This window comes from Cricetulus griseus (assembly GCF_003668045.3).
Source record: "Cricetulus griseus strain 17A/GY chromosome 1 unlocalized genomic scaffold, alternate assembly CriGri-PICRH-1.0 chr1_1, whole genome shotgun sequence".
Taxonomy (NCBI): domain Eukaryota; kingdom Metazoa; phylum Chordata; class Mammalia; order Rodentia; family Cricetidae; genus Cricetulus; species Cricetulus griseus.
Genome location: NW_023276807.1, coordinates 147,098,284 through 147,159,231, shown reverse-complemented (window position 1 = coordinate 147,159,231; position 60,948 = coordinate 147,098,284). Strand labels below are relative to the sequence as shown.

Below are 60,948 nucleotides of genomic sequence, written 5' to 3'. Positions count from 1 at the left end.
TAAATCCCTTTCTTTTCTGCAAAGATGGAAATGGCATCACACAAACTAAAGAGAAGGCTTTTTAAGGGTGGTGGGAAATGCACTCATATTTTCCATGGTTTTAAAACATGAAAAGTAGGAAACAAAGTTTATCCTTAGAAAACCTCAATATTATTTGGGTTTCTAAGGATAACATTAAGGTATCCAGGTAGTCTAGCTAAAAAAAATGAGATAATTTCGGCTATAAGTGTATATATACACGTAAGTACACAAGCATCATTTTAAAGGTATGTACTGCTCAGATTTTTGGGTATTTCTTCTCTTTTTCTCAGGCTCTGCCATTTATTCTCTCTCTCTCTCTCTCTCTCTCTCTCTCTCTCTCTCTCTCTCTCTCTCTCTGTGTGTGTGTGTGTGTGTGTGTGTGTGTTTGTGTACCTGGATATTCAGTCTTGTTATAGTTTCCCTCAGAAGACCCATGACGCATGGCTTGTCTATGTTTAGGGTTAACTGGTACATAGGCAGTATATGCCTTAGAAATTCTGAGGTATGAGTTATAAAGTGATGACATTCCCTACATCACTGTTTCATCATTTTAAACAACCTTCCTGTAGCAAAATAATATTAGAGTGACTTTCTGAACATGAATTTGTGTATATTTAGTATATATACAATTATATTTTTTTCTGACTATCCACATTAAATGAAGCACTTCTCATGGTCAGCTAATTCTGCATTGATATAATTACTAAAACAAAACTAAATTGTGGGACAGACATGATGAAAAGGGAATTAATGTTTGAAGACTTACTCAACAGAAGTTGGATTCTTTATAAATGTTACTTATTTAATCATCAAAACAAGCTAATAAATGATTTTTTGTTTTGATTTTTAGATAAAATATAATTTAAATGACTTTAGATGTATGGATAATTAGAAAAATAAAGTGTTTTAAAATGACCACCTTTTTTTTTCTTATTGTGTATCACAAAACACTAAGACTGTATAAGAGCTAGGTCAAGATCAAGAAAGCATTACTAAGTTATTGATAAGCCTCTGTATTTAAAACAAGGTGTTTGTCTGAAGATTTGATTTTCAAGTTAAAAAGTAGCTCTGCCTTTTAGAGATTTTTTTTAGAACTGAATATACTAAATGTGATAACTTTAGAGGAATCCTTCAGAAAATCATAAAAGTTATATATCCTGTGTTCACGCTAACAATAGAATGAACTTCATGCTGCAGTTTAGGCACACTGGCTAGATTCAGAGACTTGTCTCAGTTACACTGGGTTTCAATTGGTCAGTCAGAAACCCCAAAGAGCTAATGAAACTAAATCCATTCCAGGGTCACCCTACACTAGAATTCAGAAACCACCTAAGCAGTGGCCCAGAAAACTGTGTCCTCTTTGTTATAAGAACCAAAGACTATGTGAAGATTAACTCTTTCATTTTAATATAAAACCAATGATAGCAGAAGTCTGTAAATTGTGGAAGGGAACATACACAGAAACATCAAATTACTAATTTTTAGTTCAATTCAATGAATATTGAATTGAAAGCTGCACAAAATGTAGGCAATGTTTTTATGTTGAATAAATAAACAAATTATACAATTTTACAAGTATATATTACTTAAATTCTCAGAGTGGAGCGACTACCAGGAAGTCTAATGAACAATGGGAGAAAGTCTATCATGAGCTTAGTCAGTATTTTCTGTAAAATTACCTTTCTCCAAATGGTGTCATTTCATTTGCTTTATATTGAAGAAGTTGTGTAAAAAGAAAACAGGTTTCTAAACTTTGCATTTTGTGTACTAAAGATCATATATAGTAATAATCACCAATAAAACAAATTACTTTTTATGGGAAAGTAAACTACGCTCTCCCCCAAATGCTCATTTTCTTATAGTAAAAAAATGTTTTTAAGTACAAAAAATGTGAACTAAATTTATACTAATTAATTAGTGTAATTAATAATCCAGGTAATTTTTTCCCAAATTTTATGAAATCAAAGCATAAAAAAATATGAAGTAGAGCTAACTAAAAAATGAAAAGTAGACAAAACTTTTAGGTTCCTTTGAGATTTCAGTAGAGACTTGAAGAATTCCTACTGAAAAGTTGTTAATTGGTTGCTCAGAGTATATGGTATGGTTCTACTTACTGATATTAATATAAGGTAAGAAATGGCTATATCATCCTAAAGAGAAGATGACAAAGACAGGGTCTTTTCTGAGTAGGTATGACTACAGGATTACACAAAACCAACAGTACTTACCAAGAACTACAGGTGCTAAAACCATCATGAGGATGAATAGCTGTGGTGGCCACATGGCTGTGTTCTCAGGTGAGAATGCCTCCAGAATGAGTGTTCTGAAGTGAAACTAAATAAGTCTATTTCCGGTTCCTCTTCCGTATTCCAATTTCAATGATTAAAAACAAACACAACAAGAGAAAGAAAAAATCCTCGAAAATAAACACTGAGAGTCCACGTCAGATACCTGCAAAACAGAAAAATAAAATAAGGAAAAGAAAGAAAAGGGCAGGTTATCCAATGAAGACTTTTGTAGGTTAGTTTATTGAATAATTCTTGTATTCTGTGCCTAAAACATGTTTCCCTCTTTCTTCATTTTAGTGAGCAGAGATACCAAACAGAAAATGAAAAAGCAATCTGAGAGACATTTTTAATGCAGTTATTACCAGTTTACATCCTAGCCTCAAGCACTTGTGAAATAATTCTGGCTCTATTGGACAAATTAATTTAAATATTCTAATGCTAAAATTTAAATGGAGACTTACAGATGGGGGTTTGATTTAGTTAAACATTTTCCTCAAATAAAATGTTTACTTAGCATTAGAATAAATATTTCCACTTAACAACATTTGTGTGAATAACTTAAAAGTAAGAGTTTTGAAACTTATGGTATTCAAATATTAAATACACTGTTTTAAATAATTTCATATGATCATTGACAGGGTATTTATATGAGAAGATAGTCTTATACTCCATTGTCTAAAACTTCAATACTGAAATTTGAGTTGAAGTACTGCCTCAATCCCAATTTTGATGATTTGGTTTTGGTGATTTTTTTGTTGTTTTTGCTTTTGCTTTTTTTTTTTTTTTTTTTTTTAACATGGACTTATGTACCTCAGGCTGACCTCAAAATCACTATGTAGCTGAGGATGACCTGAAGACCTTGGTCCTCCTGCTTCCACCTTCTATGCTGGGATGACAGGAACCAATTTTTGTTTTGTTTTGAAATAAATAAATAGATAGGCAGGGAATTGGTGAAGCTCCACCTGATTACTTTACAGAGCCAGTTCACTGAATAGACAGCAACCAAACATCTTTTTTAGTAGTTGTTTCCTACAGCTTTAGACAACAGGAAATCCTGCCAGTGATGATCTCTTTGCATATGGGGCACTACAACTTTAAGCCACTCTGCCAAACTAGACCAATATGGTTGCCCCCTTTTAAAAGTTTGCCAAGATTTACATAAATGGTCAAAAGTAATGAGGAGAAATGATCTCAAATTTGATTGCTCTGTTTCCAGGGTCAGCACCCTTAAACCTGATCAAGCTAGTAGTAATTGTGTCTTTATTTCAAATTTCTTCAATTTTTTTCAGCCCTAAATGGGTAAAGTGAATTTTCAAAGTTTTCAGATATGGAATATAAAATAGTAAAACATTTAAAAGGTAATTTTCAAAGTAAAGATATTTATAGAGCAATGTATTCTAGGTTGGTTATTCATCATTAATATCCCAATTTATTTGAGCATTAGCATGACAGCAATAGGGGAAAATTCCACACCAGATTTAATGTCCTATGCTGGTTTCCCAGCTATACATCTGGGGTCCATGAGCTTCCCTTGGGTTTCACCAGCCTTGTCTTGACCCCTTTGCTCATCACTCCTCCCTCTGGGAACATAGTGAATAGGCACAGGTGGTGCTCTTAGTGTCTGCAGCTGAGGGCATATCCTGTCAGAACCCCAAGGAAAAGCCACTACAGATGTCTGATTACTAACAATTATAATTATCTTTAGAAGGTTAAATTGATCTTGGTATGCAAAACAGAAAAACAGAGAAAAGAAAAATTCCTTGGAAAAGCAGAGTCAGTCAGATATCTGCCAGAGTTAGTGTGGTGGGGCCTCATAGTGAATTTCAAGACTCACAACTGCATTTTAAAATACAGATTATTGGACCCCAAGAACAATGAGAAATATCACTGTTATGGAGAGTATTTTGTCAGAGTGGAATAACAAAAATAAATCAGATGGCGAAAAACAACCAAACAAAAGCTACGGTGGGTAAGATAGACAGGAAAAAACACAAAATTGGGAAGGTGGAGAGAAGTTAAAGGAAATGATGGCATTTTAACTAGTACTTATAGTTCTTTCATTCTTCTTTGTAAAGTCCCCATCAGCCCCAGGGAGATCACAAGATACCAAAAGTCATTGAATTTCCAAGTTCATTTTTATTTTATTTCCTTTCAATTGATTTTAATGTTAGACTTAATGTTAAAGTTATATGAAACATCCTCTGGGCAAAGAAATGTTGAAGTGTACAGTTTGAAATAACTAACAAAGAACATGATGGTCTGGTTGGTTAAGACAGATGCCAATTTCCACATAATTACATTTTAAATAATCACACTTATTTCTGTTAGGCAAAAAAATCATCTAGGATGTTAATGTGAATGAGAACTTTTCTTGAATAGAGGTTCAGATAGAATTATCTTTCTGACAGTGTTATGATATAATATTTATTAATATTAGAAATAAGTATGAATTTAATGAATAAGGCTATTGGGGGACTTTGGGGCAGTACATCTTTTATCCACAAAATAGACTGATGTTTTTTTCAGGATCACTTTTTGTGGAATTGCCCTTCAATTAACCTTTCTTAAAATCCCACCAGGCACTAGGATGGAGCTTATTTCCAAGAGAATGTGAATAAGATAAGATCTGCTATCATTGATATGTTTAATCAAAAACCAAAGCAACTGGTTTGAAACTAAACCTATACATATAACCTGTGCAAACATTATGGGAAATAATTCAATTATCAATAATCAGATAATTTAAAATCAAAAAGGATGGATGTCACATTATATTCACAATATACAAAATAAATCATTTGCTCTTTACAAATAAACTATGAGGTCAGGGAGGTCACTCAATGGTAACTTGTATGAGGTCAGAAAGTTCAAGTCTCAAATCATCAAATGAACTCATAGAATCTCAAAATTTTGTCAGAATTTTGGCAGACAATTATGAGGGAGATATAATTATTAAAAATCATAGAAAATTTATCAATTCCTTTGATATGTCATTCAGAGTATTATGTTTCCATGAGAAATACCAATCAAAAAGGGTGAGTAAGTTATAAGTAGGACATTCAGAATATAACACACAGCTGCTCCAAATGAATGAATTCATGTGAAACAGGAACATGGACAGAAATTTGTGGAGTTAAAAAGACAGAAGTTCTGTTAACATGAATTATTTTTTAAAGCCCTTCCCATGCTAGCACTGTTTTTCGAACACTCCACACACTAACGCACTGTTTTGAATGGCAAAAAGTATCGTTACTATTAAAATGATGCCATAGAAAGATGCATTTTATTCCTGCTAGTGAGGAAACTGAGGAATGGAGATGAGGGAATAGTTACTGAGGTCACACTGGTAAGAAAATAATTGTGCTTAGATTTGTGCCTCAACAGTCCCCAGGGTTTCATCAGTCCAGTTAAACACTGATTCAGCATCATCCCTAGGCAAGAGGATGGACCATTCGGCATGTTGTTATTATTTAACTTTCATGTTGGAATGTGATAAAGACATTGGAAACAACTAGACAAGGAAATAAGTAACATGCTGGTTTTTTTGTTTTTTGTTTTTTGGTTTTTTTTTTTTTTTTTTTGGTTTTTCAAGACAGGGTTTTTCTGTGTAGCTTTGGAGCCTATCCTGGCACACGCTCTAGAGACCAGGCTGGCCTCAAACTCATAGAGATCCGCTTGTCTCTGCCTCCCGAGTGCTGGGATTAAATGTGTGTGCCACTAATGCCTGGCAGTAATATGCTGTTTTGTAGAATCACATCACAATTGGAAAGCCTCAATAACTTGCCTGCTGAGCAGTCCCATCTGCCGTCAGACATGTATACAGTTCATTTATACAGATACCAATACCAAAGACCTGTGTCATTCATGCTTGCTCTGAGTGTGGAGCAAGAGCACTGATTTCACTAGTAGAGGAATCTAGAAACTAATCTTGGAAAGAAAGTGCCTTATAAATTAAAAATAACAAAAAAATGAAAGGATAATTTCCCCCCAAAAGTTTCGAAAGAACTTTAAAATGTATCAATATAAATTTAATTACCATGGCTTTAGGCTGTTATTAATCATCCTACAATGGGAACTAAAATTATTTCAAGTGTTATAGAAAATAAAGACATTATATTCAAAAGGGAGAGAGATAGTTTATGGTTAGGAAGGATTGGTCTTGCTCAAGGTTGAGTTTCACTTTTGTCAATTTTGTAACAAACTGCCTGATTAGTTCATGATTTGTAGTTAGGACATTATATGCAAACATAATTTGTACCATAAACACATCTTCGGAATTTGATATAAACCAACTTCCTTCCTGAGAACTTCTAAATGCTATTATCATCCACGCAACCACTATCAAAGTCAAGATTGGAAAAACGTTATCTTCTTTGCTAGAGACAAAGATCTTTGAGAGTCAAAACAGAAGTCTGCATGCATGAGTGGGAAGCAGCAGGCCTGCAACTTTGGCCTTCCTGGCTGACTGCTCCAATGCTGCATTTCCTGTCATGAACTGGTTCAGCACCCAGTTGATGGTTGCTGCCCCGTTGCTGCCGCTGAAAGCCCATAGCAATGAGAACCTCGACAAAATTGGTATGTCCCTGGATGGTATTACCAAACTGAATAGAAAGGAAGGAAAGAAGCAAAAATTTCCAAGACTAAATAGAAGACTTCAGCAAAGTGGTATTCAGCAATTCAGGATGAGAGTATGGTTAGGAATCCAACAGAATTCTGGTTTTGGTAAAAACTAGTGTGAGCCTTAGACAAAGAGTATTGCCTGGAAAGAGACGTCCTTATGGGGTTATCTCTGGCCTTGCGGCTAGGAAAGCAACTGGAATTTGAAAAGGAATTAGTCCTATAAATCGTCCACCTAAGTGACAAGAATATACAATGATATTTTCAAGAGTTAAAAAGGAAGACAAGCCTTCTGAGAAAAAAATGAAGTACTAAGGAAACCAGTTGCAGTTATCAAGAGACTTAACCAGTTAAACAGACAAAAATAACATTCCAGATAACTTTACCAGGAGTGGAAATTAACTAAGTCATCAGAAAGATATTCGTCAGGCAACTTTTCTTTTCAGAAAAGGCCTGAAGGTTCAGGCCCAGTTGAACACAGAACAACCGCTAGATGATATGGTAGCAAAGAGAACTCGTCAATGGCCTACTTCCACCACAAATGTAAGAATTTTGACTGTATCCATCGACAGCCCTGGAGCAGTACTGTGTCCAGTACCTCAGAAACCACTATTAGCTCGTACTGCTGTGCCCTCATTCTTGACAAAAAAAAGAGCAGTCTAAGGTTAAGAAAGTTCCTAAAGATGTCCCTCTACAGCTTCACATAAATAGTGTGGGAAAACAGACAGGGATGACTTTCAATGAATCATTTGGGATACTGAAAGAACAAAGAGCCACTCTCACATTCAACAAAGGAGGAAGCTGCTTTGTAACTGTGGGATAGATCCACAGCAAAGTAACTCTAAAGTGATGACTGTTTGAAAAGCTGGATTGCTTCAAGAGTTTGCCAGAGAAGTTTAAGAAACTTTACTTCAGAATATTCACAAGCGTAAACAACTTAATTTTTGAAGAAAATTTTAAATGTATAAATAATGCCCTGAAATAATAGCAGGGGTATATGCCTATCTGTTCTTAAAGATTTCATGGTTAGCCCCAACAAAGCAATTAATTCTTTATTGACTTTTTAGACTCCTTGTGAAGCAGAAGGAAGACAGAAAGATAGAATCATTATTTTTTGAGTGTGGTATTTAGGGTCTCATCACTTTTGTCCAGTTTGTAGAGTTTGCCATGGTTAATCTTAAACTTCAGAAATAAGAATACACCCCTGTGTTGTTGTCACTTATCATTAATGTGCTGAGGTAGTAAGTACATTTGCCTTTTTGTCATTAGTGATATTTTTTAAACTGTAAAATTTCAGTTTTGGCTTTTGAGATTTATGGAAGTACTTAGAACTTGGCTCATTTTTCAGTTATTGTTAGATCACCCTCCTCCCGAATTCTAAGAAAAAAAATAGTCAAAACAACAGGAATCATGTTAATCTACAGTATGGATTTTGTGAACTAAAAAAGAAAAAAAAACTATTTCTAAAACAATTTTCTTAAAGGCAGGTTCTAAGTAAGTGAAGTGAATTAAAGTCAGAATCTTAAAGATAAAAGGAAAAATAATAGAGAAATCAGGTCATATCATTGCATCCCAACTCTTCATAGGTAAGGAGACTACATCTACATACACTGTCTTTGAAGACATTCAAAACAAAGCAGAATAGAGGGGAAGGTGCAGCTCATGAGATTATTATATAACAGCTTCCCTGTGGTTGAGTTGCCATGTGTATTCAGTCTTACACCCCATCTTCATGAAAGCTATTTGAAGTTTAAACATTGATCTCACACTTTACAAACTTCCAATAAGCTGTTTTTCAAAAGATGTTATAGCATTAAGTTTATTGGAGTAGGACCCAAGCAGGTGAGAAAATACATGTAAGCAGGGAGCCCCTAGACAGGTCTCAATTAAACATTTTCCTTAATGGCCAATGATGGAATATCAATGCCTAAAATACCCACAGGGAGCCAGGAACCTTCACTGCCAACAGAGAGTTTCTAAGGTTGTACCCTATGATGCAATACTTCTGTTTCAATACCGAATGATTTAGAGTTTATTTAGTACATATCTATAGTCTTAATTCTAAAAAAAATAACAGCAAAGATTACCAGGCAACTGTTTGCCACCAAGCACATCAAAATGTTCTATACTAATCAATAATTAGAATTTATGGACAGCTAAATTACAAAACTGATCATTTTACAAAACATAGTGTTTAAGAGAGCTGCCTATTAATCTATGTTCCTCGGGTAATATAATAGTGAAAGTAAAGCATAAATTTATATATTTGATGCACATCAAATATATACAACAGTACAAAACATAAAAACTGTGAAAGTATATTCCTGCTTAGTTTTTTTTTTCACACATCATAATAATACAAATAATACATGAGGAAGTGATACTGAAGTTGCAGATTCCAGGATAAGGAATCCAGTAATATTCTATAAAATGTCCCCCTGGCTCTTACAGCAATAATTTAGATGCAGAATAGGAAAAAAAAATGTAAAATGTCTCCAAATGACACCATGTTTGTTCTGTTTTTCTTGCTTCTATCTGGGAAGAATCTGAACAGCAACTACATTAGAACAGATGCCAAAAGAACCAAGATCCAGGGACAATGTCATAGAAATTATAAGAAAGAAATGTATCACAAGACAAAATTTAAAAAGTGAGTGATGATTCCTAAAGTGGTAGTTCCCGCATGGAGAACAGCTCTATGTATTGGTTTGGATACATAACTAAACACATTAGAAAGATGTATTTAGTAAAGGTAAATACACAAGGCCAATATATATGCCTATAACTCACAAGTTTTATAATTAAACACATGATTGCATTAAATATAGTAATGAATATACATATATGTCCATATATAATATAAATGTATATATAACCACATAGAATGGCATAAAACCATTTATTAAAACATTCATATTTTGTCAAATAAACTCTGAAACCCAACTGATATACAAAAAAGCATGTACGAGTTTTTATAATCTAATGTCATCATTACTTAAAAGTGTACTTTCTTTGTCTCTAAGTGTATTTTATGTTAGCAAAATAAGCCAATTAGTGCCAAGCATTTGTCGTTTCATTCATAAATTTAGAGTGATTTCTGAAGAGACATACAAATGTTATTATAAGATTTATGTTATACATAGGTAAGCAATTAATGTAAGTATAGTACTTTGATTGAGAAAAAATGGTTTGGTTAATGGAAGGATGAGGAAGCAAAAGGATGAGGCATTCTTGTTAAGGATTGTAGGAAAGTACAAGAAGAGCTAAGCACAACGTAGAAATACATGTTTCATCTACAAGGCTTTATACCTTATACTTGATTAGTTATACTATCCAAAGAATACAAAACCTGGGAACTGAGGTAAACTCATCTCACTTAGTTGAGGGACAGTATGGTAATGGCTATTATCAGTTTCCCTCAGAATACAAGATGTGTTATATTGTTATCTCATGTTACATTTTTTTTCCGAGACAGGGTTTCTCTGTGTAGCTTTGGAGCCTATCCTGGCACTTTGCTCTTTCAATCAGGCTGCCCTTGAACTCACAGAGATCCACCTGTGCTGGATTCAACTCATCCAAGCACAAGTTCATTCTAAATAAAGATGTGCAAGTGAAATGAAGAAATGAAACTTGAAAAGCATCTGGAGAAAAGGGGCTGGCTAAAAAATTTTGACGAAGATTATAATTAAGAAAAACTCTACAGAAAACTCGTTCATAAAATTTTATGTTCTTAATTAAGACATTTCCTAAAAATGTTTAGTTGCTTTGAATTATTGAATGGTTTTGATCCTTGCAAATGGTTAGTTTTCTAACCTTTGGCAAGGCTTTATGAGTTATAGTTTAGGAAAATACAATGGTGTTTCTGTGAGTACATTGTTTCTTCGTTCAGATTTATCAGCAGATCAGTGACTCATAAGGGCAATTCAGGAGTGCCTAGTTTACAAAGTAACCCGAATTGCCATTCCATACAGAAAGATATATGCTGTCGTTGTTTATCGCTTGACTCCAGCTAGAAACAAAGCAAGGGAACACAGATTGACTGTGATGGAAAATCTATGAGACACAACCCAGCTGGCAGATTAATATAAGTAGGATAGCTGGATCTTTTAAGCTACTATTGAATGATCCACAAAATTTATTTTATGGGAATGACAGATTAAGAATCTTGGAAAATATAAAACTACTTTATGTTAGAATGTTTTTCCTTAGTATAGTGACTATTTATAGTGTGCTAATTTATAGCTTATGTCTTTTAAAATTAACATTTATAGTTTTTGGCTTTGGCTTTATTAAAATGTCTAACATTACAAAATGAGATATTAGTATATATAAAGAGATCCAAAGATACATTTTTCCTTTCATTTAGACATTGTTTTAATGACATTTTATAGTAAAATATTTCATGAATTATCACAAGATGGCTGCGTTCAGAAAGATAATATATTCTTGCTTTTAAAAAGAATGAGAACACTATATTTTAATGATATACATGCAGCTTGACAAGGTCTAATAATGAACATTAGACCCTGAACTTTTTCTTTTCAAAAACAAACACAGTAAAGAAAAATGAAAATTTTGTTGTATGACATGTAGGATGATTATTTTATATATAAAACTAAGTAGTGACATTTAAAATGGGATGCATTCTTTTTTATGATATTCCTTTACAATTATTGAAAATGGATATAGCAAAATAAGGGCATTTTATAGGGCCTTGGTAAGGAGTATTTACTTTTACCTAAAATCAAAATCTTTTTGAAACATAAACATCTCCATGCAATTTATTTATTTAATTTAATGACTTCTCAATATAATACCCTAAGTGTTCTTTTTTTCACAAGAATCAACAGTGTTTAGCCCACAAGAAAGTCATGTGTAGCTTGTGCTGGTTTCTGTTGGCATTTTAGAATCAGCCGACTTTGAGCTCTTTTTCTCTAGATTTTATTTTTTTTACATGTGAAGAGTCTAATAGAACATCTTACCAGTGCAGGCATCATTCATGTAATATCATACGGTCAAAGTATGATCACCTTTGTGTACTATTCTTAGCCTTAATTTTTAATGTTTCTCTATGTTCACTATGGAACCAGACTTAAAGTCAATAGTTAATTTTATTCAGGATGAAGAGATGCATGAAATGTTTCAGATATGTCCTGCCTTGGAATTAATTAGGTCATTGTATTAATTAAGGTATTGACAATTATACAATATGAGTCCACGGGATTTAGAATCCAATGAAGGTCATTATTTCAAGCATAAATTTACTAGAGGTGTCTTGGATATAGTTTAATTTCATGATTACATGGATCATTATTAATAATTAAAATTTTCTCATCTAATAAACTGGTATACTTCCCAGTCACTGTAATTAAAACTTACACAAAAATGGACTCAGTGGGTTGTATTTATACACTGTGTATAAGTCTGTGTGTAACAGCAATAACAAAAAAGGGGTATCAAGTTAGGATAAGGGGGTTATGGGAGGGGTCTGAAGAAGGATATTTTTTAATGTCTGGAAGAAAGAAGGGGGAAAGTAATATAAATATTCTTAATATAAATTAAGAATATATTTTAAAATATGAAATAAAACCTTTTGAACTTCACAAAACAAGAATTCTGGATTGTATTTGCATTTCTCCGATGACTTGTGACATCACATACCATCTTATATCCTTTAACCTGGGTGTTTTCTTCTGAAATACATGTTTACTTTATTTCTTGTTTGTTATTTTACCTTCAGCACAGTGACTACTCCTTCATCTATGTTATTTCAGCCAGCAAATGCAGTTAGTGGCATGCTTCTCTAGATGGGTCCTAGAGCTCAGGCTGTAGCCTATTGGGAATCCTGTTCCCACAGCCACCGACTCTGTTGATGCTGCTAAAAATAGCTTTAACCAAATCTCTATAGTTCTGTTTATAAATAAGACTCAAGATTCATTGGCTGCCCAATTAGTTAACCTTAACTTCTCCGCCAAAGCAGAAAAAGCTGCACTGCTCAAACCCCACCCTATCACTTCCTGCACCCTTCTATTTCCTGGATGCCCTATGATAGATACTCTATGATTATTTTCTGTCAACTAGTTGCTAAAGCAGCCTCCTGACCCAAGGTTAATTTTATTTAATTAATGCAAATGCAAACTTGGTGTTCCCAGTGTGACCAAATATCCCCCAACAATTGTTTGTTTATTAGTTTGATTTGTTTTTCTGAGACAGGGTACTCTGTGATTCAGGCTTTCTTAGAACTTGCTATGTAACCCAAGCTGGGCTTACATTTCTGGTTATCCTGTCTCTCTATCCCTAGCGGTGGAAGAACATACATATATCACCATGCCTATTTAATCAATTCACTTTGCTAGTAAATAACATGAGTTCCTTATATATTTAGACAAGAATTAATGGATAAATAAAATAAGACGTTTCAGAAGAACAGTTGGTGCTCTCTCAGAGTAACCATTTGGTTCCTGCCACCAGAGTCAAAGAACACCATATTGAATTCTCAAAATATTTCAAAGACTCAGAAGAAAACACAAAGATGAATCCAAAAAGAAAAGTGATTGGATACCAGGAGAACACGAGGTTTCCTCATGAGTACCATACCTGATTTAATGGAGAGGTCCCATTGAATTCTAAGGTGCTTTAAAATATACATTTTTTAGCTTATTAGACCAAAAGCATCCATTAGCTTCTTGGAGACATGACCTCTCCATTTCTAGATTTCTCTCTCTTTCTGTCTCTTCTGTTTCACTGTAATCCCATGAGAAAGCCAAGGTATACAGACATTATCACTATGATATGCTGATATCAATAGAGTCATACTTAACAAATAATATTCAACGTGACCTTGTGAACTTTAAAATTAAACAAAAGATCTAAAATTTCATGAAACAATGTAGCATTAATCCTTCTGGCCTAGAGTTATCCTCAATGGCCATAAAAATCACTCTGACATACATCAACATTTTACAGGCTATGGGAGACTGTTCCAAATGAAAGTGATTATTGTTTTATGTTCTATTCTCTGAGAAAATTTATAAGGAAATAAAAATGAAACATGTGACTTCAGACATTTTATGGAGAAATTAACTAAAATAGTTTAATATATGTAAAAAGTACAAAGTCCATATTTGGATAATTATACTCTGTCAGAGTAATAAAAACCCTAAAAATCTTCAAGCATTTTTTTATAAGAGATGTAATGTAATATATTAATCATTAGAAGGTAACTAGTTTTTCATCACTTCTTCAGTAGAAATATGTGAGTACATAATATGTCAGAATGACTTTTTTTTAACATAACAAACATAAAGAAGTTTTACAATATTAAGTCTGGATATAATCTCATCAACCCCAAGAAAAACTGGAAAACCCATTTTAACTTTGGACAGCATATTAAATTCCCTAACCCCTGTGAGGAGGAGATGGTCTGTACTCCACTTTAAGCCTCTGCCCCACCACCACACTTATAGGTGGGGCTAAATCAGTCCATGACTGAGAGCCTCTGAAGAAAAGTGCAACTAGAAAGCAATTTCTGCTACTTTGAGCTACACAGCACAGAGCTCATGTTTCTGATACCATGACAGTCTGGACTAAGAATAAGTTTATTGACCCTGAAATTTATTTTACAGGTTAACATCTTTATAACAGAAACAGTGTGTTATCGTTTGCATGGAGTCATGTTTGTTTATCTGTATTATTGATAATTTATAGTAAGTGCTACTGCCTTTGAAATATAAATATTACTGTATAATTGAAACTGAAACCACCAATGGAATGTATCTTGATGTAGCATTCACCTCTGAGATTGCAACATTCCATCTTGCAGGGAAGCTCCTTACCCCACAAGGAAAACAACTCAAAATAGCATCAGGAAGTCTCTCAAACTAATTAGATTCACTAGGCCTCCCCTCAAATAAAACAATAAAGGCTGCTGAATCTCTCAGACAAGCAATTCTGGAAAGAAAACTCTGAGACCAGAACATCTGCCTGGCAGAAGCAGAATCAGCTGAACTTCCTGGAGAAGAGGTTCTCACAAACTGAAGTACCTGGAAAGGACAATCTCCACCTTGCTGAGCTGCCTGCAGCGTACAGTGTACTACAAGTTACCATCTTTGTGAGCTTTCAGCATGTTGTAGTGGGCTTTGGTGATGCAGATGTATTTGAGAATTTTTTCTCCTGTAGATACCCCCCCAACTCACATTTATGTACTAACCACAATAAAACTTACTGGTTCACCAGATTGGACTTTGGTGGAATCGTACTTTGTACTTTGATCTCTCATGGGCTCCCTATCTTGTGGGAAATGTGTTGCATTTTCCCAGAAAAGTCTTGTCAGACAACAGTTGACCATTCAGCCAAATAAAAACTGAACCAGTAGTAGTCTGATATAACAAGAAGCCTTATTAATTACCTCTGATGCTGATGACATTTGGAATGGATGATCTTGATGTTGGCACAAACAATGGCTGCATAAAGTTTATTGGTAATGAAGTAAAAACTTTCTCAGAAACTAGGAATAGAGGGATTCCTAAAACTAGAATTAAGCTCAGCATGCTAGTATACACCTTCAATCCCATCACTCAGAAGGCAGAGGAAGGTGAATATGGGTCTGAGGCCAGTCTGGTTTCTATAGCAAGTTTCAAGCTAACCAAGACTACATAGTGGGACCCTGTTTCAAACAAATAAATAACAAAAAAGAATTGTTAGAACTCATCAGGACTATAATATTATATGATGCATTCTCAAGCTGGAAAGAAAAAGTGTTGGACTAATATATTATTGTATATTTCTACAAATCTTTTCACTGTTTCACCGAGTTCAATTGCTTTGTAGAAAGGATAGGGAAAGAGAATAAAATGTGGGATGAAATAAGTATAATAGAACCATTGGTCTTAAAAGGTATCAGTACACAAGAGTATCTGTTGCATGATTGATCATGGTAAGAAAGAAAAAATGACCTTAATTTAGAAGCACACTGGTCAGAAGGATCAATATATGTGGCTATTGTTCAACAAAAAGAGGATGCAACTAGAGGCATTTTATGACCCAAATCAAGGACAGCAAAAAACAAAACAAAACAAAACAAAAAAACCAAAAACTGACCCTGAGACAAGACAGACAGCACAATTGCCGGCCTTCCTGAGTTTGTTGAGAAGCTGATTTATCTTGTAGAATGAAGTCTAAATTTTTAAATGAGTTCAAGAGATCAGGTCTATGAGATTAAAGGAAATCGTCATTTTTCATCAGACCATGACCTGCAGATTTGCTTCAGAGTGACTGTGAGCACTCCTATAGTTTTCTACACTATATGCATATAATCTGTATACCTGTGCAGTTAATAGAATTTAGAAGTTTCATTTATCATTGATCTAAAAGTACCCAATGGAAACTTAAATATAGGAGATACTGCTAAGATTCTGAGGACACTGTAGAATCAGAACAGCTAACACAAGACCGGGGCAGAAATTTTGACAAAACAAGAAAAGTTAAGATACATGTTATAAATATTCATCAAGACTTGTGATTGGTAGTCATAATTTATCGTTCTTTCAAAACTCAGAGTGGCTTTGTTAGCCATTTGCAAATCTGACTGTAACATACACCCTGTCATTAGCACTCCTTTCTTATTACGTCAAGAAGGATGTAGTACCATGGGGACCAGTAGGGAGTGACTGAAAATGAATCATACATCTCTGTCAGACTTTGGGAGATGAACTCTTCATTCAAGTAGAGTGGAATATTTTCCTCATATCTGGGATTAGGTAACATAACAGTTGTGTTAATGAGACTTCAACTTATTCCATCCATGATAATATCTCATGAATCTAATAAATATTATTTTTACAGAGATTTAGGAAATCTATAAAAAGAGTGACAATAACATGATTATAGAACAAACAAACAATAAACAAAACAGGAAAATTCTTTATTAAGAACAGTCTTTAGGGGACCTGGGGAGATGGCTCAGCGGTTAACAGCACTGACTAATCTTCCAGAGGACCCGAGTTCAATTTCAAACACTCACATTGCAGCTCACAACTGTCTGTGACACTAGGGGACCCAGAACCATGGTAAAACACTAGTTGCACATAAGTTTTTTTTTTTAATTAAACTGTTTAGAATCATTAGAAACTCAAAGGAAAGTATTTCTTTCATTCTCCCTTTGTGCTTTATAACAGTTTGTTAGTCCAGCAGACAATCACATATAATGGATTGCTATGAGGAGCACACTTTTTTGGTAGATTAATCATTTTCAATTAAAAATGTAATCGTGGGATTGGGAAGTAGTGATTGAATATAATAGGGCAGTTATTGACATGAATTTAACCATAAACTCTAAAATCTTGCAGGAGAAAGTGATCTATCTTTGTAGGTGATACACTACATTTAAATAAGTAGATGAAATACAGTATTTGTCATGTGTAGTATATTTATGCATTAATAAAGAACTGGTAACTCCCTGTTCTTGGCTTGCAGATACAATGGACTTTTTACCTTAGGAAAATCTATTGGGATGCTGATGAAGTTGGCAGATCATTTCTGCCAAAGGAGGAAAAAACAAACAAATAAAACAGTAAGTACAACACTGTTACAAATTCTCTCATAGTCTCATAGTTTCTCTGCTTGTAATTGTTAAGGGCAGAAGTCCTTCAACAAATACTGTATGTAAATATAGTATCTGAGTATACTAAACGTGATATTTATTGAAACACTGAGGGATCTGCTACTCCATGTATTTGACCTCCATAACCTCATCTGGGAAAAGGGCAAAGGACAGCCTGTGTGAGCATCTTATCCTTTTCATTTTCCTATATAGAAATTAATCAAATAGGAAGACACATCTGTGAAAATGTCAGAGCAACACTCTGGATATTTCAGAATTTTCCTCATAGTGATTTAGATGCTCATTGAAAATTCAAATTCATTCTTCTAAAATGTTCAAAACGCTGCCTGCATGGTAGAAGTTCAACTTCAAATCTGTATCATTTTCTCTCCATCAAAAAAGTAATCCATAACTGATATATGCATAGATAGGTTTCACTGCTAGAATTTCCTGATGTCGTGTCCTATTCTTCCCAATCCTACCACAGTCCAGTCTGCTTTATTGCTCTCCTCCCTTCACATCCTAGATAATAAAGCCCAAAAGGACAGGTTCATGTTTTATTCATCTTTATGTCACCATCAACCTGCACAAGACTTGACATCTAATACGGTCAATAAATGTCTGCTTCACTAAATCAAAGTAAAAACCACCAATGATTAAGGTTCTCAGTTACAAAGAAAGGAACTTGAAAATTGAAAAGAAAATCAACTGTTTAAAAATTATTTTTCTAACCTAGACAAAACAGATAACAGCCATAGTGATTTATTAAGTGCATTGTCTCTGTCCTGTTATTAGTACAGTGTATATTGTTTTTTCCTTCTGACTTACCTATTGCATGCTGAAATCATAATACATCCTGAGTCACAAGAAACTTGTTGAAACACAGTTTATTTAAGTAATAAGTGCTAGAGGCATGATGCTACACTGAGTCTCAGTCTAGAAACTTCTTAGTCATATATCCACTGCTTCCAAACTTAGCTGAAAGAAGAACTGCCTTTCATAACACAAAAATCTCGGATTGGGTTTACTTTGCTGCAGTCCCCATGCAAAGTGTCCATGGAAGACAGGTGAACAACAAGAGGTATTCTTTATCACTGGGCTCTACCTTCTATATCAAAAGAAAAAAATAAGAAAAAACTTTCTCCTTTAACACACATATCCAAACACACAATTGGGTGTGCACACAACTGCATGCACACACACACACACACACACACACACACACACACACACACACACACACACACGTTCACACTTAAATACATACCAATAAACATGTCTTTCCCTTTCACTACCAAAGACTCAGTTTCACAACAAATAAACATTGGCTAAATGACCTTATACACATTAATCTCTAATTCAGTATATGTTACTTCAGTCACTGAAAATTCACTCAAAACCCATTGTCAAATCCAAGGTTTCCTTCATAAATTTTCTCAATTTATTCGTAGCACTCATAGCCACTATGCTCAATCAGATTCCTTAAGTCTGAAAATGCAATCACTTGTAAGGAATAAAGTTAAATGCCAACAACTACAGTTTAGTGTCACTGTTTCTAACACTCTTAGAAATGAGAAGACTGCCCCAAGGAGTTTAGACACAGAGTCTCTTATGGAGACAGAACTCTTAAACCAAAGGTCTTCAATCACAGGTCTATCAAAATGTCCTTCAAAATGGATCTTTCTTTTTTCTATCTGCTACATCCATACCTCAAGACTTATCATTTTGATTACTAAAATCAAGTTTCATGCCCATGTGAAATTAATTTCACTTAATGATGGTCAGGACTCATTTCCAACAAATGACAAATGGAGGAAAAGATGAAAAGGCCACAACCAAGGAACCAGTAGAGAGGCTTCTTAGATATTATGGTTTTGCTTTATTTTGTTTTTCTGTGTGCTTTTGTGTCTTCCTAAAAACCATTGTATAATCACATAAATGGGAAACCGGATTCTATACTCCATGTGCCTCACATGACACAGTAGCCCTGACCAAAGGTGTTACTACAATCTCATTAGTGAGACTAAGCCAGAAATGCTGACCTGAGAGACATTCAGACAAAGTCATGACTTCCAGAAAATAAGAAACCATGCTTAATAAGCTAGTTCACAAATAATTGTTTCATGAAGTAATAATACAGTGTACTATTTGCAGAGTAGGAAAATATACTTCAACTATGTCTCTAAACCAAGAATTTTTTTATTGTTTGATACATTTATTTTTCAGAGCATATATATCGTATCCTGTCTCTTAATGTTTGTTAACTCACCATTTAATGCTTTTTAATTTTGTAGCCTTCTTAATTTTGTTTTAAATTTCATATGGAATGAAAGAGTTGACCACCTTCACACTGTTATGTTGCTGCTAATTTAGCTACAGTTACAGTGTCAGCTATAATGAGTGGGTCTTTAAGAGTGAACGTTCTTCCTTTGACACATATTATAAGGCCCGTGTTCTGATAGATTTATGAAACTTCCCAGTATGAACCGGCAAAAAGCGTCATGAACATTTTGAATTTTGGATGCCCAGATAGCCAAAAACTGGTTGAAAGGCTAAATTTTTATTAGGCACCTCAGCATAAAACCAATAATGACAAAACTACCAGATGGGAGGAAGCCCACCTAATACTTTAGAGCAGTGGTTCTCAATCTTCCTAATGTTTCTACCTTTTAATACAATTCTTCATGTTGCGGTGATCCCCAATCATAAAATTATTTTTTCTATTAGTTCATAACTGTGATTTCTCTACTGTTATGAATCATAATTTAAATATCTTTATTTTCCAATGGTCTTAAGCAACCCCTGAGACAGGGTTTTAGACCCCCAATGGTGTTGAGAGCCACGGGTAGAAAACCACTGCTTTAGAGTATTTTATTCATATTTTATTTTCACTGGGGATAATCATGATACATACAACTTCTTCCTTTCTTACATACATTGAATGAGGGATTAAGAATTATCCTAGACTGCTGAAACAAACCCTTAATAAATATAAATATAAATATAAATATAAATATAAATATAAATGATACCTATAATTAGTATAATTTTTGATCTAAACCAATTTAATATGTGGTTACAAATAAGTTAAAATTTTCCTAGAATGGTAAAAGGAGAAGTCTTAGTATAGACAAGGCTTTAAATGTTCAAGAGTTCATAGGCTTCTACTGAAGACCCAGACTTGTACAGGTAGACAGATGAAACTGCAATCCAAAGTTCAAAACAGAACTACACAGGTCATAAAAGTATAAAACCCATATCTTCATGTTTCAGGAAAGTCTTTCCTCAACTGAATGAATACACATGCTCATTCCTGCTCAAAGCACACCAGCAAAGAACATGTCACTTAGTTGGCATCATTTTAAAATTAGATGCTATTCCATCAAATTTAAAGTCCAGAGAATGGTAGCTCAAAATAATAAATAGCTTAACAAGAACGAATTCTGTAGGCAGGGTATGGTGGCAAAGAAGAGATTTCCACTAGACAGGTGGGTGGCAGAACTTGGGCTCAGAAAAATGTAGTCATTCCCTGAAGAGATCAGAGTGCTGAGTGATGGGTTACTACTTATAATGAAAGATAAGCTATCCACTAAGAACAGAGCATTCCAGTGCTCCATCAAACTTGGGCAGAGTCCTTTCTATGTGTAAGAATAGCAAAGAGGACAGCCCACTGGTTGTCTCTCACTCAAGGACATACACAAACCAGAGGGGAATATTAAATTCTAGCTGTTTAAATAGTTTCCATTAACCTATTTAACTGCATTTTTCAATTTGCCTACTATTTGAAGGGAAAACTCTATCTGCAAGGGGGTGAGTTTGGTAGACACATGGAGTGGATTTCTTGAGTATGGAATGAGGGCTCTGATAGGCAGCATTCATCTCCAATTTCCACTACCATAGGAATCTTTTATAAAGTCCACTAAATAGGAAACATGGATGTCTCAAAATTGTTACTAATTATCCCAGTGGTATGTCCAGCCACTCGTGGAGGAACTTCAGTTCTGGATCTATTTGTAGCATGCAAATCTGCAAGAATTTATATTTTGGACAACGCATTTTTAATCCAATGAAATAAAGATCTCAATAAAATAAACTTTTATCTAAATTGTAATCCTCCTGTATATTTCAGACTATTTAAGAAACTCTCAAAAATATTTTTAAAAGAAAATAGTCCCTTTCAGGGCAATTTGACAAATGCAAATTTGTCTAAAAAAAGTAAGTCCCTCTGGAGTCAGTGAAATCTGGATTTTCAGTTGCACCTAATAATGAACGAGCAAGGTCAGAGAGTCAGGAAAACAACTGCTGGGCTCAGCAACAGGTATGTGTATGTCTGGCAGTAAAATGCAGTTACGGTTTAATAAAAAGTTTTCAGGCAATTGCTTAAGCAATCTTGGCAGGAATTAGAGTAGGAGGTAAGAAGCCATGGAGGAAATTAGGCCAGTAGCAACTGCTATTCAACAATAGGAATTTTACTTTGTTTTATTTCCATTTATGTCTAGTTGGAGCACCTGTTGCAATACATACTGTGATGATTTAAAGAGCTGTTAACATAAAGAGATTTTTATAATAATAAAGAAGAGCCTGTTAAAACATTACAGTTTGTTGATACCGATGCATACAAGTGGAGGAAAGCAGAATGTGTATAAATGTGTCAGAACTCAAGTTCATATATGTCAAGTCAATTAATGGGAAACTGCTGAACAGTACATAGCATAGACTTATGAAAGTGTAGAATTACAGAAAAGCAGCCTTTTATGATGATGGAAAAAGAAAGCCAAAAATAGACAAATAATTTGATAGAAGTCAGTCTTTTGCATCAACCTGTCAGAGCATTTAGATGGAGGCCAAACATGGAATATAGTGAAAAGCTTCATTAATGAGGAAAAAAAATCTATGTGGTTATTATTACATTGATTTGTCAAGAAAGAAAACAAGTTTAACAAAATTTCTAATGTCTGCTGGCTCTATTAAAAGAAATACTGCATTTAGAAATGTTTCTATATTTAACTAGCAGCAGCAAAGTCCAAGAAGCCACTGTTCTAGAAGAATAGGAGTTTAGTTCTATTTTATTATCTGTGCTGGTTGTTTAAATTATTCATTTCTAAAATTGGAAATCAAATGCCTTAGAAATGAGAATTTCCAATGGACACATTAGCAACTTCTAAGAAATATATAGTTTTTAAGCTGCAATAAATTTTAACTCAATTAAAATGTGTTCTCCATGGAATGATAAAGTTTAGGTATGGCTAAATATATAAATTTCCCAAAGAAAATTTTACATGGATATCAAAATTAGAATTTTAAAAAATTAAAAATATGGGTAATATGTCAGCATGAGCAAATGCTACTAAGAGCTTATGAATGTTACTGGGTCCCTCACTGTAGTGTAATATTGTATGAAATAATATACCATTCCTGTTCTAAAATTCTTGGTAGGAATTGCATGAAATTTTGTCTTTTGGATAAAGTTGTTAACTTCTAGAAAAGGAAATTAATCAGCTATGTAATACTTGATTTTAATTAAAAAATTACCCATAGGAGATTGTGGGTTGAAATAATGTTCTTATACAATTTCAGAAGATTTGATTAAAATCAGAGAATTTGTGTTTAGGTTATGAAAAGCAAGAGCATTATAGATCAGTAAAGGATGTTCTGTATTATATAAACTATTTTCTAGATTTTAGGAATATTTGTAATCACTATTATATTTAAAACATGTGTAGTACTTTTTGAGGGTTTATTTGTTTGTTTGCTTTAATCAAAGGAGTCCAGTAGTCATTTAAGTTTATACATTAGGCTAAAAAAAAAGCCATCCTATAGATAGAAATTAAAATTCAAAATGGCATCCTGTGTGTTTTATTAGGATCACGGTGGTTCTTTAGTTCTCTCATGTTAGCTATAGTTTATTCCTTCCTATAAAATTCCTTCCTTCCTATAAAGTGTTGTAGCTAAATCATTGCAAAATTTCAAATATGAGCATTCATTTTTACCTTAAATTATTAAATAATCCTTGAAATCACATTCAAGGTGGTTTCATTTCTGTGCTCTGGGACAATCCCCTTCTCTCTGTTACAGAGAGAAACAGACATTTCTTTCATTAACACTTTCCATGTCTCCTCTGGAGCAGTAACTGAGAAAAGAAATACTTATCTTTTTCAAGGTCCAATCTTTCTAATTTGATGGAAGACAAAAATGTGATGAACACATTTATAATAGGACCATGGATTTCTGCAATCACCAAAGTAGTTTCCTGGTACTCACAACAGTACAATAAGCAAAAACGGTAAAGTTTGACAAAAACACATGCCATTACACATGGAAAGAGTTAAGGGAATGTATGTGAGAATTCATAAGTTTTTTTACTGTTTCAAAAATAAAAAGGAAGTTCATAGTCTACGTTGGCCTCTTGAGCTAACTGCCCAGCACTGTGATTAGACTAGAAACAAAAGATTCTTAATTGTGGCATCCAAGACATAAGTAAATGCCCAATACTTAATATCCTTTCTTTTATCTTCTGTAATAAAAGATAATCATTTCAAGATATTAGTGAAATTTTGTAAACACAATTGTTTTAGTTACATGAGAGAAAGAACAGAGCTTGTATAAGAATGAAGATCAATTTTAATTAGCAGAATAAATTGTTAAAAAAATCTGCAAAGCTTAGAAACAAGAAAAAAGGTGTCAGCCAAAAAAAAAAAACAATTTAAATGCACTTACAAAAACTTTGACAGGGAAATCAGAGAGCAGATTCCCTCCATGAAATGAGAGTACTTTTAAAAACATACCATCCTCTACCTAATTCTTGTTTTCAAGATTTAGTTTATCGTTATTTGTTTGTGTTTGCATGCATGCATGCTCCTGCATATGTGTTTGGTTCATGTGTTGACCAGAAGATGGCAGGAGCTACAGCTGCAGGGCATTTGAACACCTTAATATGGGTGCTGGAACTAAACTCTGGTCCCCCGAAAAAGCAGCAAGCACTCTTAAGTATTGAGTCTCTAAAACAACATAAGAGTATTTCTGAACACTTGGAATATAACCAAGATTCTTAATATCTTAATAATTCCTCACTCATTAGATACAGAATACTAGGACTATGTAAACCATGAGAATATTTTATATTATAATCTGTAACATGAAATCATTACCCAGGATAGAGGGGAGAGAGCAAGTTAACAATATTCTCAAGTGCCTGAAAAAGCTCAGTAAGCCCTGACATTAATAAGCAATAGATTGAAACAAAATCTATGGAAAAAAATGCACGCCCCATTGAATACTTTCTCATGAGATCTTTACCTCCCCATATAATCCTTCATGTCTTACAAATGTGACATCTTTCAAAATGGAAAAACAAAACAAAACAAAACAAAACAAAAAAACACACATCAAGGACCTCATGGAAAATTACCAGAAATGACATGCTAGGCAGGACCTGTTTGATTTTAAAATTATTTTCTCAACTTGTATATAATAATATTTCCCCAAAGTATCATTTGTTTAAAATATGGAAGGAAGTCACTGTTAATTTATGAAACAAATATTTATTGAGTGTCTACTTAGCACAAGACTTGAAGTCTGGGGACACAGTGGGAACAAAACAGGAAATACCACTGATCTGATGCAACTTAAAATCTCATAAGGATATATAATTTTCCAAACAGTTCTGCTCCCATTGTTTTATTCTGAAGCAGCATGAATACAGCAATGTAAAATACATTCATACACCATCTGATTTATGTACCTCTGCTCCACTAAACCAGACAAACTAAACTTTAAAAAAGGATTTATATAATGGATTTATTTTGGTTGGTAGCCATAATATATTAATGAGACAAATGAGTAGAACTATTAAAATACTATATTTTCAAATAATAGAAGAATATGGTATATTAAATACATTTTGCAGTCATTTTAGGAATGATAACTTTTTTTCAAGACTTTGTTTTCTGGTGGTCTCTACTGTATGGAATAATGTAGAAACAAAATACAAATGGGGATATTTAGTGGGAATTTATTTAAATGATATAATCAGTTTTAAATTACTTCAAAGATTTCATATTTATAAATGAGTTTAGTCATTTTCATTGCAGTGTTGATATAAAGATGTATGCCCCATGTAAGGTTCATATATAGTCTTTTACATTCCAAGAGCTAATCTAAGAACCTCAGACAAACTATAATATAAATAATTCTATGATAATTTCAGAGTGAATTATATCATCACAATTATATTCCAATAATTTTAAAACATAATTCTGTATGTTACATTGACTAGGAAACCACTTTGTTATTATAAGAATATATGGTTATCTATAAGTTGAGTTACTATTTAAAAACCTCTTACAACTGTTTGATTAAAACATTTCAGTCTTCTGAATATGTCAAACTAACATGTAAACGAAAAATATTTAAGGTTAGAAAAAATGTTTTTGAAGCCTTGCGTAGTATTGTTATTTTATATTTGTTCATGATTACAAAGTAAATGTCCATGGATATCACTTAAAGTATTTAAGCTACAGTGTGACATTAAGATTTTGAATTGTGCTTAGAGATAAGTCTCAGTATATAAAGGCACTTGGCACCAAAACTGACAATCTAAGTTCAGTCCATAGGACACATTCCTCTGTCTTCCAGAAGACTGCCCTGCCATGCATGTGCACACAATATATGAGATACAGGCAAACACACAAATAAACAAAAGTAATATTTAAAGTAGATTCTGCATTGTATACTGAGTCCTTTGCAATAATCACAACATTTTCAATGTACTTTTAATCATCTTTCCAAACATATTCCAACATCTGGAGGGCAGTGATGAATGTCAATTAAAGAAGACTAGATTTTTCAGGTAGATCACATTTGGAGACCTCAAAACCTTTTTATACAGTTTCATGCAGAGAACATACAGACATTAAATAACCATTACAATAACCTGTCTAACACCATATCTACTTCACACCTAAAGCATTCACCAATTCCTCTTATATAAATGTAAGTGGCTCTTGAATTAAAGGACATGATAACCTGAGGAATGCACTTGACATGTTTTATTTTTTGAGAAAGATTCTACCTAGAATTTAAAATCATGTATCAAAATGAATATCTCCATATTAAGGTAAATGCAATATGTGAGCTTGTATAATAATATCAACATGTGCATTGTGCCATAAAATGATTTAGGCAAGGCAAATTAATTATAGTTCATTAAAAAGTATGGAAATATATTTAAATACTCTGATTATGAGATGGCACCTAAATTTTACCCTCAAAGTAGGAATTAAGTATCAAAGATGTCCACAGCAAAGCAGGACTTTAAAACATCATATACCAAAATCAAACAGAAGGCCAATTTTAAGATCAAGTATGGAAGACAAGGAAAAACAGGAAATTAAAATATCACATTCAAAAGAAGGAACCTGATGTAGCATGTTCTACATAATCACTATGAAGAATTAATTTATCAGAATAAGAATTGATGGTTTTATTCACTCCCTCTTAATATGACCATATATGCCTACTGTGTCAAGCTGCACAATAAGCAGTCAGTTCTGATATAACACCTGATTTGAAATGCTATATTGGAGTTTGCCTATGTTATTGGCATATTATGGTAAAAAAACACTGAGTAGTTCTCTACAAACCTGTGCTTGCCAGGTAGCATGTTATGAAGATGCTTTAATTGGTACATTGCAATGATCATTCTTCACATATCATTGGTTGATTCTTTCATGTCTCATCAGTCTAATAGAGATGATCTCCATTTCTCCTCAGACACTCAGCTGAGATTCCAGTTATTCCTTCCCATACTTCACTCTTGGCTATATTGTAATTACTCACCCAGCCATTCAGGGTGGCACAACATACCCTTAATCCCAGCACTCAGGAGGCAGAGGCAGAGGCAGAGGCAAGTGGATTTCTGGGAGTTTGGAAGCTAGTCTGGTCTACAAAGCAAGTTACAGGACAGCCAAGGCTACAAAAAGAAACCTTGTCTTGATTAAATGAATATATAAATAAATAAATAAATACACAAATAAATAAATAAACACTCTAGCTACACATGAGCTTGGAGGTCTTGGGAGGTGAGAGAAAATTTGGAGTATGGAAAGTTAACTGAAGTGGTAAGGGGTCCCATTTATACAGCCACAGTAAGACATCTCACTAGTAAAGGTTTTTGTGGTCATTCACGTTCCCGCAAGCAACGCATATACCCACATATTCTGAATCAGACCAATAAACGCATGGTTCTTCAAGCTACACTTGACTAGGATCATTATTTGGTCTGTTGCTGATGTCCTTAGTTGAACAGATTTTTGTTCACACCTTACCAGAAAACTTCACACAGCAACAATGTATTTTAGCATAAGTAATACAAGAACTGCAATGCGTTGTCTTGGATTTCTACACACTACTTTACCCATACACAGGAATTTAGAAAATTAAGAGAAGTTAAGTGTGAGTCAAAATAAACCTTTTTTTCCTTCAAGAGAAAGAGATGTTATGTTCTGCATTTTGTTAATTTTCTTCAGCATTAATGATGCTAGCATCTTGGGGAACTATTACCTCTGTAAATGGGCATCTATATCTTCTAGCAGACACTATAAAATTAGAGAAAATGCAAAAATTTGTGTTTTGAACTGAGGAAACAGCAGTGACTATACCCAAATCTGATTAATCTTTAATCACTTTGGTGCAGGACTGTTATTTAGGGTTGGCTCTCTACCTTTTGCCAAGAATCAAGAACTGTACAGCCATTATATCCTCAGAACAATGGCTGTTTATCCTTGGTAACACTGCTAGACCTGTCCAGGCAGACTGACCCAAAACACTTGGCCAAGTCTGAAGCAGAACATTCATTGTGACTTCGAATCTTCTTTCCTGGTATTATTTCCTGATCTACCAACTTCTGTAAACGACTCCTAAGTGACAAAGAATAGTGTGTCAAAGGACAAAAGCATCACAGACTCACCATATCCTTTGCTAATTATGTTTTTGTACAGAACATGTTTTCTTGCCAAATCATGTGGACAGGCTCAAACAGACAAAATGTTCTGGAGGGGATAGTCATGAAGTCCCCCATATCCTGGAACTATTGCTTCAATCCAATATTCATTTATCTCTTCAAAAGTCACCTTTGACACAGTCTCATTCCTGATGTTCCATACCTAGGTAATCCTTTAAACTCTTGCACTAAAGTAGGAGAACGCTGGGTCTTTAGCTGTTACACAAACCTCCCGAGGAGCACTTTTATTTTAGTTTAAGCCTACTGTAGAGTTCACACATCATCAAAGTAAAAGATTAGTGTGTCAGGGGGATCCCTATCTCCAAGTAACCATTCAGTAGAGATAATCACATTCCTGAAAGGGTAATTAAAATGAAAGGTCAGGTTTAAATTTTATAACAAGAAGTTATTTAATTACCATATAAATATTATATTTTATAATATCTTTTATACAGCTTATAGTAAATTCTTATGGCATGACATCATTTCTGTCTATTTGATTCTTTAATTAAACTTTTATTTAACCAAGAAAAAGCATCCTCTCAGGACAGATGAATAAGAAAAACAAAAGATGCATTTCACATTTTCTCCTAAAAAGATAAAGGCTACACTATCTCATTATTATTTGGAGGTATTACATGACAGTGTTTATATGGATTCATTTACTATGATGATGGCTAAGGTTTTGGCATTGGCTTACAAAAAAAAGGGACTGGTTAAGATTCTAATGATTTTAAAAATCATTTCTGGTTCACACAATGCCACTCTAAAGTGTGCTATCCATGAATGGGAATGGAGTTAAAATTTACCATTAACTTTGTGTCTTTAAGGTTAAAATTTTATAAAAACATATACAGCTGAATTTATCCTCATAACCTGAAATGTCCTGCATCCACTCACCTTTAACAAGATTGATAAGATAAAGTAAACTTCATTTTTGAGTATAATTTGTTCATTTGTTTAATATATATTTTGTTATTGACCTATAAATGAAGGTCAGAGTATAACTTTGTTCTACTATAAAGTCTCCTCAAGTATATTTTATTCCCAATTGATCTGTTTTTTGTTCACCTCATTAGAATATCCATACACCAGGAGAGCAGAGACATGATTGTTGTTTTATACTGTTTACAACTCCACTTGATCTTAGCCAAAATGCTGGGAAGCGATACTGTATAGAACTCACAACCAGAAATAACCATCCAAGATCTCAAGAGATGACTCAGTAGGTAAGAACATATATTGCTTTTGCAGAGGACCTGGGTTTGATTCCCAGCACCTATATGGTGACTCACAAATATCTGTAACTCCAGTTTAAGAATATCCAACACCCTCTTCTGTTTCTTGGGACAATCCACACAAGATTAAAAAAAATGTAAAGGTAGGAGAAACAGGCATGCATGTAAAATAAAAAGAAATAGGGGATGAGGGGAGGGAGAGCGAGAAGGGGTTGATACGTGAAACAAGCTAATAAAAAAAAAAGAAATAAATTTACAAATGAGTAAAACATAAAATAACTATCAGAACCAACTAGTTTTGTAAACACAGTGAGTGAATGGGAATATAAGGATATTCTATATACCATAGAGTTTACATATGAAATAGTTTTCAGTTTGGCTACAAATTTTGAATACTTAATTCTCCCTTCATATTAATTATGTAAAAGAAATCATCAACTCTTTAAATCCTGGTGGTCCTGCTTACTATAGAAACAGAAATTGAGTACACATTACTATCTATTTGTCACAAAACATTGAGCTGTTTGTTGAACAAATACACTATTGCTGATATTTGAGATCTATTAATTTATTGAAAATAAAAGAATGTATAGGAGATAAAAAATAAATGACATTGAAATTCTGAGATCCTGGGGTCATGTGGATTATATTTTATTGTTTTTAATCTCACAAGAGAGCTTTTACTTAATGTCTATCAACATTTTATTTTGCAGTTTCTTTTATCTCATTGCTGATTTTTTTTGTTTTAATTTTTTCATGTTATAATTGAATTACAATGTCTTTCCCTTCTCTTTCTCCCACCAAAGTTTCAGGGAATATTGAGGAAAAGGGAGTAGGAAGATTTTAAGCTCCTTCAGACACTCATTCCTGAAATCACAGCAACCAAATAAGAATCTCATCTCCTTTGAGGTCTACTTATTTTAGAAGTTAGTAAAGGAAGAACTGTAAGAAATGCCTCACAAAGGTAGTGTACTGTGGTGGCCTTTCCAACGGGAAGAAGAAAATCCAAAGTGCCAGTACAGGTGGAAGAGCACACTAAATCTGACCATCACATGAAACAAGTCAAAAGGGATTAGAAATGTAAATTGGAGGCACATTAATTTAAATTCCCATTATTCAACAGTATGTAATTTGCATTTAAACAGAGTTTTGCAGACTAAGCCACTGTAGAACATAACTGTTCCACCATGAAGGCTGGGAACCCAGCTTCTGAAATTGCATCCAAAGAAGCAATGAGCTAGCAGAGAATTTTCATAAATTTAAATTCCTACCCATTTTCCCTAACATATGAAAATGCAGGTGAAGTAACAAAAATCATCCTTATTAGAATACTTTATATTTCATCAGCAATTCTGCATAATTTTCCAAGCTAAGCCCCCTGAGTCCCAAAGCAAGCCCTTAATTTGTGAATTAACTTTTAAAATACTAATGACTTAATCTTGAAAGATGATAATAAATCTAATAGTAATTAGATGAGTGAGTTATAAATTTCAAACAATTGTAAAAATATATATTTTAATGAAAAATGATAATAGAAATATGTCATATTCTGAAAAATAGTTAAAAGTATGGAGCATGTCTCTTAAAGTAGAAAAAGGTTAACTATGGATAGTATAGGATAGAATCACAGAATAATAATTGAGTATATGCACAATGTAGTATCACTGATTAGCAAAAATGTTTTTCTATTTTCCCATTTCCCCAATCAGAATATAAATATGATTTCCGTTTTTGTTTCTCCCGTGATTTAGCTGTCTGGCACAATGTTAACTCTTAGAAACTTTGCTGAATGAATCTCTCATTTAGTATGTATGCTTTGACTCTAGCCTCCAGAGGTGCTTTGTTAGTTACAAGTTCTTCCTCTATGACTCATGTCTTACCAATATATCTTCAACTTTGAAGGTATTTCAAATTCATGATTTACCCTTCCTTTTCATTTTAATGGCAATGCTTTGATGCTGTTCCCACCAATGTTTGCACTACTTCCTCATTTATATGACCACGTTTATGCTTCAGGAGTCATGGGTTTTATGAAGTTGCCTCTTTGAAGTGTTTCAGCTTCAGTGCATAAATTTAGGTACAGAAGCAAAATCAAGTATCAGTTTAGTTTGAGATTGTAAAATGGTCTGGGTTTCATTGGTGTTATTTTAACTTACAGAAAAAAATACCATAGGCTCAATGCTGAAATTTCACATTTTTAATTTGTAATAATCACTGACAGTGATGAAGGTTTAGGAAATAAATGAATGTAGCATTTATGTGTTCATGGGAGTAAACTTGTAACTGAGAAACTTCAGAGACAGATAATTGCTTATACCATAAAGGAGAATCAAAAGAAAAAAAAAACTGTCTTCCAATTTCATATTTTCAAGTTAGATAAGAAAAAAAGGTACTTGTATATGATCCTCACATACACAAATGTTAAAGTCATATGAGGTTGTGTTACGTATTTATGTGTATGCATAAAGACAAGAAGCTTAAATGCTTTATACATGGATTGATATATATGTAAAAAGAAAACATTTATATATGGAGAAAGAGAAAGAGAATGAACAACAGGATATTTCTATGCATAAGCAGAAATCTATGTGCAAAATCAGGTGCTCTAAACATCAGAAGCAGCTCAATTTTGCAATTTATGATTTATTCACATTAACTTACAGATTTAAAGTGAAGTTCTTTACACTCCAGTTCACTGTAATAATACATTATACTTCTCTTACAAAAAGTCATATTTGCATAGATAGAGCTCTACTGTCTGTTTTTTTTTTTTAAATAAGGCAAGTCTAGTTTTAGTAATTTTAAAGTGCAAATGCCTGTGTCACATTAGAATTTGATTTTTCCCTTTGAAGAAGTATAAATGAACACAACTCTAGCAAGACAGTCATGGAAAAGAGCACTTTCCCTTAAAGCTCTTTCCCCATCATCATTGCCCAAATTCAGAAAGCTGGACAGCTTCCCTTGACTCACTTCACTCTTTGTGAGTAGAACCTGAGCTAGATGGGGTGTTTCAATCTGATTCTACTTAAGTTGCAAGAAAGCCATAGTTCCAGGGTGGGCAGACAATGACAGCAAAACCTTTCCATTGGGTTTGGCACTTCGAGAGAGAACAAGCTCATTTAACATTTAACATTATTTCTATCCTGCAAAAGGAAAGTGAGTAAGAGACAGCAGGAGCTCAGATCTACACATGTATGTGCTACTCAATACTTTCATTAGGAATTCCAAGTTACTGATTCTTGGAATTATAATAAACTATTTTAAGTAATAGTTCATAGAAAATCTGTACCTATAAGCCCGACGCCACTCACCATGAAGTTTCCAGAGCCAGGACTGGAAATTTCCCATATCTATTTTCATTCGTTCCATCAAATTCCAATTATCCAGTATAAAGGGAGCTTATAAATCTGTCATTTAACTCTGCATTGTCTACCACATTTGTGTCCTTTACAAGAATATCTTATTTTGTCATAAAGGAAATTAAGATTTGATCTGTTAATTCTAGGCATAGATTTTAGCTTTTTATATATCCACAATTCTTCCAATCAAAGGTGCATTGAAGATTGATTTTCATCTACTACAAGGTTTCAGAACACTTTAAAATCTACATATCATTCTAAAGTGATCCATAAACTATGAAGAGAATTATGTTTCTATCAATAAAAAGGTTAGGTAGTTAAAGCATATTTTCTATGAACTGTTACTTAAAATAGTTTATTATAACTCTGAGAATCAATAACTTAGAATTCCTAATCAAAATAGCAAATACATGTACATATATGTCCATGTACATATGGACATATAAAACCCAAAACAGAAACTTAAAAATAACACATACTACAAATTGGGTTACTTAGATTTGAAGTAAAAGCACTGCCACAAGTGCTAAAGGCTCAGAATCTGGAACAGACTGTGGACAAGCGGTATTCATCCAAGCTATGCCAACAATGCTAGCTCGTGTAATGAAGAAACAAGTGATCAGACTTCTGTGTTTTATGCCTTAAACCCTGTTTAATCTTTGACCAGCAGCTCAGGATGAGTTTAAATACTCTGCAAGGATCAGTATTTAAAAGAATGCCACACTTCACTGGCACAAGTTCAACGAAGAATAGCAGTTTGCTTTCCTGTTTAGAAACCGACGAAAACTAAGATAGTATCTGCCAGATCTGGAGCATCACCATGAATATGAGAGTCAGCTCAGGTTTTTCTCTGCAAAGTAGATTTAGCTGATGGTTTTGAAGATGCACTTTGATGGGGCCGTTAATGCAAAGGACACAGGGAGAAGTACAGGAGGAGAATGGGGCAGAAGGTAAGGCTGAACTGGGATGTGAATGCACACAAGGCCCATGCTAAGGGTCAGGGCCTTTTTGATAGTCCTTGAAGAGGCAAACAAGAAGTTTAGGGATTCCTAATTGTGATGCTAATTGGAGAACCACTTTCTTAGAGTAGAGTGCTTTCTTGGAGCAAAGCAACCTCTTTTGCTGAGGCAGTCTCATGCAGATTTCAGCCATAAGAAAAGGAAGCCAAATCCCAGACAACCAGACCAAGACAACAGGATCCTTCCCATCATTTCTTTGCCTTGTGTCAGCAGAAAACCAGGACTTGGAAAACAGAATGTCATAAAATCACAGTTCAATATCACTAACTTTAGTCTATTGTAGCAAAAATCTGTGTGTTTTTTCCTCTTCGGGTGATCTGCCCCTGAGAGTGGCTTCCTGTCATTTCTAGAGAATTGACCTCTGTTCCTATTCTATGAAACTTTGAAATGAGAAAGGAGGACTGCCCATCTGCAGCAGTGGTGGCCAGACTACGAGATGCATGGTGGTCTTCAAAGGTTATGCATATTTGGAGGGAAAGCTGGGTCTGGAAGTTACCTTTGAGTTTATAGAGGTATAAAATAAGCCCACTCCATCAGATGCCCTTTCTCAGGGTGCTGCGTTTTTGGCAGTGATGAACTTTTGCTTAAATTTGAGCTTCTATTAAAAATATCACTCACCTTTCTGCCATGCATCCTAACTGCTCTAGGTTTTTTGTTTTTTCACATATTAGGTAAATAAACTTTTTTTCCCTGCTAGTGATATCTAAGCCATCCATCTCATTATATGGAAATTGTCAAAACTATGAACACTCATTTCAGTGACTGCACTGTTTTAGTGATTTTTTTATTACCAATAATATCACAAAATTCTGCCACTATTCACATACAAGTCATATTTTGCTACATATTTCAGATTAAGTCTTTAAGTCTGCTATACATTAGCTAGTATGTGGTATGGATGAATGTCAATGCATCCATATAAAAATGGCTAACAAATCCTCTCAAAATTGATGGGAGATGTTATTCTGTATATGTTTCTCTTATTGGTAATGAATAAGCACTTTGTGGCTAGTGGCCAGGAAGGAAGGGTAGGCAGAGTACCAGATGAGGAAAACTCTGGAAGGTATAGGAAGAGAGGAGTCGCCCTGTGATCCCGGGAAGAGAGGACTCAAGTCAGGAGTTCTCCGGTAAGATAAGACCATGTAGTGATGGGTTAATAATTAAGACAGAGCTAGCCTATAAGAAGCCCTATTAATCGGCAAACAACTTTTTAACTAATACAACATCCATATGTTCATTTGGGGCTGAAGCGGTGGCAGGGCCTAGCAGGGACAAAGAACCTCCTTAGCACAAGATGGTTCTCAAACACTCTAAGCTATTTTCTAAATATTGAAATCACTGATTATTATCATTTAATAGCTTTTCATTTATACTATGTTCCCGTATTGGTATGACTTTTCTTTCAAAGGCTTTCCCTATTCTTAGAACAAATTTGTTTCTTTAGGAGTAAACTACTAAAAGCTAGAAAAATAGCACAGCAACTAAGAACACTGCTTGTTCTTCCTAAGGACCCAGCTTCCATCCCTAGCACCCACATGGTAGCTGACAATCATCTCGAATTCCAGTTCCAAAAGATCTGGCACTCCCTTCTGGCCTCTGCAGACACTGCACATACATTATACACAGACATACATTTAGGCACAATACCCATATATGTGTGTGTGTGTGTGTGTGTGTGTGTGTGTGTGTGTGTGTGTGTGTGTATGGTGTAATGAAATAAAAATAAATAAATATTTTAAAAATAAATTATTAAATTAGATAATTTAAAGATAGCAAGATGGCTAAGTGGTTAAAGGTACTTGTTGCAAAATATGACAACCTGACTTTGATCTCCAGAACCCACATGGTAGAAGGAGTCAACACTGGATTTTGGCAATTTGCCCTCTGATCAGTAAAACAAATACACACACAGAGTGAATAAATAGCTAATAACTTTTGACAAATATCTAATGAGAGGTAGAGAGATTGCTTTCAAGTTAAGATCACTTGCTGGCTTTCTAGAGGATCTGGGCTTCATTCTCAGAACCTACATAGTGACTTACAACTATCTGTTACTCTAATTAGTGGAGATCCACACATTCTTCTGTGCTCTGTTTACACCAGGCGTGCACATGATCCAATATATATATATGCAAATAGTCCTGCAAATAAAATCTTTTGAAAAACCAGATAATGTAGAGGTCAGAATAAAATAGGTAGTATATTTTAATTTTTCTCATCTACTTATACATATAGATTATATTCACAAATAAAAAACCTAAATAGATAGCTTATGACAGTATGAAACACAATTACAAAAACTACTATAATTTCACATTGCTTACACTGTAGCAGTATTGTCCTTATTCATTTATATGTTACAATAGGTAAATCCTCACAAAAATTTCTGTGATACTGATGTTTACCTCCTTATGTTCACAGTGGGGAAGACAAATTGCCAAATTCAAGACAAGTAGAGAAGCACCAATTAATGACCCATAATTTGAATCAAAATAGTAAGCATATACAACTACTAGAAATCTCAGATTGTAGAAACTAAGGTGCAGGCCAGGAGTTGGTGGTGCACGCCTTTAATCCCAGAACTCGGGAGGCAGTTTGAGGCCAGCCTGGTCTCTAGAGTGAGTGCCAAGATAGGCTCCAAAGCTACACAGAGAAACCCTGTCTCGAAAAACCAAAAAACAAACAAACAAACAAACAAACAAACAAAAACAAAACAAAAAAAAAACCAAAAACAAAAAACTAAGGTTCAAAAAGGGGTAAGATTCTAGTTTTTCTATAAAGTCTGTACTTAAATTTGTTCCTTCATATGTTCATATGTAAATAAACCTATTTGTTTCCTTGGTATATAAAGAAACAATACATGAAATCTTTCTAGTTTCTCACAAGCAACCATTTTTTTAAGGAGGTTTTTTTTCTGATAGGATCTCGTGTAACCCATAATGTTTATCAGCCTACAGTGTAGTCGAGGTTGTCTTTGAACCTCAGACCCTCCTACCCCTACATTCTAAGCACTGTGGTTATAGGCATATACAACCATACATGTCTTACAAATGACTTCAAACTTAAACTCTTTGTAATAAGTCTTCCCTCAACACTCCACCAAACTCTCATGTGAATATCTAACCATTCTAAAGGAAAAGAAGATAAATTAGCAGGCTGTAACTTGGAACTCTAAATCTACTTTACATTCTACTGAGGATTAAAGACTGTACAGCCTACCTACAATTGCATAAGTTAATAAAAGGAGAATAATAATGAAATGCTTAAGTTTTTCTTTTCTTGATGAGTATAATGAGGAGTGTAAGGCTTTGTCCTATTCTTTTCCATGTAATTCTGTACAATAATTCTAAATTTTCTTGAGTGGCTCAAGGGAAAACAGCATGTCTTTGAGAGAAACCTAAATTATAATAAATGATACTGTGTATCATTTACATGTAAAATAAAGGATAAAGATAGGATCCAAATATTCAGAGCTACAATTAGACCTGTTGAATATCTTCTTATCAATTCACTAGAAAAGATGCATTCTCAGTGTAAATCCATGGTGTACCACATTATAAGCACCTATCTTTAGAAATGAAACAAGTCTAGCATAAAGGCTCATTCACCTTCTTGGCTTTGTATGGTAAACAAACTGCACATCTCCACTTCACAAACCTGCATGCACAGAATAGCGAAGCACATGGACATGTATTTGAGAAATGCCATGTGATTGCATATTTTACTCATGTGCTTTAAAATGTTCTGCTATGAGAAAGCTCAAACAAAACCAAAAATCAACAAAAGGACAAAAACAACAGAAATTGCTATTATTCTTTAAGCTTGCAAATCCCTTCTTCTGATTTCACTTTTGGGAGTGTAGAGTTAATTTATCAATCTCACTTCATTATCCTCAGTAGTGATACTCTGCATACACCAAAAGTTACCTGCAGGAAATGACTCCAAAAGACTACAAAAGTAGACAACTGCTTTCTATATTCTCTAGACTAAATAAAAACAATGCTTCAATTTCTAAAGTGATTTCATCAAGTGTTTCTATTTGATATTTACAAAAGTGCACTAAGACTCTGGTTATAATCCAAATGTTAAGTCAAGTGAAGGAATGCTTTGATTTGTTATATGATCAATTAACTTATAAACATCAACTCTTCTCCAGAGTGGGAAAGGGATCTAGTGCCAGTTTTAGCCTCCCTACACATAACCAACATGCCCCTTTTGCTCTTGAACAATGCTAACAATATGCATTGAATCCATTTTGAACCTGATCCCTTGAACCTGATTGGGTTCATGGAATAGCACTGGTCAAATAAAACCCATGGTATGAAGTATCCTAAACTCATTCTCTTCTTTTTGTCACTGAAATGTCACAGGAACTGTGAAATAAAACCTTACATTGCCCTTACTGCATAAAGAAGAAACTAGGTCAAAGTAAGACAGGCCAAGCAGCAAGCCCCAAGGTCATGGGACTTTAAGTAATAGATTGATTTAAGCCAAGACAGACACCTGCTTAACCAGTGAGCTCTTTAGAATTAGTTAACCAAGACTTCTACCCTCATTACTGTTCCTTATGCATTTCCCATTATGTTTTCCAGGAAATATATTTTCTGCATGAGCTTAGACCTTCAGGAAGTTAAATGAACTAAATGCATAACTGACTATTAAAACACAAGAGTTAAGTAGGAAAGATATCTTTTTATCTGTATACTAATAGTAATATGATTGATCCACCTGCATTGCTGTTCTGTGCACACCGTTAGCTAAATGTGTGGTTCTAACACAAACATGATCAGACCTGCCATTATATAAACCTTCAACTACTTTCAGTAAACTCACATTTACTCAATGCAATAGATAGACCTTGAAAATATGTCTTTTTCTATATACAACATTTATATAGTTCACCTAAATCAGTGGTTCTCACCCTATGGGTGACATATCAGATATCTTTACATTATGATTCATGACAGTGGCAAAATTACAGTTGTGAAGTAGCAATGAATTATGGTTGGGGGTTGCCAAATCATGAGGAACTGTATTAAATGGCTGAGAATCACTGAACTAGATGGTCAATATCCTTTCCATAGTTTAAACTAAGTCATGAAAGAAACCCCTCCCCCCTGCCGTGTGTGTGTGTGTGTGTGTGTGTGTGTGTGTGTGTGTGTGTGTGTGTGTGTGTGTGTGTGTCTGTGTGTGTGTGTGTGTCTGTGAGTCTGTGTGTGTCTTTCCTCCTGAGGATTGAATTTTGAGCATATTCCACACTAGGTAAATGCTTTATCATTGAATCATAACTTTACCCTGCTATTAGCTGTTAATTTATTTATTTATTGCCCATGTATGTTGCATGTGGTATGCATGTATCTCTGTATCTGTGTGTAGACACATATGTGTATGCATGCGGATGTGGAGACCTGAAGTTGACTTTAGGAGTTTTCCTCAATGACTCCCTATTTATTACTGCAGTGACTGGCTGAATACAGAGCTTTCCAATTCATCTAATTTTGCTACCTTAGGAGATCCTGTTCTGCAGATTACCCATGGGATTAATGGAGATTGCACATCCACCAGTGGTTTACGTGGGTTCTATTATGCAAACTCGGGTCCTTCCATTATGTGGCCATAGTGCTGGTTTGAATGAGAAATATTCCCCATAGTTTCGAATGTGAAGACTTGGTTTCTAGTTAGCAGTGTTGTTTGGAGAGGCGTAAGTGGTAGAGCCTTGTTGGAGGAAGTGTGTCATTGGAGATGGGATTTGAGAGTAAATCCTCATGCCAAGTCCAGTTCTGCCCTCCTTTCCTTCTGAAAGTTGAGGATGTAAGCTCTGAGCTCCCTCTCCTGCTGCCAAGCCTGCTGTTCCCAGCCACTCTTTTTTGCTGAGATAAACTCATCCTTCTAGAACTATAAGCCAAATTAAACTCTTTCTTCCATAAATTGCATTTAGTCATTGTATTTTGTCACAGCACAGAAAAGTAACTAGTACACAAGTGCTTACTTGCTAATCCATCTCCCAAGCCCTCTCTTTGCTTTTTATTTTATTGAGACAGGGTCTCATAAACAAGCTCAGGTTGGGCCTATATCTCACTCTGTAGCTCAGGTAGAACTTGATTGTATAAACCTGTTTCAGGCATCAGCGTAGCCAGGTATAGGCCTGAACCATAAGAGCTATCAGTCACATTTAATAATGTGTCAGCTATCAGTCTGGCATTGCAGACTCAACAAACTTACTCCAAAACCTAAGTTCTGAGAAGACAGGGTTTATTTAAGAAAAGAAAATATTTTGAAACTTGGGAGGTAGTTAGTTGATAACCAAGAATGGCTGATTTCAATACAAGACACAACCAACGAGCATATTTAAAGCCAGCATCGGAGTATAAAGCACAAAGTGCAAGATGATAACTTGAGAAACAGTGACTCAAAAGAATATTTGCATGGAAGATCAAATTATAAAAGCTAACGATACACAAAGTGCAAGAATCACTGAAAGGCATGGCTCAAGTCATGACTGAGGTCCCGATACTTTTAAGCTCAGGAAACCAGGAAATTATCATATGTCCAGAAAGATGATTGGCATTGGTGATCTGTATCAGTTACTTTATTCAATTGTCACCAAATACTTGGCAGAAACAAAGGGCAAATTGTTAATTCAGCTGAAGGTTTCAGACGGTTGATAGTTACTTGGCTCCCTGTGCCTGGCTAAGGAGTGGTGAAAGGAGTATGTAGGTGAAGTCTGTTTTTTATTTCTGGGCAGAGTACTTGGCCAGAGAAAGACATAGTACCAGAGACGTGGCTCCTTGTGCCCAGAAACCTAATACTTCCACGAAGGCTCCACCTGGCATCTCCCTCCATTTCTCAATAATGACATTATTTCATGAATCTATCAAGAGGTAAATCAATTAATCATTTCAAGTTCTGATGATCTAACCATCTGGGGATGCCATCACCAACTTACTCAGAGTTTGGCTTCACTAAACTCACAGATATCCCTTATTTCAATCATATTGGCAACGAAAATCATGCATCACCAGACTCAACTGTTGGAACAGCGGTACTAGAAAGATAACTCCTTTAGGACTCACACTAACTAAAAATAGATACATGATATATGAGTATAGGAATTTTTAGAGCATGGAGCAATAATGTACCCATGAGTAGCAATCCTCATAAAGCTCCCCCAACAGGTAACTGCACAGATTTCTCATGTTTCATTGTGACATCATTGTCACTCTTTACTAACACACACAAAAAAAAAAATTGAGAAAGGATATAGGCTCTGAAACAAAAGCTGCTCATCTTCACTAGATTTGAAATTGACATATATATTCAATTCTATTTAGCCCAGCAGTCCACCATTTTTCACATGAAGGGCCTGGACAGTGCAAAGGTGGATTTATAAAACCCTGTAGTTACATATACATAGTCTCCTTTGGTTTGTTTTTAACTATATTACCAACTGTGGAAGGCACCAGTCAGAGCAACACCAAGGCTCATTCAACTTCCATCTGCATATAAAAGTGTAGTGAAAAGAGTCCCTATATTGTGCAAACATAAAAGAATCCTGAATTGAGACATAATTACTACAACAGAGCAATGAATTTGAAGATCAGAAGTACTGGCCTGAAACCAAATAAATGTTTGCTAGAACATGGGAGGTTAAAAGTGAATCAGACAGCCTTGAAATGGAAGTGAAGGGAACATGCATTATTGCTGCAGCTTATACACTCAATAATTACACAACACAATTACCTTTTCACATGTATAAATAGTATGAGAGGAGAATAGGGTGGTAAAAATTTTACTTGTTCTTGTTATAAAAAACGAGTCTAACCTAGACCAAATCCTCAAAGAAAGTACCTCTGAAAATCAGTGCTAGAATCTCGAACTGAAGAAGCTACAGAGAAGTAGGGAGGGTGATTTCATAGCAACATGGTGACCATACTTACACACTATGATAACCATACTTAATATACTACGATGCTACTGCATTCTTAATATGGCGTGCATTATCACCACACAAATGTTGTTCATTTGTCTCTAGTCAACACTGTCTCTGCACTGTGGAGCCTAAATAAAACAGTGGTAATTTATACCTATAAACTTTTAAAAATATGTACTTTATATTACTCCATGAATTAATCAAAGCTTTCAGTTCATGACTGGAATATTTGTTGATCTATATCACTGAAATAGCCAGTCCCTAAATTATTATAGTAGGATGATGATTAACATCATTGGATGAAGCAATCATAAAAGTATACCTTCTTCCATTTGTGATATCATAATTTTTACACATCTATTAAGCAACCTCTGAATATCCACTTGCTCCTGGAAGATCCTAGGATGAGAAAACTAACCTCTTAGAATTTTTCTGAAAATGTCTATATGTACTCAGAATGTCTGTAGCAACATTTCATGTACTGAGAGATTCAACAAACAGCAAAACTATCTTCTCTAGTATAAGTACTCTGATTGGGTGAAATATACATTGTCCCATGTAGTGCTTGCAATTATAAAACACTTGACAGAAATGCATAATGCTATCAAAATTCAAAGGGACAAGATAGAATCAAAGGCCTATAGGTTGGCAAATATATATAATCCCAGAATTTGGGTAAGAGGATGTGGAATTAGAGCCCTCCAAGTATTACATAATGAGCTGGAATCAGAGTTGGGTGTGGAGACAACTCTTGTCTTAGAAATGAAAATGAAATCAGGAAATATGAAGTGTGAATGAGGCTGTAAGAATACTCACAAAATTTGGTATTTTAAAATGGAGATACTACTTCAGTTGGCCCAGAAGAATTTGGGATCAAATACCAGTGATACTAAAGACACTAATGAGGGCAAGCCATAGCTCATTTCAGAAAATGTAAAAGCCTAATGATAAACCAAGCTTTCCTCCATCTTGTGCTCTGAAGTCATCTTACAGAAAACATAAACTAGGTTCCTTCCTGTTTATGATTAAATTAGTTTCTAAAGGATTTAGCTATGCCCCGCCTCTAACTTCAATTACAAATGATCTTATACTACATGTTCCAGGAAAGGACAACCATGCCTTGGGTTTAAAAAGTTGTTATAACTACCTTGTAACCAAAGCTTTGTTTCAACAGGTTGTTATGACTAACTTGTTATGCTTTTATTGGGCTTCTGTAACCCTGCCTATCTTCCTGCCATATCCCCCATATTGAAAATTCCTACTCCCGAGCTATAAAAACTCGTATCTTCACCATGTCTACCGAAGATCTCTTGAACTTTGCCTTAGGCAGAAATAGCCTGTGTACACAAATAAAAGCTTGTTTTACTTAATTTTACCATGATTTGGATCAGTGGTCTTTCTCCTCACATCTGTGGTATTAACACTAGATTAAGAAAAGACTAGGTTGAGGCAAAATGAATAGGTTCTGTTACTGTTACTGTAGGCCTGATACCATTACTGATAGCATTTAGTACTGTTAATGCAGATGTGATACTGTTCATCAACTCTGGTGATGAAGGTGAGGTGCAGTGCTCACATGGGTAGCATTTAAGATTCAAAGCCATGAAAACAGCATCTAAATTAGAGACAAAACTCCAATGTTCCTAAAAGCTGCACATCTTAAGGAAATAATCTTATTAAACAGAGAAATCTAAAAATGAGAGGTACACAAATATGCTTTCATAAATACCAATACTGCATTCCTAAATGCTTTGATATTAAATTCACAGAAAGGATATGGATATTGTAAACAAGAAACACTTTTAAATTTAAGTAAATATAGTCCTTTTATCTGTACTGCAAAATGTTAAATAAATACTTGTCATTGTTCTTCATGTGATTTCAAAATCAGAATCGAACATATTTACAAGATATTTAAAATGACAACTACTCCAAACTGAAACCATCTAAATCAAGTTTAACTGAATTAATGTCTTTTGATATAAATCTCACAAAATTTATAGTGAAATTTGTCCTTAGATCTACCATAACTCTCACTGAATAACAACAAGGCTTTTGAAACTTGCAGTTAGTTATGGCTTGTCTCTATTCTGGTTTGTTTTTGAAAAATTGCAGCAATTTTTCAATGAAAAGGAAGTATTTATAGGAAGATAAAGTATTACAGGTCTGTGTATTGTTCCAAAACCAGCAACTGGAATAAAGTGAAAATATTCACATGAAACAAATATAACACATCATCAGTACTACCATGTTCATGTTTGGATATATGTAGAAAAAGAATAAGATGTTGGATGTTTTATGTGCCAACTTTGTTTGAATGTCTTAAAAGCCTTCCTTAGATGACATAATACCCATAAATCCTTTAGCACATAGTAGTATTATGTAACACTAAACACTAACGATGATAAAATAACTCGGCTTTAGTTGCTTGAAAAGGTAATCATGTCTTAATTTTTAAGTAAAATTAAATAACAAGTACTGAAATATTCTTAGACCATGAGTTCCTGTAAATCATATCTAACATTCAAAAACAAATAGAGTACTGTGTTTTCACAGAACATAACAGTAAGTATGCAGTGAGATTCGGAAAAATTACCTCAGTGGCTAGTAAACAAGTCATGTTGCTAAGTGGCTTTAGTTGAGAAAACTACATGACTTCATTCATTTGAAGCTGACTGAACTTTGCAAGAAAGGGACAGAACAGTAGACTAGATTAGAACAAAATGGCTTTGTATCTCACTACTTTAGTTTCTGTTTAAAACGTTGTAGAGTTTATCTTATGGTTCCCAGACACATTTCATTAAAGATAATTTAGTACAAAAATAAATTCAAATTGAAAAATTTTGCATCGAAGTGACTGGCTTGCACAAGAGTATTTTATATTCCTACTCTCTTTGCCATAACAATGATGATGACAATAATTTCCACATTTAGGAAATCAAAACTATAATACATGCACATTGTATTTTTTGAACTTGTAAGTATAAATAAGTGAAAGAATATAGGTTTGCCTGTTTAACAAATATTACAACAAATCTTTTAAAATTTTTATTGGGTTTTATTTATTTTTGAGGGCAAGTGAACATGCCATGGCACATAAGTGAAGGTCATAGAAAAACTTTACAACCATCAGGAGTTGGTATAGACTCCTTACATCATGTGGAATCCAGGTATCAAACGCAGAGCATAGCCTCAGTCTGGTTGCAAGTACTTTTGGCTGATGAGAAGTTTGCAGACAAATTCTTTATGCTTACTTCCTCTCTTCAACCCCTTTGCTTTCATGAGTCCACTAATACCATCGTTTCATTAACCACCTACTTTGCACTGATGACATTATCATCTTCTCACTGTTCAAGTTAACCATGTTTGACAGCATTAAAATTTCACCCAGTGACTAGTTAGCTGCCTTTAGCTTTCATGCCTGCTGGCTGCTATCATCACTCTCTAGACAGTTGGTCCTGGATCCTAAAATATGTTAAGCTCCTGACCCTCTGAAACCTAGATTCTTTCGATAATTTCATATCCTAGCGTATCCCAGCCTGTTTTCACTTAATCTTGAATTGAATTTTATTTGGTTATATATTTGTTTATCAGTTGTACATTTTGAGGCATGTTTTCAACATGTAGTGCTGGTTGCACTGGAACTTTTGATGTAGACTGAGATCCTCCTGACTCTGCCTCACAAACACTGGAATGAAAGTCATGTGTGCTATGCCTGACAATATCAGCTGCTTTTGAGGTTAAGCTCCATCAGTTTTGTCTCTTGCACACAGGATTCTCCACACTTCATCTAGACTCAATCTTCTTTTGTCATACCATTAATCACTGTTTCTTAAAATTCTAAAACCACACCATACATTTGTCACATATTTGTAACAGACCAATTTACGTTTTGACACTCAACTAGTATATAACTCTCCCATACTAAGTAACTGACTTCTCCATGCATTTCCAAAATATTTTTATTTAAACTAAACTAATTGCCAATGAAACATTTTGCCTTTTAAAAGCTGGAACTCAATTTGGAGCACTAGGTGTTTAGGGGGATTATCTTTCGGATGACTTTGTAGAAACCTGTGTAGCCATTACAATGAAAAGTGTAGGTAAGATAAACAGTTGCTCAAATTAAAATTAACTTAATACAATTTTACTGAAATGGGTGAAATTGTATATTACAAATATTTGATAATTTTGATAAAAATATATCCTGAAATTTAATTGTTACTTTAATTGACACAACTAGTCATAATTTTCATTGGGCAATACAAGTTATCAATTTAGACCAGAATATTAAGGGCTGCATCCTGAGTCATATTAGCTAATAAAAAGGAATAATTTTATTAAACAATTAATGCTAAAACTTAAAAATTCTGATTCTTAGGGGCATACAAAGAAGGCTTTAAATTATCTCCATTAGAATAACAAGGCTTAACATGGGGACAACATTGATTTTTGTTGAACATCTACAATGAAAAATGAAGTACTGATTCAAACATGTCAATCTAATCTCTGGAGAAACTAATTCTTATTATGGAGTCATCTATCCAGAAGAAAGAAATGGCAATTAGAGGAGATGGCAGAATAGATTTTTAAAACGATTTTTTGAAAAGCCATTCACATAAAGATTTTACTAAGGCATGAAAAGACTATCTTGACATAATGTCCTGATTTGTACAGGAGTTTTCTGGACTGTCCAGAATCAGTGGACATTCACTGTGGCAAGTTGTGACCATCAAAACAGAGAGAGGACACTTGGGTAATCTTGTGAAATCTGGAGATAATGAAGACAATTAGAATATGAAGATGAGCTTCATTATTTTTAGAAAATTTATCCATTAGCAACCTGTAAGAGAATTTTGGAAGAATGGTTTTAAGTTGTGCAATGTGCTGAATGGTTATGATAGTTAAAGAACTTAAGTATTTAACAGACAACCTAGATACAGGTTAAAAACACAAGGTCAATACAAAGAGGATCTAATGCTTACTTTAGATAGCAATTGAAGGAGGATCACACTATGATGTAACTCTTAATAAGAGGATTATAACATGATCATCCAAGAAAGATATGGAGTATAAGTATATTTGTATGAAGACAGTGATGTTCTTTGAGAGTTTTAGCCATAGTCATTGGCCAGGAATTTGCAGGTAGATACTGAAGGATGGGAGAAAGAAGGTTACAGATTCCTGATTAAGAACTATCTATAAAGAATGATAAAAATGTGTGCAAGAACATATCATTTGAAAAAAAGAGAAAGAATAAAGATTAAATGCATACAAAGAGAATTTTAGCATTAGTTTATAATCTAAATGATTATAATAGAGAGAGATGAATACCAGTGCTGCCAATTAACACTTGGCCAGTGTTGTACCAATAATTTAAGTTCTCTAACTCCTCAAGTGTTGTGCAGGTCAGTGGAATCATAGTTTAAGAAAGAACACATGGCTTAATAAATGTTAGCATGGTGGTTTGAATAAGAATAGACCCCATAGGCTCATATATTAGATTGCTTGATCACCAGGGAGTGGCACTAGTAGTGAGTGTGGCCTTATGGAAGTAGGTGTGGCCTTGTTGAAGGAAGAGGGTGGGCTTTAGGGTTCCAAATGCTCAAGTCAGGCCCCAGTGTCTTTCTCTATTCCTGTTGCCTGCAGATCCAAGATGTAGAACTCTCTGCTACCTTTCCAGCACCATATGTATCTTCATGCCAATGTGCTTCCTGCCATAATGACAATTGAATAAACCTCTAAACCTGTAACCATCTGAAAGAAAATGTTTTCTTTTATAAGAGTTGCCATGGCCATTGTGTGTCTTCACAGAAATAGAAAATGATCCAAGACAGTTAGGATCACAGTAAGTAATCCTGTCATTACTAATGCAGTGGTGATGGTGATTAGAATCACTGTTCTTTCCAATGCTATTAATTAAAATATAGAAGTTACAGATGCATGAGAATTCGAGAAGATGAAGCATAATGGAAACTACACTTAAAAACAACAACAAAAAAACCAGCATGTGCCAGCTACAAACTAGGGCTCTTCATGTGTTCTGATCTCAAAATTTTTTCAAAGAACAAATCAAATCGTACAATCACTTGTAAAATTATCCTTAATCATTCTCATAAACAAAAGTTGAAAGGCATCTATGCTTTGGCTCTGATGTCTTAGAAGTCACTGCAGGCAACAGATGGTGATTTAAAAATAGCAGCCTTGAGTCACCTGTGATATGACTTTAGGTACCCAATTACTTCATCCTTCTTAACTTTCTCAAAATTTCTAAACTGAATTGTGGTGCCAAGTGTTTCTTAATGAAGAGTTGCGAACTGTGGAACTGTATAGTAAATAAGCAGAGAATAGATGCATCATTGGAGGTATTAACTGAAAGTATAATGATTTTATTGTATGTGAGTTTTGTGCATAGATGTAACCCCCATGTAATGTGTCAATGTGTCTGCACATATAAAAGCATTTGAAATGGAAAGACAAGGCTTGGTGATACAGAATGAGTATAGGAAAGAGAGAATTTTTTTCCTGAAATTTCTATGTCTAAGGGTCATCTCAAAATAAAATAGGAAAGCTGTTTAAAAATTCAGTGAAGCTGATATTTATATCTATTTCCTTAGCAAGAAAAATGTCACCTCTCATTTATAAAACAATCACTCTCAAGCATTACTGAGAAACATATCTTGAAAGAAAAATAAGCTAGGAGTTGGACTGCTCTTATCAAATCCTGTCCCTCAAGCCACTGAGGTCTAAGTCTGATGAGATGCATTTCAATACATCACAGGCAGGTGGCCAGAAATGGGTGCCTTATCAGATGCACCCCAAATCAGGAAGTTTTAATTTAAGAAAATCCTAAAACAGGATGGTAATTTCATGAGGAATTTGACTTTGCTATATAATTTATTTTGCTCAGTAACTCTCTCCAGAGATTTTGCCTCTTCATGTCAGTACCAATGAGTGAGAGTAACACACCATTTTTAGACTCAATATTACATATCACACTTACCATGATTTTGCCAAAGCTATGTATGCCTTCACTTGCTGATACATTAAGTAACTCACATGATATGTTCCCATGCACAATCTGGCACATATGGACATAGTCAAAGACAGCAAATTTAGCAATGGGCTATAGACTCTGTATCATGGATAATATAATACTGGGTATAAGAAACCAATAAGTACAAAAAAGGGTAACTGATCCTGATGAGTTTTCTCAGTAGCTAAGAAAATCAAGGAAGCTAAGGGAGTTTCCTACAAAAATCCTATTAATAATGTCAACAATTACCTTTGATTTGAGTTCTAATTGTGGATATGTTTGCCACTAGAATTTGGAGAAATGTGCTACTAATGCTCTGAGAAGAATGGGCTATGATTTGGACATTGAAGAGAGACAGTGTCATTAGAGGAGGAAGGGGAGAAATGGGATAGGTTAAGCATGGAACACTGATTGCTCAAGGTGGTGTGCATAAAGACAGACCACTTAAAGAGTGTTCTTCGGGGACTCCAACCCTCAGTTTTCATCTACATATGCCATGTAGATGGAAGGGCTTCAAAGTTGTTAGACAAATGACATGATAACAAACATTTTTGCAAAGAGGATTTTGAGACCAGTATGTAAAGAATCTAGAACATGAGAGAGAAAGTTTATATCAGTTAGTGTGTTACAGCATCAATGTATAAACTCACACAGCAGTAACCGTAAGAAAGCACACATAAAACTGGCAAGATCGTATAAACAGGGCATTGTGGAATATATAGAGAAAATTGAGGTAACACATTTCCATCATTCTCAACAAACCAATGCAGTATCTGCCTGTTTTACTCCTAGTTACAAAGTCAAGGACAGGTTGATATTGAATAAACTCATATGCTACAAAATGCACAGAATATTTTCAAACTTTAGTAGGTACTTTAAACCCCTTTTTCAAAGAATTCATTATGTTTATATGATATATGAGATAATGTTCAACTTTTTTCTTTGCCTTTTGTTGAGACTAGTATAACTAGTAAAACTCAGGCTTGAATGAATGAACTTACTGTGGTAGGCAGACTATCTTAAACTCCCCATTTTCACACCGCCTAAGTTACATGGATGTGCACCACATTTAGCTTTCACCTTTAAAATCTCTAATTAAATTTAGTACTAACAGTATAGTTTTGGTTTAGGTGAAGTGGAATACTGTTCACTGCCCCTATCACTGGCACCTGATTCTTCTAAATTTGCATGTAGCAATATATATATTTTTTAAAAAAAAGGGAAATCATACATACAGGTAACATTGTAAAGACTGAGCAGTTTGTATTATGGAATGCATATTTATATAATACACAAATGCAATAACAATTAGTGAGGAAAGAGGCTATGAAACCAAGCAAAATCGAGTATGGGAGGGTTGACACATAGGAAAGGAAAATGATGTAATTATACCATAATCTAAAAAAAAAATAGAAGTATAATCTTTTAAGGCTGCAGACAAAATGGTTCAGTGGTTATGAATGTTGCCTGCTCTTCTAGATTATCACGTTTGGATCCAGAGTTATGATTGGTGGCTCACAGACAATTGTAACTCTGGCTTCAAGGGACCCAAAGCCCTCTTCTGGACTACCCATGTAGATAAATATAAGTAAAAAACATCTTTAAATAAAAAAAAGAATATACAAGAAAGAGCCGAGAATGAAACTTCATACATTTTTACCCACTGATATACAAAAATGTTCAACATAATAATTTATTTTTACTTATGTGAAAGCTTAGAGACTCACCGGGAAGAACAAAGTCCTTTGACTATAACCACATAGTTATATTTGGACTAACAGGGCATTTTTTTTTACATATGTAAGTATTCATTTTAAGAAGTTATGAAATAGTTTTATTTTCTTACTTTCTTAATTTTGATGTCGCAATGACAAATTGCTAAACTTTACAGGCATCATCTTATTACCACATGAGAAACAAATTGGTAAAATGTTAACACTGCATATGACACAAGCTGCTAATAGACTTGGTAACACTTTGTTAGCTCTAAGAAGTTTCTGCAACACAGGGCAAGTGGTTGTATTACAATGGTGGCATAAATATGGAAATGCACATTTAGTAGGATAGTGTTTAAAAAGGTTTTAATTGTTAAATGTACCCAGTAATACTTAACAGTCTAATGTTAAAAATTATTATATTGGAATTAAAAAATGTATTAAATGACTGTTCAAAAAGAGATCACTCATTAATGGTCATTAAACACACTAACTAAAAATGAAATAGATCCAATGAAGATGAAATTCCCTTTGATAAAAATTTGAACTTGGCAGAATAACTAAAGACCTCTCTCTAACTGGGAAGATTTTAGCAGGAAGGTAATGAGATTAAGTTCACCTTTGTGATGGTTTCAATGGCTTTTTTATGCAGAATAGAAGGCAAGGCCAGGGAATATAAGAAGCAAAATGCCAGACAAGCAGGTCCAGGTAATGGTTAACACTTGTGAACATGGATTCAAGAAATGATGAAAAACACTTAAGGTGTATTTTTAAAATGGGAGATAAAATGTGGAAAATATAATGAAGACAAATTGTCCTGCTCAGTCGCTACATAGAAATTTAAAGCAAATTTTCCATCTCCACACTGATAATAGGAACATAGGCACTTATAAGAAATATAGTGATATGGAAACTTCGAGACATTTAAAATCATTCCATAAGTACCTGGTGGGTGGGGAAACTGAAGGAAAAAGATTAGAAAGAAACCATTACTTTCTACTGGCTAAATTTGCTATTTTTTTATTTTTATAGTCATGATCATGAACCCCTTTGGAAAAAAGATAAATTCTTCTGTCACGTAAAATAGCAAAATGAATGATAGTGACAAAGAATCATTGTTAATTTTAGAAGCTATTTTTCCTTACAAAGTAACAGTTCTACTTGCACAAAAGATATCAAATTTGAAAGGCTGTGTCACATGAAAGCTAACAAAAATATCATCAATTTATATGACAATATATGTTATTAATAAGGTAGTTTCTACAGACACAGCAGAATAGGATTATTACAGCATTCTAAAATGTGCATTACTCTAATTTTACTTCAATATTATCTTCTAAAGATGGAATTATATAATTTATAATCTGCAAATCAACCTCTTCAATCTTCCTCTCACAGAACTTGAGTGATATTTTTACATTTTCTTATGCACACTGGCATATGAATCAGTTTTGTTTTATATATACAAATTAAAATATGAACAAAGCCCATTTTGTTACAAAATGAAGCGGTGACATTTAATTCTTCAATTTAATTAACCTTAATTGTTTTACTAGGTAAGCCAAGGCCAGTGTGTTTTAAAATCAGCTCTTAGAAAAACAAGCAAACAACAGCAAAAAAAACCCAGCATTTCTGAAGAACTTTTGTTACTTTTGAAATTAATCAATGAATAAAAAGTGAAAAAACATCTACTAAATAGGTTGCTAAAAGATTTCCTCCTGCCTGATTCAAAATTATTAACTCTCCAAATTGAGAAGAGTTTTAAAATAGTATGATTCAAAGCACTCATTATGCATGCATTAATAATAATAAAGGAAGCCACTGGTGCTATGATGCTAAATGGACAGAGTTTTAAACCAGCTCCTAATGGCTTATCATTACACCCATAGATCAGTGCATCTTTCAACCCTTATCTGAGAAGGCTGTGTTTCCAGAAGACAGTGATTAACAGAGTGCCCCACAACTGGACAAGGTGTAGAGAGGAGAAGACTACAGAATATTCATCCCTAAATGGAAGATATCTCCACCTCCCTTCCCCTCCCAAACCTCAGAGATCACTGCAGAGAAAGGGCCAGAAAGAACACAAGAGCCAAAGGCAGTAGATGACTACAGAGCATCTTGGAGGCACAGCTGAGCGGCTGCACATATGAACTCACAGCTGTACAGATAGCATGTCTAAAACCTGTGAAAGTCCAAGTCAGACTGGAGAGTAGGATTGGGCACACAAACCCAACAGTAGCTGTAAATCTATTAGCAATTCTTAGATGCTGGGAAAGGGAAAGACAAATTCCTCAGAAAAGGTAGGCTCTGCAAGGTGGTGGTGGTGGTGCACACTTTTAAATCCCAGCACTCGGGAGGCAGAAGCAGGTAGATCTAGGTGAGTTCAAGACCAGCGTGGTATAAAGAGTGAGTTTCAGGACATCCAGGGCTACATAGAGAAATCCTGTCTCAAAAACCCAAAAATAAACAAATAAAAAAGTAAAGACCCCAGTAAGTAAACCACTCTCCAGTGGAAGGACCTTTATCCAAGAATGTTTGAGGAACAGAAATAAGTATTGAAGGATTAAAAAAAATAAAGGACACAAAGTTAGGTGGATAGTTAATGGGAGATGTGGGAAGAAACCAGGAGTGGGAGCAAATATTATCAAAACACATCATGAAACTCCCAAAGAACTTACAAAAATATATTGAATAAAAATGAAATTGGAAGCCATTTGCTATGTATCTATTATTTACTCTGACTACAAAATAAAAACTAAAAGTAATAATTTAATATTTATCATTTGTACACATAAAATCTCATAATCAAATAGGATACATTTTGATTTACATTTCAAAGCACACATAAAATTTGCAAAATGACTTGCAGCTATACAGGAACCACTGTGTCAAAATATACTAGAGTATCAAAGCTCCAGAAAATTTTAATGGAAAAATTATTAGAATTCATATTAGATGAAACCAAACTCAATGAACAAAGGGTTTGCTGACTTCCTCCTGAGACCACTGCAAACTTCACTACCACAGTAAAAGATCAATGATGAGGGAAGCATATCTTCCAGGGGACTCTAGTCTATCCATTCATTCCAGGAGCATCTGCTATTACCTAGTGTGAACTAAGAATTGATCTACAAACCTGAAGAACAACATGTTCCCTGAATAATCCAGATAGAATTCTTGCCCAGAACAGGCTTAAATCTGAATAAGGAAACGGAATCAGAAAATCAAATGGCTGGCATTATGTAGAAGTCAGAAATTTAATAAAAGTGGGGTCATTTGGAACATGTAAAAGGATAAAATTATTAGAACCTGATGGAGGATTGCTAAAGAGCAATTGATGTGAACAACTGAACACCATTTCTGACATGTCTGAAAGGAAAGAAGTGGTATTTCCTGATGTGAAGAAGAATAGAAAAATAGAACAGTAGCAAGAGAAAGCAGGAATTCAATATTTTAAAAATACTGAAGAATTTCTATGAGCTATGAAGTATGTTTATAAGTCTGGAGCACCTATGAAGTAACTATACATGTAAATTTGGGGTCTCCAATGTAGAGTTGGTAATTACAAATCAAGAGGTCAATTTTTTCTTTTGTTTTTGTTTTTGAGACAGGGTTTATCTATTAACAACTGTGGATGTCCTAGAACTCACTTTGTAGACCAGAATGGCCTTGCACTCCTGCCTGCCTCTGCCTCCCAAGTGCTAGGATTAAACGCATTGGCCACCAAACCCAGCTAGAGGTCAATTATAATAAAAGCCTCAAACTAAAAGGACAAACCATGAAGAACTTCAACAAGGATCAACTGTAGAAAGAAAAGTAAATACAGTTCATACAACTGAAAAGAAAGCCAACATATTTCCTTAAAGATTTGAAAAATCTATCAGATTTAGCAATATAAATATTAAAGCTTAATGTAGACAGAGGTCGGTTAGTAGATGAAAAGACATCTTCGCTATAGTCAGTAATATAATAAGGAACTTGGTACATTGATTTAAGGTTAGGAGCGAAACTAATTTAGTTTTTATTAATTTGGATGCTTTCTTGATTTAAGAAGTTCAAGTCTAAGCTGGGTTGTAAATTAGTTGGAGAGCTTGTATTTAGCATGTGTGAGGCTCTGAGTCAATCCCTTTGCACAATAAAGAAAAATGAAAGGCATGATGGCAGGAGGAGGACTGGAAGATGGAAGGTAGGAGGCAGGGAGGGAGGGTGGGAGGGAAGTAACTTATTTAAAAGCCTATCCTTTCTTACAGTTCTGTTGCATGATGGGTCTAGAAGGATTGGGCTAATAACTGATGAGCATGAAAGAGTTATTGAACAGGAGAATAATCATAATCACACTAACATAATAATTTGACTTAAAAGTTCCAACGCTTTTGTCTTATAATTATTAGCAACAAAAATTTATGACATTCACAGACTCATAAAATGACAATATAATTACAATAATATCAAGAACTAAGTCAGTTTCAGGTAATTGGTTTCTCACTAGTTAAGAAAATGTCAGTTGGTGTACACATATTGAACAAAGCAAGCATTTCTGCAAAAGCTAGCAGAAAGCCTACGGGCCTTTCACTAATTTATTATTAATAAAAACAGTATAATTTTTTCTGTGTTAGAAAACTTGTAAATAGAAGCTATGTTCACCCAACCGTCATGTCAAAGCTGTGAAAGTTCTGCCCTTAACCCATTTCATTAGTGAGAAACTAAAACAGAGGTAGCCATTAATTCATCCAAGGTCACTTACAAAGACAGCACTTTTACTACTGTTATTACATGTCCTCTATTAGATTAAATTATTGGTGAAATGTATGAAAGGACTGTATTAGATAAACATATTATGAGCTATTACCAATATGCCATTCTTTCTGAAGTGATCTAATTGTTCAACTGCCTTTACAAAGATGACTTTCATTCTAGCCTAATCACTGCAGATAGTGCTAGTCCACAAAAGAAATTTGGTATTTTCCAATTTATTCCATTGATATTTAGGTTTTATTTAGGCTTTCTTTTTCTTCTTGTACCATTTTCATACACAACTCACTAAATTCTACCAAGAGAACATTTTTAGAACAGGCCAGTCTCAGGAGATGCTTTGGAGATGGTAGCAAACGGCTTTAGTTACCAGAGACAGAGGTGTCTCAAAAGAAGTGCTGTCTTCTATCTCTGGAGGTCATCTCCCTTGGAAGTTTCAGCCTGAGGAAGACAACAGCTTCCCCTAACACAGAAAGACATCTGCTGTACGAGGGCAGTCACAGGATGACAGCTGCCTCTCCCAGATGGCCCTCGAATCCACTGGTCTTGTGTAATGGAGGGATTGTTTAAGCACCTTAAAGATCAAGTGTCATGGTTAGGGCAGTTTATCTCAGGTTGCTCCTAGGACACTCTTCAACTCATATGTCATATACTGTACACAGAGTCTAATCTTCAACCCAACTCTTCTTTGGCTTCACAGTGATGATAGCAACAGTAACAAGGACAATTAATTGAGAAGCAAAGGGAACAACTATGTATCTTAAACAACTATGCTCACACATCTGGGAAAAGGCCAAGACACAGTGAGAATGACTACAAATAATTAATGCTTATCTGAGTATCTGAACCAAAGACTCTGACTAGGAGTCTACTACATAGGGCAGTTATTAAAAGATTGCCCTTTTAATAGTCACCTGAGTCTTTCCTGATACTATGCTTTCACTAGATTCTGTTACATTCCATACTGAAAAGAAATCAGAAAATATTTTGATATTAGAAGATAAGGTATACAGTAAATTCAAATAAAAATTAACCAGATCCATATAGCTAGCTAGTTGTGAAGTCAATTTCTTAATTTCATATTATCAGAGGGAAAATGGAATACCCCATTTGTAAGAGATGAGGTAAAGAAGAAATTAAGTACATTATACTTTATCAAACTTTTTTGGATTTGTATCTCAGTTTTATTGATTGTGGGTTTTAAGTACAAGCAATATCTAAATGTATATTTCAGTAGGAATAAAATATCTTGGCTGAAAGAAAAATGAGAAATAAAAATAAATTTTTATTTGAAGTCAATATTGCTAAAGCAAGTTGCATGTACACTTTAGTCTTATTTTTCCTTCAAAGGTTGTACTCTAAATTGAAATGTCATTGATACACTTTTATAAATCAGAACTGCTAGTTCATGTATATTTTATTCTCTATACCAATCCTTTTAGGACATAATTAAATGCAAACAAACAGAAAAGGACTAACTGGAATCAGTGTGCCCTTCTGAATGACATATCCGTCATACCTGCAAAGCCATCTCATCATCTAGGCTGCTGCCCTCAAGCTCATAAATTTGACAAGGCTGGTTGATTCCCTTCCAAGCCCATTTACATTTAGAAATATGTAGCCATAGTAGATATTTTTCCATTAATTTATAAAGTGCTTCAGTTATGATGAAAGGCAAAATGACTGGTTTGCTTCCAGAGCACAGTTTGCTGTTATTATCTTTATATCTCACGGTTGGTGCAGAGGTTTTGAATACTAACTGAAATCCAGGACAAATCTCGCTATGTTGCAGAAGAGAAAATATTTGGTTAGGGTAGTGCAAAGCTGTCCATGGTATCATCTTTCATTAGGGCCACTTAGGCCAATATATGGATAAAATGATTCATCCCTTCAACTCTACAAGCCATTATTTCTAATTAAAAACTACCCCATAAATACCCATTTTATTATGGCATCTGTGTGGTAAATAAATTCAGCCTATCAGTAAAATACTCACCAAGAATATTACCTTAAAAAATTACTTCATTTCCAAGTGTATCTTCCTAATTAAAATGACTGTTTCCCATCCATATTTCTGAACTGCAATTTATAATAAACTCAGAGTCTCTGAATATCCAATTCTTAGGCAAGATGAAGTCCTAAAATTAAAAACCATGCTGCCTACTAGATAGAAAGAAAATTAACCATTTACTGGCCTTTTCCCAATCAGTGCATGAAAATCTATAGTTTTTTCACGAGCTATCAGAAAGGGGATAAGTAGATAAAACTTTAGGAATCACCTTTTCACACACTCAAACCTACAGAAACAGGGCTAAAATGCAATTAAATTCTGTCTCCTTTAAATTAGTATGTACAGTGCCAGTGAATATAGAAAAGTGTTTGAACATAAATCTCAATGCTCCCAGACAACAGTTCTAAGTGCCTCTTTTTCATCACCTGTGGTTGATTGTCCTTCTCCTTTAACACTTCTACTCACTTTTTGCCTCCCTCCTTTTATTTTCAGAAGGACATCAAAGTGTGATGAAAAGATAGCAAGGGTTGTGCTTCTTTAGATGCAGGAGAAAATGTTTATCTCATAACTTAACAGGGAACAAGGCAAATATTTTCTTTCACAAAATTGCAGATGCAAGCCTCATCTATCAATGTCTTTAATGTCTTAATCTGAGCTGGTTTATGCTACCTGACAATAGTGTAATTGTGACTTTGCACTAATGAAATGTTAAACAAACATTGATTCTACCTTTTGGAAAGAAAAATTAAATACATGTGTAGGATCAAATCAAACCCAGAACTAAAGCTAGTTGTAACTACCCATACTCAGAAATAGTTATAATTCAAATAGATTATTTCACTGAAAAGAACATTTCATTATACCAGAGTTATGTGGTTTTGTGGGCTGAATCTCTCTCTCTCTCTCCTTCTCTGTTTGTGTGTATGTGTATGTCTCTCTCTCTCTCTCTCTCTCTCTCTCTCTCTCTGTGTGTGTGTGTGTGTGTGTGTGTGTGAGAGAGAGAGAGAGAGAGAGAGAGAGACAGATAAATAGACAGAGAATTGAAAAATGATGATAGACAGATAAGTAGACAGATATATAGACAAATAGATAACTATAGATAGATGCAACTGATATTAAAGATACTGTCAAACATTTCACAAGTATTAATTCACTTGATCCAACTCAAGTAGGCACTATTACCATTCCAGTTATACAGATGAAGAAACTGGAGCAATACAATATGACAAACTGTGCCAAGTTACATAGCTGTTAACTAGTGAAGACAGCATGCCTCCAAGTTTACTCCCACCCCGTATAAAAATACACTGCCTTAAATATTTGAACATAAAGTAATTTCTTGACACTATAGTTTTCTGATACAAATATATAACATCTAAAACCGAGAGTGCTTTTTCTTTGAAATATTCTTCTGTATTATCTATGGTGGCATCATCCTTTGCTTCCAGGTTGCCTTCTTCTTTCTCAGTGATATTAAACAGTATCATGCTCCTTTACCTGCTCCCCATCTTCTACATCTTAACAGAGGTGTTCACCAAAGTCCAGTAATTTTCTATGTTCTTATTCTATGTTTCTTCCACAGCTGATGGAAACCATTTAAACATTACATTCAACTGTTCTTCTAGAGTTCGATTTTTTAATGTTACTTTATTATTTAAAAACATGCAAGTAAATAAAGATCTCACAGACAAACATTTGCCAGAACACAGATTAGCCTGAAGTTTGAATCCCAAAGGAATGTATGCATAATTGTATGTGTACAACACAACCTGGATTTTCAGAGATCTCATTGGCTGAGAGGATTATAGTAATATCTTCTGCCTACAGATTGAACCTTTATTCTCCCTGTGAGTTCAAAGTATACCAATGGTATCAGGGCTTTTACTGTCCTCCATCTAGTCACTAATCTCTTACATTGCTTGCTTTTGCTATACTTCCCAGTCTAAGAGGATGTCACTGATGATGTAACTTGATTTTTCAGTTCACTGCTGTAGCATCCAGTAATCTCCAAAATGCAACAGAAATTCAAAAGTGACAGTTGCTATTCCTACCCCCAATGAATGTAGTCTCCTATGAAGACTGGTTCCTTGTTTTGTGTATGCTATTCCTCAAGTGGTGTCTATAAATGTATCTTCCCATCATTAAAATATTAATGCTGTTTTTAATTTACTCAAATCGTTAATTTGAGTAATCTTCTGAAATAATAGGTTCATGGAGTTCAATAATAGTTCTATATCCTTCACCTTGGAATTCTCTCTTCCTGTAGTAAAACATCATGTAAACTAGCTAAACACAAATGTGCATTTGGCATCTATGGAATTTTAACCTCAAAATATGACACATTTCATAATTGAAAATCTCAGGCATGCTTCTTTTTACAAAAAGTTGTTGTAAATGTTGACAAAATATAAAGAATAGATATCGACTTTCCTACTGAATAAACATAGGAATGGGAATTATTTTTCATCATCCCTTATATTTATCAAATTCTCATAGCAAAAATTGCTATTTTTCTCTCATAAGCTTAAAGTTCTTTATTTTTCAAACCAACACAGCATTTTACAAGTTCTGTATAGCCTTTAAAATGTATATTACCTTAATTGCACATTTCTGAAAAATCTCTATTAGAGTCACAGATTTATCTGAATGTTCACAGAAAAAAAAACATTTTGGAACAATTTAATTTTTATTAAGTATATTAAAAATATCTTTGATATCTAGTTCAATATTATAAACAAGTATGAAATAAGACACATTATAATACTTCCATTGTGCCATGTCAGTGTGAGTGTGTTATTGTGGCAATGTTTGTAATAAAGTACTACCACAAACTGCAAACATAAATCAGTGTGTTTGGCATAATTATGGATAAACATACATACTAAGAATTTTTTAACAGACTCATAGGAATAGCCAAATAAATTGCTTTCACGAAGACATTTTAGTTGGCTATATTTCTAGATATACCAAAGTTAATTCTCTCCATTAAAATGGTTATACATCCACTAAAAATTCTTAGGCTCTACAGTTAAGTTTTCAACACTATGTACTAACATTATGGGTGTTGTAGCCCCTTTCATACCTGGATAAACATGGACAAACCAGGCTGTAACTGCTTGGTTGTTCCCTTTGACTGAATAGAGTTGCTTCACTAAATCCTGTGTATAACAATTACATGAATAAAAACATTAGAAAAATATTCATGAGTTGAAATTTAGTTGGAAGCTCAAAAATTGGATGACTATTTTAAGGGTTAAAAAAATGAAGGAATAAATTAATGAGCTGTGATGAAACTCCATGTTCACTTATGGATGCTAGAGTATTCTGAATGCTAAATCTAGTTTTATAGATAGAAAAGATCTG

The 60,948-nt window shown here is 34.3% G+C and overlaps 1 pseudogene; it reads left to right on the top strand.

The window, feature by feature from the left end:
- The first annotated feature begins 6,799 nt into the window (after positions 1 to 6,799).
- LOC103159573 lies at positions 6,800 to 7,749 on the top strand (annotated as a pseudogene).
- The last annotated feature ends 53,199 nt before the right edge of the window (positions 7,750 to 60,948 follow it).